The sequence below is a fragment of the Echinops telfairi genome, unplaced genomic scaffold (genome assembly GCF_000313985.2).
Source record: "Echinops telfairi isolate 266 unplaced genomic scaffold, ASM31398v2 ScPeMD7_6;HRSCAF=24_0, whole genome shotgun sequence".
In the NCBI taxonomy this organism is placed as follows: domain Eukaryota; kingdom Metazoa; phylum Chordata; class Mammalia; order Afrosoricida; family Tenrecidae; genus Echinops; species Echinops telfairi.
In genome coordinates, this window is record NW_022103902.1 from 10992459 (window position 1) to 11064547 (window position 72089).

The window sequence follows — 72089 nt, forward strand, 5'->3', positions numbered from 1 at the left end:
CTGCAGGAAATTAGGGTGACTTGGACTACAGAAGCTGTGGGGAGCAGCAGAGAGCTGGAGCCACTTAAGAAAGAGTTAGTACTTTAAGGAAGGCTAGATACCGACGGAAAGAAAATGATTGAAAACAACTATCAGGAAATGAAATAGTGACTTTCAGTACTCTAAGAAATTCTAGAAGAGAACGTGGTTAGAGACAGGATATAATTTATATTAGTGTATACCAATTTTATTGTATATTTGATAGCACTTTTGTGTAGCAGCTGTATGTTTGTTTATTGACTATAAAACAAAAAGCCAAAACTAGGGAAATAAGTTTGAGAAAGCCATTATGGTGATCATAATTATAGTCATGGGTAACATTACTTGATAGTGCACATGTAGTCTGAATAGAAGAGTCAAGGACCTGTCTTGGAAAGTTACAGCATTTAACAATAAATAGAGAAGAATAAAAACACAAGAATAAAACACCAGCAATACACACTGATGAGGGAAGAGAGAAGTAGAAGGCATACCGGGAGAATGTGGTGTCACCAAATCCAGCGACAGTCTCATCTATGAGAAGGAAATGTATATGACAGAATGCTACTGAGATGTCAGGTAAGCTATACTTGGAAGTGATGGGTAAATGCTGGTGTTTGACTACAAGTGGAAGTCCAAAGACTTGTTAGGAGGTCAATCAAGAATTTGTATAGAAAGTGATGTTATCTTCACATAGAACTGAAGAGCTATAAGTGAAAAGTAAGAGATGTGTGAAAATAGAAGCATGGCAAGTAGAGCGATATGACTAGACAGAATCATTTTTTTAAATGTAAGTAAAGGAGAAGAATTATTAAAGAAAGTTGAAGACTTCCAATCTAGTATGCTGGAAGATTTGGAGAGTAAGTGACAGAAATGAGGACATTTGGAAGAACATTGCATCCTAGAAAATATGAGTTTAATTCGATTGTCAATACTTACCTTATTCTTAACAATCATGGAATTTTTTCTAATTTTTTTAGTTCAATTGACTTAACTCACGAATGAAATTGGTGTTAGCAAAATTGATATTATCACAAATAATTTCACGACAGGAGTGAAATATAGAATGTCTTAGGACAAACTTGTAATCTCAAATTTTGCACTGACGTTGGTTTAACTTCCCCAATACAAAGATGATAAAAAGCTTTAAAAAAACAAACCTGTTATATCTCTACATGTTTTCATGTAGAGTTTACAAAAGAAAACTCTGGGTTTTGGGTGATATGCCATGAACTGTCTAAATAGCTATAGTTGACTCTTACCTCCATGAGTATTTTAAGCTACATTAAGATCTCCATATAGAGGAATTGGCAAAAGACTAGAAAGAACATTTGATGCACTGTAAAATATTTCCTCCAAAATATATTTAATTTATTTTATCCTTTCATGCTTGCTAATAAGACATCTCTTTGGCTGAGAATAGTTTCTGGCTCATACAAGTAAAATTCACCTGCTGGGCCACTGCAGCCCCCAAGCAAGCCTTGTCACCCTGTTCTCGTCAGCATAATATGAAATGCAAGAAGTGAGCTCCGCGTGCAGAGTGGTGAAGCCAGCAAAGGGAGAGTGAAAAAGGTTTGTAGTTGTGGTTAACATTTTAGTGACTCTTCACATAAACCCAACATTCTTCACTTATGATAAATGCCAAAAAAGCTATGTGATTTTATTGGTCAAGTTTTGAAAGACTGTGTGTAGCATAGACAGGTCCAAATGGTGTGGCAAATTACTGTGCTAGGTTAGCAGGTCATCCAGTTGGGAAAACATTGATGTACATTACCAGAATTTTCAAAATTGGCATTACAGAACCACCTCTGAACATCTGACACACGATTTTGTTTCATTTAAATCTAGGATTGGCCACAAAACGATGCTGGGAAATCCATGAGATTCTACAACTCTGCAGAAATGGCCCTTTGGAGGAATGAAGAACATTCCACTCCTATTTCAAATAAAAATTAAGAAATTCTTAGAAAACAACGGCCAAGGAGGAGACAGCCATATTTTTAATACAAATTACAAATTAGATTATATTAATTTGGGGCAGCAAATCCTTTTGCTGGAGACTCCAATAGTTTTGGGGAACCAATATGAGAGTGATTAGAGAACTATTTGTTCAGGAAATCCTGATCTTAAGTTTTACGGAAACAATTGAGGCATCTGCCAGGGGAACTACTGCCAGCCTTGTGTCCCAGGGTCAGAGGTAGCCTGGATTTTATTCCTGATACACTCAAAGATTCATTATTAGCATCGTGTGTTGATCTGCAGGTCAAAAATATAAACAGAGCAAAATCAGTCGGCAAACTTTAAGTATAGGAATCAATTGAATGTGGAAGGAATGGGAGTAGTCGTTAGCAAGGAAATGGGAGTCCATGGAGCTGAAGAACCTGAGATTTTCTTTAGACACTCATCAAAAATCCTTATTGAACAAATATACAGTAGGGTTTATTTTCAGCCCTGGGGTTAATTATTGAAGAACACAGATAATAATATCTGCTTTCTAAGAATCCAACTATCCTGACTATTAGGATAGTAAATCTGTAGATGTAATTTTTAAGGTGAGTTACATCAGAGCATAGTAAATGCTATGGGAAAAAAACGACAGCAGGACATTTGAGGAGGTTTACAACGTACCGATAAAAGAGTGTTGCCTACGACACCGCCAGCGCTCCATGTAAGTGAACATGTGCTCCCCTCAAGCCTCCAAAGGCGCACAGCCGAGACAGTATTTTGATTTCTGGACCTCTGCTACTCATGACTTCAAGATTATTAATTTGTGTTGTTTGAAACCACTAATATTGAAGTGATTTGTGTAGCATGAATAAAAAATTAACACAATTGATCAGCACTCTAGATTCTTGTGATTTGGGGGAGCTTTAATACTACCATTTCTGCTAGTCCTGAAGACTCAGAGAGAAGCTTAAGGTTCAGAGATTTGGATTACAGTTAGATGATTCTCAGTACATCCCTAACATTTCTAAATAGCAACCCTACCACTCATAGATATGTTTCTCAAATTTCTGAGAGACCTTCAGTACCTCAAGTCAAATGCTACAACGATTCAGAGGCCCAAACATGCCCAGCCCAAGCCTCCACTGAAACTCCAGAAGTTTAACTGCATGTAGATTGTCCTTGGCATATAAAAAGCCAAAGAACTGTTCACAGGATTGCTTTTATCTGGGTTTACAGCATTATTCTCCTAGTACCTTGACATGAGTGGTGCTTTTAATATGCACTGGCATATTTGAAAATATTTTTTAAATCATAAAACCTATAGTTCTGGAATTGGGATAATAGTTTGACCATTGGGATTCTAGTTGATGTATTCAAAATGTAGGGTACATAATTGTCTATTGAGAGAATGTCAGAATAAATACAATGGGATGAAATCTAGTTTTAGCCTCTGTGAAGACGGGGCAACCTTGAGCAAGGCACTTCTCCTTGCTGTGCCACTCTGCCCTCTCGGCACAACAATAATCAATTATTATGAGAATAAATGTTCTGTGTTAGCTAGACTGAGTTCCAAGGTAGCATGCCACCCCTTGAAGGGACTTGAGGAATGGATTGGTCCAGGACTCATTTTATGGGAACAGAAAAATACAGTGAGGTATTCACTGCTGAACTGTCAGTGAAGAATATGTCTAAAGCTAAGCTACCTTAGTAACATTCTAACTATATTTTAATATATCAATCACTTTTTACAAAAGAATGGAAGACCTGAAAAGAATAATCAGTTTCACACATTTTCATTGCAACTTTCATTTAGAAGATTCTGTTCACTCTCAGTCACAAATAAATTGTCACTTCACTGGGAACGAAAATGGTACTAATGCCTGCAGAGGACAGTGGATGGTAAAAATAGATTGTGCTCTTACATGCTAATCTAGAAGTTAGTGTTCAAACCCCCTCAGTGATGTCACAGAAGAAAGGCCTAAAATTGACTTCTTTAAAGTTCTCAGCCAACAAAACCTTAGGAAGCAATTTTACCCTGTAACATAAAGGATCCTTGTTAAGTGCCATTGAATTAGTTCACACTCATCTATACAACAGAGAGAAGGAAAAAAAACCTTTCTCATCTTACAACATCTTCACCATTATTATGTTTGAGCCCATTGTTGAAGTCCAGTGTCAATCCCCTTTATTGAAGATCGAATCTTGAATCCTTTTCTAGCCATTGTTCTCTCCAAAGTATATAACACTAAGTCTCACTATTTTTGGTCTTAAGGATCATCGTGGCTGCAATCCTTCTGAAACAGATTTGTTTGCTCTTCTGGCAGTCCTTGGGACTACGAATATTTGTTGCCAACACCATAATTCAAACGCATTAACTCATCGGTGCTCCCTATTCATTGTTCAATTTTCCAGTGCATTTGAGGTGACTGAAAATACCAGGGTTTGAATCAGGTGAGGCTTGGTACTCAAAGTAACATCCCTTTCTTCAACACTTATAAAGAGGCCTTGTACAGCAGATTGACCTAATGGAATGTCAATTGATCTCTTGGCTGTTGCTTCCATGATCGTTGATTGTGGATCCAAGCAAGATGAATCTCTGACAACTTTAATGCTTTCTCCATTTATCATGATAGTACCTGTTGTCAGGATGTTGGCTTTCTGCACTTTGAGTTTAGACTTATATGTAAAGAAGGCTGTGATCCTTATTGATTCTCAGCAAGGGCATCAGGTCCCCCTCCCTTTCAACAAGCAAAGTGTGTCTTCTACATAACACAAGTTGATCATAAGCCTTCCTCCAATCCTGATGCTGCATTCTTATTCATATAGTCCAGCTACTCAGGTTAGTTTCTATACATATATATTGAACCTTGACATACATTTTTCCTGATTTTAACACTTTTATTGTTCCTTATTCTCTTTGAATGTCTGCCTCTTGGTCCATGTGCAGGCTCCACAAGAGGACAATTGAAAGTTCTGAAATTCTCATTCTTCTCAATTTTACCCATGGTTTGTTATGACCCACACAGTCGAGTGGCTTCGCTTTGTAAAACAAAACAAAAACCCAAACACAACTAAACAGCTTTCCAGTATTTACTGCTTTTAGCTAAGATCCATCTGAAGTCAGCAATGATGTCCTTGTTCTGAATCCACCTTGAATTTCTGGCAACTCCCGGTTGATGTTCTGCTGCGATCATTTTAAAAAATATCTCCATCAGGCATTTACTTGCCTATGATATTGATGATATTGTTTAATAACTTCTGTATTCTGTTTGGTCATCTGGAATGTGTACAGATATGAATCTCTCCTACTTGATTGGCAAGGTAGATGTTGTCCAAATTTCTTGCTTTCTTCTGGTATAATCCTTTGGATAGCATTCTACAAATTATCTGGTTTTTAGTTATTAGTGTTCATTGATTCAGATCTGTGCTTGAGAGGGTCTCTAAATTCAGCTTAGATATATTCAAGGTAATATTTTGAATCTTTGGACTTGTTTTATTGTCGTTCAGCTTCAACTTGAACTTGTATGTGAGCAATTGAAGCTCTATTTCACTGTCAGCTCCCAGCTTTGCTTTGGGTGATGACCTTGAGCTTCTCCATCTTCTCTTCCTGTGTGTTCCATCCAGTGAGATCCACGGGTACGATAGAGGTTTATGTCGCTGAAACGTTGTTTTGCATCAAGAAGTCATTGATGTTACAATTTTCTTCATGTGCTCTTCAGCTTCATTTCTTTCATCCAGGCCATATTTTCCGGCTACCATTCCTTCCAATTTATCACATTTGCATTTCAATCTTCATTAATTACAATGCATCTTTTTTTCCAATCCATTTTATTGGGAGCTAATACAGATATCATAACATTCCATTGCTCAATCACATCAAGCAGTATTGTGCCATTGTTAACACAGTTTCAAAACATCCTTTTCCTTCCTGAATGCCTTGACACCAGCCCTTTTACATTCCCCCCATAGTCTGCCCCCCCCCCAAAAAAAAATGCTTATTCTAATTGTTGTTCCTATAGGTTCATCAATCCTGGGTTTCAGATACTGAAAAACAGAAAAAACATATAATAGATATTCAAGAAGGTGACCCCTAATGACATAACACATCTACTGGTGGGAACATTTCTTCATTGAACTAAGACCTCTTGACAAACAGAGCATAGAGTAACGAGAATAGGAAGCAAAAAGTTTGCAAGTGGACAGCCAGGGTTAATAGTCAATAATACACCTCTCATTTCTATTCCTTGATTTCTGGATTTTTAAATTCTGACTATGGAAATAACCATACCATATATTGGAAGCTAAATTAGAGCATATCCAACCACCTGGAAAACATTGTCCCATTCCAGCAAGGTCCTGCAATCGAGTTCACACTTTAATTGAGCTTTCAAAACTAATTCTACCATCCCATCTTCCCAGCTTCTTGTAATGGTTGGAAACATGCTAAGACTAGTGACTTCTATCAGCCTAAGACCATTACTACATTTCATTTTATGTAAAGTGAGTTCCTCGATGTCAGACAATGCCGTGCATAAAATACAGTACTAAGTTATTTTATAAATCCATAGGTGATACATTTAGTTAAAGAATGATGTGCAGCAAATGCACATCCCATTAGGTCTATCTCAGTAAGAACAAAATATTGCTCTTTCTGTATTTAGTGACATTATAACTAAATTGTCACTAGTTGCTGAACGATGACCTAGGACATGATGCTAAGTTGGTTATTCAATATTAGTCTCTACTCCTGGATGAATTAGGTATTCAACAGGAACTATAGTTCTTCAATGAGACCAAATTTCATATTTTGTTCAGCCTATCCATAACCTACATCCCTGCCACCATGTGTTCTTAAGTCCATTGGACAATTACCAGGGTGGTTAAGAAAGAAACTGGCTGTTATTCACCCAAACTATCAGCTATATACTTGTTTATTTTTTACAAAGTGTCTTTGCTGAGGTCACCCTTTGGTGACATTTTACATGAGACACAGATATCTTTGAATCCTTGTGCCATTTGAGGGTTCTATTCACTTGGCTCTTTCCCAGACCACTTTGTCACTGAACACCCAAGTCCTTGATCAAAAAACCAAATGATGGGCCACATATTTGCACACCTGGCCATTCCTCCTTCCCAGCAAAGTAAACAACCAGGGGCACTGCTCAAAATGCTGCCCATCAGGAGGATTTTCTTTCACCAATGTTCTCCAGAAATATCCCAGGAAAGGATTGTTAATCCTGTGACTGTCCACATTAGAGATCATCAGTGACAGAGAGAGAGAGAGACTTAAATCCAGAAATGTCTCACACAATTGTAGAAGTGAATCAATTCACTACTAGTTCTATGGATCAAATATAAATAGGAGGTTTCCCTTGACTTGTGTACTTTCAGCGTATGATGGACCCTGTATCGCTGGAACACCACAGGATGATAACAGGCTATAGATGTGATTGATCCAGGGCTGGCAATTCAGATGGCAGGTCAGATGGGGACGCACTGATGGCTGTGAGATGTCAGCAAGCAATATAACAGACTGCGGAACCAACAAGATCCAGATCTGGAAAAAAAATAAACAACAAACAAACAAATTTCTGCTCCATCTGTTTATACAGGAAGCCTCACCCACAAGGAATCTTGCATTCAATTTTATCAAACCTATAACCCGAGTAAGGAGATTTCACTCTACTATAATTTTCTTAGCTATTTCTGGGTTGCTCCCAGCAGATCCCTTTATGGAGTTGATTATATTTTCTTAGGTCACGTCATGGGGCATTACAGGGACTCAAGTGCCACATTTCTGAGCTGTTTGGACTAGCAAGTTGACACAAAATGTAACTATCATCCAAGGCCTACGTTTCTTTTTCACAGTCAAGTGATGGTTTGAAACTCCTTATATGAGTGCAGGCTAGGAGAGAGAAGGTAATGTAGCAAGAATGCATACCATGGCCATTTCGACCACTTTCTCATGACACATATTTGTGTCGTCAAGGCCTACTCAAGCTCAAGTTTATATATCCCATATATTAATCATCTCTTTGATAATGGAATGCTGTCATCGAGGCCCAACTTGATGGCTTTGAGGATCAAATAGCACTCAGGCTATAATGGGCCACCCCATTTTTATGGTAACTTATTGCCCACAATAAAATATTCAGCTGATATAAAGACCCAGTAACCAGTAAAAACATGTTTCTTAAATGAGGTCATTACCTTCAGAAGACACAGGGTTTGATCCAAAATTCTAAGAGCCTGCTTTGATTCACTTGCCAAAGACTTAAAATATCAACTCTATTGGCTGCTAGCATTTTAAGATCCATTGGATCTGAAAGATCATATGGCCCAAATGACTGAACATCTTGTGAGTTAGTCTGGGTACTTTAAAGAAACAAATCCACAGAAATTCATGTATAAGAGAGAGTTTTATGTAAAAGTTAAGTGAACATCAAGAAAACATCCCAATTCAGTGCTGCCCAAGCCCACAAGTGCAGCATTAGCCCATTAACCCATATGCTCAGCACCAATCCACAAATCCATTTCACAAAACAGACACAATGACACCAACTGCAGGAGTCAGCGAATGTGTAAACACCTCAGCACTGGCAGGGATCTCTCCATATGGCTGCTCCAGCACCCAGGGCTGCATCAGGGTAGGTTCATGTGGCTTGTCCTCAGGGGTGTCTTACAGGAAGTGAGCCTTGCCAGCTAAAGCAGGGAACTGCCTAAGGCACCTGGCAGCCTAGTCCAACCATCAGAAAGCAAGAGACCTGAGAACTAGAAAGGTGAGGCTCACTGAGTCATTTATCCCCCCATCCTTCAATTAACCCCTCATGTGTTTATCGGCCAGGCTGGCACAATAAACTAACTCAACTTGCAAGACAGCCTGAATCTTCTATGGAAGGCCTCACTCAGAAAACCAGTTATTCAGATTACTTGAGAAGCGGACTAGAATAACACACCCATAACCAGTGTGTTACCTCCAACAGCTAAATGTGATCATTACACATTGGACCCTCATTATCATTGTAGGATGGGTACAACAATGTATCCTTCATTCTGGGGGATACCACAATATGACTCACACCATTGGACCTCTAGATATTACACTTGGGTGGAAAATCTCTCCATTTTCAGGGGTTAGTTTCCATCTTCTGGCACACATATGTGTTACTACGAACTGTAGATTTAGTTGTCAATTTCTTGTTACTTGAGTCAATCATAATAATACCATCAACATAAATGTATGATGGTGATGTCTTGTAGAAATAAAACACAGTCAGGTTCCCAGAAGTCCAAATTATGACATAGGGATGGAGAGTCAGTACACCTCAGTAACAGGACACCAAAGATATATGCTGGCCTTGTCCTCTAAAAGAAACGGTTCTGTTGGTTTTTACAAATAGGTTCTCCCCCAAACATTTGCCAGAACAATCCTTACGTGCTGTTCTTGTTGTGAGGTACCTTCCACTCATCTATGCCCCGTAGCTGCCCCTGCACAACAGAATGAAACCCTGCACAGTCCTGTGCTACCCTAGGCCTGAACCCGTAGGTGTAGCCACTGTTGTCAGTCCAGCTATTGCCTTGCTCTTTTTCACTGTCCTTCCACTTTGCCAAACAAGGAACAAGGAAATTATAAAACAGAAACCCAAGGTTCAGACTCACTTATAACACGATGGCCAAAATGAGGCCAAATTCAAACTAACAAATCAAGTCAAATCTGAGAGAATAAGATTACCATTTGTCAAATTTCTAATTTATTCAGATTTGGAAGTAAGTGCTATTTTGATAGTTAAGATTTATTGTGCCAACCTGGCTGATAAACACATGTGGGGTTAATTGAAGGGTGGAGAGATAAATAGCTCAGTGAACCTCGCCTTTGATGGTCGGACCAGTGTGAAGCTGCCTTAGCCAGGCCCCTGCTTTAGCTGGCAAGGCTCACTTCCTACAAGACATCCCTGAGGAGAAGCCACATGAACCTACCCCGATGCAGCCCTGGGTGCTGGAACAGCCGTGTGGAGACCCCTGCCAGTGCTGAGATGTTTACACATTCACTGATTCGGCTTTCCTCCTGCAGTCGGCGTCGTTGCATCTGTTTTGTGAGAGGGAGGAGGACTTTGTGGATTGGTGTCTGACATATGGGCTAATGTTGGACTTGTGGGCTTGGGCTGGACTGGGTTGGGTTGCTTTCTTAATGTACACTTTTATATAAAACTCTCTCATACATATGAGTTTCTATGGATTTGTTTCTCTAGTCTACCCAGACTAACACAGCTATTATATAAGGGGGTTTCGAAATGTTCGTGGAAAAATTTCATTATCCAAGAGCTTTGTGAAGCTCCTTTGCATTTCTTCTAACTTAATAGAGTTTATTATTAAATTAGAATAAAGTTAACTATTGGGATTAACACTCCATTTGGCAAATAAAGAGCCTGAGGTGTGAAGGAATTAACAGATTTAAGAGCTTAATCTCTTGGGCTCTGAATGTTATGTGCTTAATACATATTTGATTGTTCATTCACCTCTTGATGGATATTTAGGCTGCTGGCCACTCTTTGACTATAGCGAATGAACGATGGTGGGACACGGGTCTGTTTGCAATCCTACTTTCATTTTGAGAATATACACTTACAGAGAAATGTCTGGGTCATATGGTAAGTTGATGTGTAGTTCTTTAGGGAGCCACCAAATAGTTTTCCATAGGAACTGCACTATTTTATATCCCCCGCCGCTGTGGATAAACATTCCATTTTCTCCACTTCCTTGTCAACACTTATTGCTCTCTTATTTTTCTTCTTGATTATTATTTTTTATCATGATCATCTTTGTTGTTGTTAGGTTCCATCCAGTAGCTCCCATCTCATAGTGACCTTTGTACAACAGAAGGAAACACCACCCAGTCCAGAACCATCCTGTCCATTTTTCTTATGTTCGAGCCCACTGATGCAGCCACTGGGTCAATCCATCTTGTCAATCCACTTTGCTGCCCCTCTTTCCCAAACATGGAGTTCTTCTGTGGGGACCGATCTCTAGACTTGTCCACAGTACATCAGGGGAAGTCTTGCCATCCTTGCCTCTAACGAACATTCTGGCTATACTTCTTAACTATCTTAGTGTTCTCAAAGTGAACAACTCATTATGGACTTGCTTTGTGTTTCCCTGGGGGTCTAACGGGTTATGCACCAGGATGCTAACTCTAAGGTCACAGTCCAAAACCACCCCCTGCTCTGTGGGAGAAAGATGAGACTTGCTATTTCCCATAAAGATTTAAAGTCCTAGAAACCCACAAGGGCAGTTGTACTCTGTCCGATAAGGTCACTATGTCAGAATTGACATGATGGCAGTGAGTTTGGTTTGTTTGTTTGTTTGTTTGTTTGTTTGTTTGTTTTTAAACAACTAAAGAGGAGCCTGAGTAGTGCATGCTGTTATCCCAAGAGTTGGCGGTCGAGCCCACAAATGGATCTGTGGGAGCAAAGGTATAGAGATCTGCTTCCACAAAGATTCCATGAAAGAAACCCTGAGAGCAGTTCTATTTCGTAACAAATAAGGTCACAATGAATCCGAGAACCAATTTGATGGCAGTTAACAATCACAACTAAGAATGTTGAGTATATTTTCTTTTTTTAAACAACTCTACTTTTTATTATGAATGAGGCGAAGGTTCACAGAGAAGATCATCAGTTTTACATTCAATATGTAATACATTTTAAAAACCATTTTATTAGGGGCTCTTACAGCTCTTATCACAATCCATACATCATCCATACATCCATTGTGTCATCACATTTGTACATATGTTGCCATCATCATTTTCACAGCATTTTCTTTCTACTTGAGCCCTTGGTATTGGCTCCTCATTCCCCCCCCTTGACCCTCCCTCATGAACCCTTGATAATTTATAAATTTATAATCCGCCCCCATGTCTTACACCGACCACTGCCTTCCTTCACCCACTTTTCTGTTGTCCATCCCCCTAGGAAGGGGTTATATATAGATCATTGTGATTGATTCCCCCTCCCCCCACACACAACCTTACCCTTACCCTCCTGGTATGTCTATTCTCATTATTGGTTCTGAGGGATCTATGTGTCCTGGATTCCCTTTGTTGCGAGCTCTTATCTGTAGCAGTGTACATCCTCTGGTCTAGATAGATTTTTAAGGGGGAACTGACATCATGATAGTGGGGGCGGGGGGTTGAATGAAGCACCAGAGAACTAGAGGAAGGTTTTATGTTTTACCAGTGCTATACTGTACCCTGACTGGCTTGTCTTTTCCTTGTGACCCTTCTGTAAGGGAATGTCCAATTGTCTAGATGTGGGATTTGGATCTCCACTCTGTGACCCCCCGCCATTCACATTGATATGATTATTTTGCTCTGGGTCTTTGATGCCTGATACCTGATCCCATCAACACCTCATGATCATACGGCTGGTGTGCTTCTTCCATGTGGGCTTTTTTGTTTCTGAGCGAGATGGCCTTTTGTTTACCTTCAAGCTTTTAAGACCCTGTATGCTATCTCTTTTGATAGCCTGTCACCATCAGCTTTCCTCACCACATTTGCTTATGCATCCATTTTGTCTTCAGGGATCGTTATGGGAAGGTGAGCATCACAGAATGCCGGATTATTAGAACAGAGGGTTCTTTTCATATGCCTGTTGGCCATGTGTAGACTCATTTAGTGAGGTATCTAAACAAATATTGATGCATTTTTTATTTGAATTCATTGTCTTTTCAATTCTAAATTTGGGAAATTTGATTTTATATATTCTGGAGAAAATCCTTACCAGATATGTGATTCTAGTAAGGAGAATTTTTCTCTCAATCAGTGAGTTGCCTCTCAAAAATTTTGATAAACCTCTTTGACTCTAAAAACTTAAAAAATATTTATGAGCTCTAATTTATGTATTATGTTTTTTCTTTTGGAGGCTTTTATGTCATATATAAGAATCCATTGTCAAGAAACATCTATCTACAATTGTCTAAGAAATATCTAAAAGAAATAGGTACTGACGCATTTACCCTATATTTTTTCTCTTAGAGTTTTAGGTCATTTGTCTATTTGAATTAACATTTACATAATTTATGAAGTGTGGCATGTTCTTTATACAATACCATCGTTCAAGGAGACATGTACCATTAGACACCCAAATGACTCTAAATGCAATGGGTTTTACATTTGATATTTTCATAAAATTTACTTACTGCCTAACTTTGTGGCAGATACCTGAAACCTCTAAATTTCTTCACCTTCAGAGTGAGAAGAGGATGCTTTATGACTGGTCTTCAAATTCTGCTTCCCTGACTTCTTTGGATCACCTGGGTACCTTTGGGACAGGAAGTTTGCAATTTGGTATTCCTACCTTTTAAAATAGAGAATCCCCTCCTTGTTTGTTTTACTTCTTCTTTTTGAAGAAGTCTTGCACTGATTTTTAGAAAAAGGAAAATAATTAAAGCTATGTAGTCAATTCATTTCTAAACTGTCCTCCATTTTTAATCAAATTAAATATATTTGTATAGCATATGACTGCTATCTTCAATTACTTTACAGTTTAGCTACAGAAAGCAAACATAAACAATTTAGAACACAAGAGACTTTCCACTTCAAGTCTTCAAATGTATAAGTCAGTCTTCGTAGGTATAATAATAATTGATTACACTCACCATCTCGTTGAGTGAAATGGAAACATATTGCATGGCCTCATTAGGATGAAGTAACAAAGCACAGAGAAGAGAAGTTTATTAGTGCTTACCCGTGGGTGGCAGGGGTGTGTGAGAGAAGAGTGAATCATTTTGTAGGGAGAACTGACTTTGTGGTAACGGGGGGTGGGGGATGGAGGTGTACAATAATTTTGAAACGGATAGTCATGATGGTTGCTCAACATGATAGACTTAATCAGCACCCTCCTTGTGCTTGGGTCCTATCTGGTCTGAGCAAGTGGAATTACGCTGGACAATGTGGAAGTGTCTCTCCACGCTTACAGCCAACAAAATGCATATTCTTGATCTCCCTTGCTCTAGAGACCTCGTTAAAACCCAATATTCTGGCTTTCATGACTTAATAAGTATGGATATATAGAGTATAAAATATGAATAATTTAAATCTCCATCTTATTAAAAAATAAAATTTTAAATAGCATTATGGAAAAATACAGTCACCTACCTACAGGATAGTAATGAAAGAAGAAACCACTAGCAGCTACTTATTTTCATAAGTCACTCTTCTGATATAAAATACCCTTCATGAAAAAGCAATGGAAGACTCGTCAAGCATCACTCCTTACCACTTTGTGTGTTAGCTGGATTTAACGGTCTATGACTAACACACCACACTAGAAGTCAAAGACAAGATAAGGATAAGAGTCAGTCAGGTGGGGGGTGGGGGGTGGACTATCAGTTTTATTCCTGATAAGAGTTGTTGAAGTGTGCCTTTGGGCTCATTAGATGAGGAGCTTGGGATGATACATTCCTGTATTAAACTCATCTCCAGCCACATTTACTGGCACCACCATTACTTTGATCCACAAAATGGTTTGATCTGGCAAAACACTCTGCCTTAAGAAGAAAAGTTTACAGATGCTTTTTTGAGGCACACTAACCCATCTTCAACGTGCCCATCAGAAAGATCACTCCTAAAGCTTCCAGTGACTGCATTTTACTTGCATCCACAAACAATGCTCACAAAAGCAAGAGTCAAGAAATCAAACCATGTACTATACTGGGTAAATATGCTGCAAATAAACCTCCATAAAGTATTAAAAATTAAAGACGTCACTTTGAAGCTTAAGATGTAACTACCTAAGGCATGGCATTTTCAATTACTTCATATGAGTTCTAAAACCAGGCAGTGAATAAGGAATACTGAAGAGGAATTGATGCATTTGAAATATGTATTGGTCTAGAATATTAAATATACCATGAACTTGGAAGAAGCACAGGCAAAATGCTCCTTGGAAAGGAAGATAATGAGACTTTGCCTCACACACTTTGGATATGTTCTCAGGGGTGACCGTGAATCCCTGGGGAAGAACACTATGATTGGTAATGCAGATGGTCAGAGAAAAAGACAAAGGCACTTAACTAGATGGATCGACACGGTGGCTGCACACATGGGTCAAACATAAGAATGGCAGGACCAGAGACTGTTTCCTTTTGTTGCACACTGGGAGACAGAACTCCCTTAATGTTAACTCCCTTAACAACAACTCGATTTCAATTCCTTCCCTGAATTTTATTGTCATGTCAACATCACCGATTTGCAGCTTGTACACACATAAGGAGGTAGTGTGTCCAAAAATAGACGGGAACGTTTGCCTACTCTTTCAATTGATTATTTGCTACTCTCTCTCCATGGACATACGGGAGAGAGGTGGTGGTGCTGTGGTGGTAGCTGACCTCAGAGTACATGCTACCTACTCATGGAGCTAAATTGGTGCTTTCTGACTGAACTTGAACATGAGGCCAGATGTACTATTTTTGTCTTATGAAAGATGAATAGTGTATCTATTTCTTTATGATATAGTAAATCTGAAGGAAATCACAAATACCATGAGTCTATGAGGAGACACACCAGAGCCAGAACCTGTTGCAGAGCCCTTCCCATGAGAGTCTGCCTGATTTGGGTGAGGTTTGGATTGGGAGGGACTCTGTAGGAGGTCATGTCTGTCGTGCAGTTATACCTGTCCTTTGAGTCTCATGAGTTGACAAATATAATACTTTTCCATTGGCATGCAATAGAGTCATATTCTAGTAACAATTCCGCAGCTCCTTAGGCATACATCTTTGGCCATCCTCCTTATTTTATTATGGTAGCATGAGCCCCAGCTTCTGCCATTTATACTCTATTACCTAACCTTGTACATTGGGGGCTATCACTACGGTTACTAACTAGCTAACTCAGCTATGTCTTTCATAACCTTGTCCTAAGAAGGAAAGATTCAAGAGTGCTATTTAATGATGCTGGCCTCCATTCGTTATCAATTTTCAGATGATGTGGACTCATTTTCTAGGCTTTTCCAATACTGTAATCCATTATTGGGTCTTCTGGCATGATTGCTTTTTTTAGTTCCTTTGCTCCTTTCTCTTATATCTTCCAGGAGAAACTCGGGCCTTTCTACTGTGTTTCTTTATTTGTTTTACTCCTCTGGTTATTGTATTTTTTTTATTTTTTTTTGTAAAACACATTTTGCTTTCTCTTTTACATTGCCTTCTCCAGTTTTACAAGAACCACCCAAAGCAGGATATCGCCCAATCATGTGGGGCCTTTACCAGAGTATTAAATGGAATGTCCTAAAATGTTGTGTGGTGCTGTTGAGTTGGGCTCAGACACAGAGAGACCCCATGGAAACAGAACGAAACACTGCCCTGTGAGAAGCCATCCTCATAAGTCTTCCTTCGTTTGAGCCCATTATTTCAGCCACGGTGTCAATCCATCCAGTCAAGGGGCACTCTTTTTTTGGCTGCCTATGTGCTTTGCCAAGCATGATGTCCTACATACTTATCCGTAACCACTGAGCTCCTCTTTACTCACTCTGATGTTACAGCGTCCACATACAGATGCTCCAAACCATAGCTCTCCGTTTAGACTCCTCTTTTCTCCTCTTTGCCAAGAGGCAGTTGCCATAACATTTTATTTTAAACCATTTCCTTATACAAATTCTCAAATTAGCTAGATGTTTTTAGAATTTGTGTAACCCTATTCTTATTTTCTCTCTTTTCATCACACGCCAATTCTGACCAGGTTTAACTCGCCTGAACGGTCTCACTAGTCCTCTGATTAGCGTGGACTCCTCTTAGCAGTCCACACAGTGTCCTCGCCCGGAACGGTGGCCCTTCTGACTTAGTCAAAGTCCTTGTGTCACTTTTTCCCAGGCTAAGTCAAGGGCTTTTATCAGATTACATATTTACATTGTGAGATTCAGAATCACTTTAAGTGTGTTTAATGGCTTTAGTTCTATGTGAGTGGCGATACTGGGAGGGTAGAGGGAGAGTGGGTTGGAAAGGGAGAACCGATTACAAGGATCTACATGTGATCTCCTCCCTGGGGGACCGACAACAGAAAAGTGAGTGAAGGGAGACGTCGGACAGGGCAAGATATGACAAAATAATAATCTATAAATTATCAAGGGCTCATGAGGGAGGGCTGAGCTGAGAGGGAGGGGAAAAATGAGGACCTAATGCTGGGGGTTTAAGTGGAGAGGAAAAGTTTTGAGAATGATGAGGGCAATGAATGTACAAATATGCTTTACACAATTGATGTATGTATGGGTTGTGATATAAGAGTTGTATGAGCCCCTAATAAAACTATTAAAAATAAATAAATAAAATTAAAAAAATAAAAGATTAGAACATGATTTCTCTTCATTACTTTTAATCCAGAGACTTAAAAGAGAAAAGAGAAAAATTGGCCAACAGGTAGAAGTAATGTGGCTTCTTTTAAAATGATGAAACGGTCCTTTCTACTTCACACAATTGGGCTCACGTGCTAATTTTATTATGAGGTCATATTACCTACCTAAACTATTAAATAGTTTTCTCTCTGACAAGCTCATTGAAACAAGCATTTATTGACTTTGCATTATGTGTTAGACATAATGGGAAAGTGAATTTATAAAATACTGTCTGGATTCTAATGAAGCTGGCAACTAATTGGCTAATTTTAAGACCAATTAACAAATAATTGCATGACAAGGCAGTATATCTATTAATGCAACCAAATTGTATTGACAATTAAAATTGAATGACATAATACAGGTCAGAATGCAGATATTTGAGCTTAGATTTAACGAATGAGAAAAGGCTACCATGCAAACATATGGGATTAAAACATTAAGGGTAAAATTATCTTTGAGATGGTCAAAACAAAAGTGTTGTGGGGAGGACATCTGACCTAGAACTTCAGAGGGTGGGAAGGGAAATCAACACCATCAGCATTAGCTGCTCAAGGTTAATTCCTATGAGGCTGAGGTCAGACTTGCCTCTACTTATTGGGCATCAACTGTCCCCCCATGTTTAGATTAGACAATTCATTGCAATAGCCATATAAAACTCAAAGACATTGTTCCTGATTATGGATTTTATTATGGAAGGTAATTCGTCACAAATGCCCAGGATACAGTGATTCAGACAGGACAGCCTCTTATGAGCTGTGTTTGCAGTCAGATCTCTCTTTGGTCCTCAGTCTTTGGGTCCCAACCCAAGCTCTTTTAGCGCAACAAATAAATGCCCAAAGGGTACACCACTCCGCCATGAGATTCAGCCTGAATGCACTCAGTATAGCTGTCCAATTTAGTGCTGGGAAGTACCTCACAGGAGAAGTGGGTCTCCTTCCCCAAAGCACTCAGCTTTATTCACTATGTGGGCCAGGAAGCCCACTGCTGTGTCTTTTGGTTCTGTTGCAAATGGACCTGTGTTATTTCTCTGGTGTCACAGCAGATCCCTGGATCAAGGAGTTTCAATGAATCTCAAGTTTCAAGAATCTCAAACTCAAGATTCTTGAGTTTCAAGAATCTTAAAGGCCAAAGGACACGCTCCTCTCCTATTTCTTCTTACTGAATGGTATTGACAGCCCATACATTTTCTACTTTTGAATGGGCTCATTTTATATATGATTGCAAAATTGATCAATCTTCACATTAGATTTCCAAGATTTTACAATCACAATGAACCTTCTAATCAACTCCCTGTTGAATCATTTAATCATATCAAAATCTTCCTCCACCTTCTCTTACCAGAACCATCCAGAAAAAGTGGTTTGGTGTGAGTTACAAAGTCTATAAGTAAAAGAGTCATGTTAAATAATCCACTGAATTGCACATGAGAATGAGCTTGGTATAGTCAAGGAATAAAAATATATCAAAAATTCCAAAATATTTCAATATCAGGAGAACTTGATGTCAGATAACATGAGAAAGTCTGCAGAGTGAGATCAAGAGATAACTTCTCTGGTGTTGGCGGAAAACCAATGGAGCCTATGAGCTGATTTAATTAGTGTTCTGTTACTTATCGCTCTAGTTCCTAATAGCTATGCAATGGCCACATAGAAACTCACAAACAAAATTCATGATTAAAGGTTTTATGAAGGATATTAACAAGTTATAATGCCAGGGAGAAATGCTCAAGGGCATTGTTCACCAGTACACGTCACCAACTTTCAAGTCTGCTCATAAATACCCCAAGGGTCCTACCGCCTGTTGTAAGCCTCAACCCCAAAGTGCTCAACTCTGCTTCCAGGGGTCAGTAAGTCCAATGTCCCTAATGAAGTGCCCAGAGGCTCCTCACTTCACAAGCCAGCCCCCTGCACAAAAGCACCCATCTTAAGTTTCTCTGTGGGATGGGAAGTCCATCACTATGTTCCAAGGACTATGTTCCTGGTTCTGCTGCTGCTCCTGTGATGGTATAGCTGTCATCTGGATCCAGGAGGTTCACTGTGCATGGATCTTGAGCCCAGAGGATGTACTCCAGCACTGGTTCTTGCTGATCATAAGATCCCTCCTCCTGCTTCTCAGAGGTTCCATTTTATACACCGCAGAGTGCCATGTATGCTGTGCCAGATTGTCTACAGAAACCAATCCAGTGACATGCTCCTATATATGAGAAAGAGATTTATATCAAGAAGAGCTTGTACACCAAGAAGGCATCCCAACCCAAGCCAAAGTCTGTAAGTCCAATGCTAATTCATGAATCCCTCTTCCACCTCAGGTACCCATATGCCAGTGATGCAGAAGAGTGAATCTGGAAGCAGGAGCCCAGTGGGTGCAGAGTTGCACTATGGAAGCATGACAGGGCACCAGCACCTCTCAGGGTCAGGTGGCTCACAAGAGGCCACTTCTCAAGGCAGGCAGCATTCCAGCAGGCAGGAAGACAAAGGGGCAGAGAGAGAGAGAGAGAGAGAGAAAGAGATTCAAACAAAGGGCCACATCCCAGATGAGGTGCACTCAAGCTACCACTTGACTGACAGGCTTGACTCTACCACTAGCCAGGAGCGTCTAGTGGACACACACCAAGAAAGTGCGTTTGCAGTTATGCACGGGTGAATCCTATCAGCATCTTCTCCTACCTTCTTACCAGAATCATGCAAGAAAAGGTCATTTGGAGTTAGAAACTTGGGCTGGAAAAGCCACATTAAAAATTTCAGAGCCCTTGCAAGGTTTTAAGCAGTGGAGTTACATTTTATGTAATATATATATCACAAGATTTGGGGTATGACTTTATGGACATGACTTCTAGCCTAAGGCAGTTAGGCAGTTGTACTTCCTCCATCTCTCTCTCTCTGACTTGGAGTCTGATGTTGAAATTGTGAGGTCACAATTGGATAAATATTTTTTTTGACACAAAAACTCCCACCAACCTTCAATACATTTTACAAAAAGGATAAGTAAACTTTTGTTGTGAAAGGTGATTGAAATTTCTTAAGGTTTTATTGTTACAATTATTATTATTACAGAAACTTGCGCTATTGTTTTGTTGATATAAAATAGGCAATCTGGTCTTCCAGGAAGCAGAGAAAAATTAGCCTGAAGCTGGTCTCCTTCTAAATCTCAGATGAAAGCAGGGTGTATTTCCCTACTCTGGGGCTCATTATACGTGTTTTACTTTAAAATAACAATTTAGAATTTATAAAAAATATACATGTATATTTTCTCGTTTCTGAGTCTCATTGGAAATAGCCAGGATGAGAATCCTATTCTCTTAAATAAAACTTATTAATGAGATTGAATTCCCTGCTCAAGGTATCTAGTCACCAAAGGATAAATTTAGGTTCTCAAACTCTAAATTCCACTATATCTCCATCTCCGTGTGCATGTGTGTGTGTGTGTGTGTGTGTGTGTGTGTGTAGAATACTTTTAAAAAATACACAATGAAATTCTAATATCTTATGGTGTGATTTCTAAATCTCTCACCTGGATGATACTGATCATAAATTATATTGCCTATCCCACAAAAATGGTGAATGATTTTGAAAGCTTCAGTTTTTATTGGAAAATAAATAAATCTGTGTGATATGCTGGCTACATGTCCTTGGCCTGGCCAACCAGTGCTTCTGGGTAACAGTTTGTCTAATAAAATGAAGGGTTTAGAATAAATTAATCTCTAATAATCCTTAGAGTTCCAACAATGGACTTGAACATGCTAGCAATTGTGGGAATTTAATAAACCCATTTTTAATTTTTTAATATCAAAACATCATGCTATGTTTTGTGTCAAAAATCATTTGATAATACCTCAGTAACAGGAACATTTTACTTTGCCGTTTTAACAGGACCCTCACTGGAAGAGTCTGTATATGTCTTAAGTGAACCTGGAGATTATTTTAAGTCATGGCATCTGTGATATGGTAAGCCAGGTTGGCTAGACATTCACATGTGTATAAGAAAGAGCTTATATGAAGAAGTAATTATGCATCAATAAAACTTCCCAGCCCGGTCCAACTAGAGTTCATAAGTCCAATACTAGTTCAGAAATCCATCCCCAGACTCGGGTAGCCACATGAAATGATGCAGAATGCAGGAAGATCACAGGCTGGTGGATGCAAAGTCGTAGATACAGTGGCAGTAGAGTTCTGGCAGCAACCAGGGTCAGCTTGCAGGAAGGTGAAGGCAGTGCGTGCGTGCGTGCATGCGTGCGTGTTGGGGTGGGGGGGGGCGGGTTGTTTCCAGGATCCTCCTTTTGAGAAGGCCACACCCACCATCAGACTATGACCTGATTGACAGGCTAGACTCCACCCCTGAAATTTTATATATCTTTAAGTTGACATGAAATTATATAACTGCCACAGTAAAACCACTTAAACATTCTGTTCTGAAGTTCTAATTGTTAAGGCTGTTGCCAAAGTCCACAAGGTGAAGTGCAGTTCAAAGACCTAGATTTTTAGTCTCCCTTCCTTATCAATGCACTTTCTCACTCTAGGCACGTGGATTAGTTCCTATTCCTAAGAATTGGCCAGAATAAGATTTGCTTTCTATAAGAAATGATTATAAGGATATCTTTGAAAAGAAATAAACACATACAACCTACACTTACTTTCTCTTGGCTTATACTAATTTGAATAGTGATAGCTCGATGACTTTCATTGAGAATCAACTAAGAGCTCAGTAATATCTTTCATTTGGAAGATTTAAGACACTTATCTGCTAAACCAGTTCTACTCTCTATTCACTAACTAGGGATCAAAATGAAGTAATGAATTAATTTAAAATGAATGAACGAATGGTTTATTTCCAAGTCAGTGACTCTTGACCAGCTTTGTCCTAGAACAAAGGTATAAAGTAGGTATAAAATATTTATCTCTTTTTAAGTCCCTCTTCTATTACTCTTAGCTCTTATAACATCTACTTTCAATATCCCAACAGTCCTGGGTCTCCTTTGCCACCAATCTCCAATCTAATCAGACCCTTTTTAACCTACGACCATGTGTAATGCTCCCATCTCTCTTGAAAATTCCTTACCATGAAGGGAATAATAAACATCCGCCTTCAAAAATATAAACAATTGACCCCATTTAATAGTTTCTTAAGGAAAAGCAGTTGATTAAGGTAAAAGACAAAAAGAAGAGGTGAGAGAAAATAAATTAAATCTGTATTTCCGTGTAGGTGAAATTCCAGCTTTAAAATATGAATAGGGAAGGAGCAATCCTAATATTTATGGAATGCACAGGGGACGCTGACACTAAAAAAAGAGTTTTCATGTACATTCTCTCATTTTATCGGTACAGTTTCTAGACAGTGTGTGTGTGTGTGTGTGTGTGTGTGTGTGTGTGTGTGTGTGTGTGTGTTTAAACGGAGATAAAAAAAACTGTTTGGGGAAGATTAAGCAATTTTCTGAGGGGTATCAAGTGAGCAAGTAGCAGAACTGGGATTCATATCCAGGTTGGTCTGACTCCAAAGCCCAGCGTTCCCCTCTCCGTCACATTGCGCCCTTGTGTTCTTGAAATGATGTTATGAGAGAGCTGTAAGCCCTTGAGGCTGGTCCTGTTTAAAGCTCTGCAGAAGCACACTTTTAACTTGTATTATTTGCCAAGTAGCACTATTTAAATTTTAAAACATCTCACAGTTTGAACCGTATTTCCCCATTCAATCTGGGTCTCATAAAAATGGAAATGTCCTAGAAGGAAAAAAGGCAGAGTTTACAACATCTACAACACAGGTATAGTACATTAAATACCACTTAAATCCCCAGTCTATTCTTTCTGCTCCTTCAGTGTAACATTTATGAAAATATAAATCAAGTGAAATAGTTCATACTTATTTCCTTTTTCTGAAATTCACTTTCTAAAAGGCTGAAAGACCCATGGTACCATAGTGGGGACACATGTTGAGCTCCTAACTGCTACTCAAAACCACCAGCTACTTGGAAGGGCAAAATGAGGCTTTCTACTCCTGGCAGGAGTTACAATCTTGGAAACCCACAAGGGGTCACTATCGTCACCACTGACTCGGTGGTAGTGAGTTTAGTTTGATTTTTGGTCCCTGAAATACAAGATGGTGCATTAGACAAGAGTATGCAATTAGGAAAGACAACCAGTAACTGGATCTATAACATGCCTTAATTTTACTGCTGTTGACTATATTTTGGTGAAGCTCAATTCTACCGGGGGTTCAAGAAAGATTTAGGAAATGTTACACCATTAAGCGAGCACAGCCAAAGACATCAAACTCCCTAATTATTTTTACTAGCCCTGCACTGACTAATATAGCACCAAAGAAAACAATGCACCGGATAACTGCACTGATCCATATTGAATCAAAAAATTCAAAATAAAATGTCAATAAGTAGAACTCAGCCTATGAAAATAGTAGCATAATTATTTTGCAATTTAAAATATAAGACTCTATTTATAATTTTCCACATAAACAAATTTGTTAACAAGAACAAGTTAAAGGCCATTTTACTATGTGTTAAAAACACTTATAAATTACATACCTTTAGTCTTGAGGAAAATGGTAAGTTTAATGATAAAAGAATGAAATGAATTTGATATTTTCATAAATTATTATTTAAACTTCCTTTTCAAAATGATCCTAAAACTTTTACTAGAGGCACAAGCTTTTATTGACAGGAAACAAAAACCTTAATATTCTAAATTTCCACAGGAGTTGTCCTTCCAGATAATAGATACAAATATATAGCACATAAAGATACTCTATCAAGAACAAGCATATCAATATAATAGATTAAAAAATGCTACAACCATTGTTGGATCATCTTCAGCAAAATTTTGCATGTGATATCAATGATATTGTTACATAGATGTGCGTCCTGATGGATCATCTTTCTTTGGAAGGGGTAAAAATATGGTTCTCGAATATATCACTTAAATGATCAAGGGGCACGTGACCACGTATTTTAACTGTCTCATATCCATACAAAATTGTACAATTAATAAGGAAGATCTAATAAGGACTGATGCCTTATCATCTTAATATTAGTGGAGACTATTGAATGGACTGACAGAAGAATAAACACATCGTACGTAGAACACGTACAGCTAAAACGCTAGAGACTTTGTGTCGTGTAATTTCGACAGGTAAAGTAGAAAAATCACCCCAAAAAGGAACGCCCCCAAGATAGAGCACCATAGTTGCTATAGCAGCGGGCAAAGATTGCGAGGACAGCATAGGTTCAAGCACGGCTTCCTTCTGTTGCACCGATAGGGGCGCTATTAGTCGAAACCAATTCACTGGCATTGACAACCACCCCCACAAGGCACATCCTTCTGAACAATGAGGCAGTAAAATTCAGGATTGTGGTTTGCTTTTCTTTCTTCCTCTATTGTCTAATTCTTCCACGGTGAACATATATTCTATGTACATGGTTTCTTTCGTTTTTACAAAGCTATTTCAATTCTGGTGAAAATTTCCCTTTTGATTGCTTAAAGTAAATGTTTATATTTTACAATCCTGATTCCTCTTCTTATGAAAACCATAAATCTGGCTTTGTTCCTTTCTTTTGAGCAGAGCCCTTTAACAAGTGTGACTACGTGATGCTGAGAAGATTCCTGTAAACTATAATGAAGAGTCTAATCAAAATTAAGACCCATAGTTTTTCAGCTGAGCCCAGTGATCCTAAATTCCAAAATCTAATTTTTCTCACCGTGACTTGAGGACAAATTCCTCGGTTTATTCTCACATGAAAAGTCATGACTAACTTTTGTTGTGTTCCTCAATTACACAGATAATAGTGCAAATCTTTTGCCAAAAAGAAGATTCTAAACCAAAGATTCCAAAGTGTCCACCATACCCGATGTCTTAATGTCTTAGGGCTGCATCAACAAATTACCAATGGGAAGCTTGAAAGAACAGAATGTATCTGCTCACGGTTCTGGAGGCTAGATGTGCAAGTAGGTGTTCATTCCCTTTACGAACTCTGACAGAGAAGCTGCTCCACACCTCTGTACCAGCATCTGGTGGCTGCTGGCTACACTTGCTATTCCTTTGTTGTGCAGGTAGATCTTCACATGGCACCTTCTACCTGTGTGTGACTATTTCTACTTCTGGTCCCCTCTTTTGTAAAACACCACTCAGCAGAGATTAGGATTAGGATTCACCTTACTCCGGGATGATTTGACCATCTATTCCCAAATTTATTTGGCCTATCAACTCTTTCTCAGAATAAAAAAAGTATTTGATCTCAGCCTGGCAATTAAAAATATTTGTACTATAATTCACCATTCAGGATAAAGTGTAGGAATCTGCTTTTGAAGAGTCTGGAACGTTCCAGTGCCCCTCAAGGAAGGGTGTCACCCATTTGGGGAAATGCTGATTTAATTGATAAGATACTCAAAGAAAGACTCCTCTCACTCATATAGGGTCACATTCAGAGGTAAAGGTTTTAGGGGGGTGATTTATATTGTTGGGAGACGCAGGTCAATCCACCACACCATCCAATCACTGCAGAGAATATTGAAATGCCCACGCAAGGCAGGAAGTAGTCACAAAATACATTTTATATTCCCGTAAGACATTTATTTTAGTAATGTCTCTGGCCTATCACAGAAACTGTATTTAATACTTTATAAACTTTGATCTAATCTGTAATTATTCTTTCAGAGTAGTAACAGTCCTTGTGTAGGATATTTTGTCGATTTTCAAAGTCGCCATAGTTCCTTACGTAGTGACATCTGAGAGCTGAAACATTTTAGGGATTTGATGATGTTACAAAATAGTTCCTTCTGAAGGCTTAAGGAATCCTTTGAGGATTTTATAAGACAGCCTAGGTCAGAGTTTTTATTTACTTTAGAGAATTTGGACAAGTGAAGCAAGAAAAAGAATTGATTCGCTTGAGCAAATCAAAAAGAGGCGCTAGTTGTAAATCTTATTGTTTGATTGTTACCAGTATTTTCTTGTGTTATTTTTCCAACTTGATGCAAGAAAGAGAATAGCTAACTCCAAAGGGATTCTGTACAACCTTTTTATGAAATTGCTCGATAAAGTGAGGAAATCTCATGTCAAATGGAAAGTGAGCCTGTCTTTGTACAGATAGACACTTTTCAATGCTAATTTCTAGAGCACTTTTTTTAACCTTTCATTATAGAAAAGCACCATTCATATTATCATGATAAGCATTAAAATATTGTCTTCTTTCACCAAGTTAAACATGGTTTTCTCAAAAACTGTGAGAGAGACCTGAATGTTTGACCCTCTACCATATTCAAGTTGATTCTTTCTCCATACCTCTAAGTCAAACGAACACTGTTCAACTTATATTCTTAATAGGCAGCTAGATTGCCTTTGAAAATGTAAACTAACTCATACCATCCCTCTGCTCAAAACCTTTCAGGGACTGTCCATTTCCCTCAAATGGGGGGGAAAATCCTTCTGGGGACATGCAAGTTACATTTGTGATGTCCCTAACCTCCCCTCCTACCTTTTCTTCCTCCCTCTTTGGCTGCTGTCTTATGTTTCCAGTTAAGCTGACTTCTTGGCTGTGCTGTAAACATGACCAGCTCAGGAACTTTGCATTTGCTGCTGACCTCTTTGGTCGAACTGCTCCTTCCAGAGATATCGCCATAACTTGCTTCCTGGCTCTCTTACAGATTGTCCTGTAGTGTGACTTTTTCCAGGCAGGACCTTTCTGGATGCCAGTTGCATCAAGGTAGAACTGCTCCATAGGGTTTTCAAGGTTGTGACCATTGAGAAGCAATTTGCCAGGCCTGTGTCCTACTGAATCAGACTGCTGACCTTGACCTAGTAGCTTATCTGTTTGAACCCTGCAGGGATGCCTTGATGACCTTGTATAGACATTCTCTCTCTCTCTCTCTCTCTCTCTCTCTCTATCTATCTATCTATCTATCTATATATATATATATATATATATAATTTATTTTATTTTTTTCTCAACCACAATTTAAGCTCGGTAACTCCCTGCCTATTTTTGCTTCCTGCTCTTTTTCCAAGAATGGTGTGTTAGGCTGGGTACTTTGGAGAAACAACTCCACAGAAACTCATGTATAAGAGGGAGTTTTATATAAAGGTTAAGTGCGCATCAAGAAAATATCCCAACCCGGTGCTGCCCAAATCCACAAGTCCAACATTAACCCATTAACTCATATGTCCAACACCAATCCATAAAGTCCTCCTCCATCTCACAAAACAGACACAATGATGCTGACTGCAGGAGGAAAGCCGAGTCAGTGAACGTGTAAACACCTCAGCGCTGGCAGGGGTCTCCACACGGCTGCTCCAGCACCCAGGGCTGCATCAGGGTAGGTCCATGTGGCTTCTCCTCAGGGATGTCTGGCAGGAAGTGAGCCTTGTTAGCTAAAGCAGGGACCTGGCTAAGGCAGCTGCACCCTGATCTGACCATCAGAAAGCAAGAGACTGAAGAACTCGAAAGGTGAGGCTCACTGAGCCATTTATCCATCCGCCCTTCAATTACCCCCACATCGGCCAGGTTTATCGGCCAGGTTGGCACAATAAACTAACTACCTCAAATGGATAATAATGCCCAGCATGTGGTTGCTGCAGAATGTGCATTTTTAAAGCTTCAGATAGTAACATGTATTAATAGAAATTGAAATGTAGCAATATAAAGGCATTTAAATTTTTGTTGTATTATTATTGTTGAAACTATACAAAGCAGAACACACACTAACTCCACAATTTCTACATGGACACAAAATGACATTCTTTGAGTTACACAGCTATCTTCATCCTCTTCTTGTTCGAGTTGTTCTTTCCTCATTAACTTGGATTCACTTGTCCCTTATCTGACCATTGGCATTGCTATTGTCAATTTCATGCTATCCAGCTAGCTTTTGTAAGTGCATAATGCTCAAAGCAGACACACTTTACTCGTTAAGTCAATACGTATATTTTAATCAATTAAAGAACAAAGTCAGATATCAAGACGATAACAAATCTTAAGTTGTGAAACAGCTGAGTGTGGACCCAATTGCATTCATCTTCCATTAGCAAAGCCATTGTTGTAAAGAGATCGCAGCTGGTCTAACAGATGCCAACACAAATGTTTGAGGCTCACAGATAAAAGGCTTTGAGGAGGTGTGTATGTCAAGGGTGGTATATTTATGCCTCATTTCCGGAAAACTGAGGTCCCTGCTGTAGGACCTGAGAGGTCACAGAGGCATCAGTCATGAATGCCATCCAATGCGACAGGTGTGACCTGGGACCCTGGGTCTCCATTTGGAATTTCAGTAGACCACCTACATGACCATGCGCCAATGAAGAACAAAGATCTCAGACTCATTTTTCCATAATACACCAAGGGACTTCAACATATTTATGGTAAAAAGCAAGATAAGATCATGGAATTTTTTCTAAGATTTTTCATCCATTTTCATCTTTCTTCATAAATGTCCCCATTGTTTTTCACTTCACACACACCTATCTTTTCTATGTCTTCAAAAGTGCCCATCTACCAGAATTTGAAAAAACCCAAGAGCCTCAGGGTAGTTCCTATTCTACTACATAAGTGGCATTGAGTCAAAAATGTCTTAGATATTACCTACTAGCAATGGTAAACTATGTTTGTTTCTGTTTACTGCCATTGTTCCCATTTACTGCCTGTATGCCACTTGTTCAAGAAAGAGCCTTTAACTGGCCACACAGTCCCTGTAAGTAGCTCCATCCATCAGTGTACGCTTTTCCTCTCATGAGGAAGCAAATGGACTGTCAGAGATTTAGAATCAGTGTCAGCAAAGAACAAGCTTTTGTGCTGGTACCAGTTTCTCTGTGTATCTCACATATAAATTCCGTCTAGATAGATATGCTTTAAAACTGCCAGGAGGAGTGACAGAGGGGAACAAGAAGCAGCGATTTTGGAAGCTCTCCTTGACTGAACACAGCAAGAGGAGTAGTACTCAGCTTGTCTTTATGGTTTTCTTAACTATAGACAACATTTAAAAGACCCCATATATATGAATGAAAGCTGAGGAGAAAAAAGCATGCTTTTCAAAAGCTTTGCAATTATAATTTTCTTAGAGAAGGAGAACTAGAAATTCTGAATGAACATGGAGAGTTACTGCATGAGGGTAAGGAGCTTGTGAGTGAATCCCAGACTGTTGCAATATTAATAAGGAGCATCAATAATAATCAGTTAAAATTTTGAACCAAGATAGATATAGAGTTGTGGGTTTATAGATCTGGCTCCAGGCATTGTGTCTCAACTCGTAAATGAATATACTTAGTGGTACTTATAAATAGCTTTCCATACATATCTAGCAAATTTTCATATCTTAATGTATGGAGTGTTATGGACAGTAAGAATTACAAGTTTCTCCCGCCCACATCTTGTATAGCAAATATCAAAAATAAGTCCATTACATCGGGCCTTGACTCAAGTACTCCCTCACACAAGAGCACTTTGTTCTAACAATCCAGCAGTCGGTGATGCTCATCTTCCCAACACGATCACTGAAGACAAAATGGGTGCATAAGTAAATGTGATGAAGAAAGCTGATGTTGCCCAGCTATCGAAAGATATAGTGTCTAGGGTCTTAAAAGCTTGAAGATAAACAAGCGGCCATCTAGCTGAGAAGCATCAAAGCCCACATGAAAGAAGCACACCAGCCTGTGTGATCATGAGGCGTCCATGGGATCTAAGACCCAGAACAAAATCATACCCAAGGTGAATGGGGGGAAGGGCATGGAGTCAATACCCAATTGGACATCCCCCACAGAGGGGTCACAGGGAATAAATGAGCCAGTCAGGGTGCAGTATAGCACCAATGTAACGCACAACTTTCCTCTAGTTCTTTGGTGCTTCCTTCTCCCCACTACCATGACCTCAATTCCACCTTACAAATCAGATTAGATCAGCATGCACTCTGCCACAGAAAAGAGCCCACAAGACATGGAATCCAGGATAGATCAACGCCTCAGAGCCAACAAAGAGAGTAAAGATACCAAGAGGATTAGGGGAAGATGGGGGGAGAAAGGGGGAATCAATTACAAGGATCAACCTATAGCCCTCTCCCAGGGGGACTAACTATGGAACAGTGGGTGAGGAGCAACGGAGGACGATGTAAGATATGGAAATAATAATCTATAACTTATCAATAGTGAGGGAGGGAGGGTGGGGGAATGAGGGGGGAGAAATGGGGAGCTGATATCAGGGGCTCAAGTGGGAAGAGAATACTTGGAAAATGAGGATGGCAGCATATGTGCAAATGTGCTTGACACACTGGATGAATGTATGGATTGTGATAAGAGAATGTATGGATTGTGATAAGAGATATAAGAGTTCCCAATAAAAATAAATTAATTAATAAGAAGAACAAGTCCATTGTGGCAGAGGTCAAAGCAGAGTGAGCTTTGCTGAGTGAGCATCTAACCTGTGACAGACACTTCATATGTTATTGCTAGTATCCTGCTGAAACTCTGGGTGATTTTATGGTCCTGTTTTAGAAAAGAGAAAATGAAGTTTCAGAATGATCTAGTCATTTCTCCTGGAGCACATAACTGAAGAGTCTGGTTCAAACTAGAAAATATAAAAGAAGTCTTATAAAATAAACACACACACACACACACCAGTTTAAGTCAAAAAGTATTGCTAGAAAAGGTCATAGAAGGCTTTTTATTAAATAAAAATATCAAATTGTGAAGCTATTGTTTCTCAACATATTATCCATGTAGGTCTATACTCTTCTAAATGAAGGATTTCCATCTCTCTAACCTTTCCCAGAATAATTCTAATTTCTTAGATTTACACCATGTCAAGATAAAGGCTTTGGTCATCTCAGGAGACTCAAATTATGATATGCCTTATAAATGCTCTGTGATTTGGGAACCAGAATGATGTCTCAAGGGACAAGATCAGGGAATTTAGGGTAGATGGGGTCAGGTTTCTCAAAATTTTTGTTGGACAGCCCTGCTACCTTAGAAGAAAGAGCAGGTTGGTCTATCATTATATGTGGGCCGGATGTACCATAATTCACTCAAAGCTTCCATGATTTTGGATACTGTCTACTTGAGTTTTGTTTTTAAAATGATGTGAGCCTTGGCCAAAACATATATTTTTTTATATATTGAGCAAAAACATATATTTATTTTTTATTCTAGTGAAACTAACAAAAGTGTATAACTGTGATAGAATTTTTACCATAAAGACTGGTACTGGTTCAACGGCACTGCAAGATATCCAGACATCCGTTGATCACAAAGACATGCTTAAGCACATTTTGTTTGGAATAAAGCTGTATGTGTTTGAAGTGGAAGCACAATTGCAATACTTTATGACTTACACTTATATGCAGGGAGAATTTTCAAAAAGTCCATTTAATAATGGAGCTGAAAAAAATAGAATGTTTCCATTAAGTATAATTAGATGAATTTAAGTGGAAAAAACCATTGTTACACCAAGTACCTTTGCATTATACTAAAAATAAGAAAATTAACAAACATTTATACACGTGGTTTAAAAAATCTAAGTATGTCACTCTTACATGTTTTTTTTTTTTTACTATTTTTTTTAATGAATAAGCTAATGCATCCTCATTGTCTCATTGTACTACTTTTCTATTAGTAGTTTCGAACAACATAAATATAGGACCTCACAGTTTCTGGGGACAGTGTGAATGGAACCTTTGCTAAACATCCTATTGGGCTGAGATTTTGACGGGGTTCCCATCTATGATCTGATTCCTCTTTCAAACCCACCAGTTGCTCGCTGCGTTTCCTTTTGTTTTCATTGTAGGACTAAGATCTGTGTTTCCTGAGGACCCCGATGGCCAGTGATGGCGCTCAGCCTCTGCAGACGTCCTGCAGTCCCTTGCTCTGTAGCCTCTGAGGCAGTGCACCGCCCAGCACTGGCTTTATCCCAGGTCACTCAGAGCCCAGTTCTTTCATTTCCTGTTCCTGGAACAGCTACGAAAAATACTGTGCTTTGAAAGGACTTGTGGTTTCAGGCGATGCTCACCCTTTCTTTAAGTCATCTGTGAAATTTTTAATAGCAAAATTACTGGAGGGCCAGGTAGTATATTCAGTCTCTGAGATGAGATGGGTATGTGCATGGTGGGCAGGGGGATCTTGGGGTAGATGACATCTTAGGGTTTTGTTACCATAATCGTATAAAAGACTGGTACTTAGTCATATGAGACTCCAGTATACCCCAATCCAGCTGTTCTCAACCTATGGGTGGTGACACCTTTGGGGGTCGAACGACTCTTTCACAGGGTTCGCTCGATTCATAACAGTAGGAAAATTACAGTGATGAAGTAGCAACAAAAATCATTTTATGGTTGGGGGTTGCCACAACATGAGGAACTGTATTAAAGGGTGGCGGCATGAGGAAGGTTGAGAACCACTGCCGCAATCCATGTTATGTAAGCTATATTCAACTGCAACCATCGGATGCCTGCAATTTCCAAAACGTTTTCTTTCTTTTGCCATTCAAATCTTTACAGGTTAATAAGAAGGTCACGGTCATTTTAACAATGCTTGTTGCTTATACAGAGAAAAAGAAATTCTGATTATATTAACAAAAACATTCTCCATTCATTTCAGTCAGAGAGCCTCCTACGCCCTGACATTGACATAACACCCAGTTAGAATGTAAAAAGCATTTGTTTCGGTATTAATAGTGGAGGACCATGAAAGTCCATCAAAATTATGATTATTCGAGAAAGTATTTGTTCTCACAATGGTGAAATTGCTTCATAATTTAATATTCAAATAATAATGTAGTAACGATGAAATATGCAATTTTCCTGTAGTTCTTAAATGATTCCCCCCCCCCCCCTACCATGATCTCAATTCTACCTTACATATCTGGCTGGACCGGAGGATGTGCACTGGCACAGATAGGAACTGGAAATACAGTGAACCCAGGTCAGATGAGCCCCTCAGGACCAATGGAGAGAGTGGCGATAACGGGAGGGTGGAGGGCAGGTGAGGGAGAAAGAGGGAACAGATGACAAGGTCTACATATGGCCTCCTCCCTGGGGGACGGACAGCAGAGAAGTGGGTGAGGGAGACGTTGGATGGGGTAAGATATGATAAAATAATAATAATAATTTATAAATTATCAAGGGTTCAGGGGGAGGGGGGGATGAGCTGACACCAAGGGCTCGGGTGGAAAGCAGGTGTTGTGAGAATGATGAAGTCAAAATATGTACTAACGTGCTGGACACAAATGATGTATGTATGGATTGTGATGAGTTGTATGACCCCTTAATAAAATGATTATTTAAAAAACTAATGAATTAAAGTAACAGTGTGCACAGTATCAGAGAGCGGAAGTGAGCTGTGACCAATCAACAAGGACTGGGATGAAGCTCTATGAAATGAAGCTGAAGAAGGGAAACTGAGGGAGCTCAGCCCTGAAGCTGTTTCAGGTGACTGTGGTTTTAGGCCTGGCCACCATCATGCTTTTCCAGCTGTATTTGATCCCGCTTTCCGCCTTCAAAGGCATCAGGCAACCTCGCATTCTTCCTCAGACTTCCGACCAAGAAGCTGTACCTTTTGTAGCATCATGCATTCTTTCATGCTCTCGTTTGTCTTAGCACAAGAAGGGGACGATAGCCGGCATGCATGTGAAAGGAAGGATACAATCACTACCGCCCCAAAATGCACATTTTGCAGATCTTCTTTCACCTGCCCAGGGAAGCAATTTCTTGAGTGGTGGAAGGAACACAAGTGGAGGATCAGCTTGGAGGGAATTTCAGCACCTAACAATGGTTTTGAGTGGGTATGTTTCCGGCTTCTCCATAGTATCCTTCTGTGTTAGACAGGGTTCTCTAGAGAGATAAAACCAAATTCCTGATAATTAAATATATTTATTTATAAAGATAACTAGATATATAACAAGAAATGAACTGTTAAATTATATGCAGATACATATAACAAATGAACAGTTAAATTATAAGGACTACAAATGGCTCAGGGTTGTGAGAGACTAGCAGTCCTTCTCCTCTCTCTGCTGCCAGATCCCCCTCTATTTATAGAGTGCGGCTATCTCAGCACAGCAGCCAATCACAAGGCAGATCACCAACTGTCAACTGACCACCAGTCCCAACTGCCAGTCCCCAGCTCCAGAGATGCCTTAAAGGGACCTCAACTTACAGAGACACAGTCCACAGGCTAGGCGTCCAACAGGTAGTGTAGCCTATAAATTGAGGCAAAGAACGAGCAAGGTAGCCGCACTGGTCCGATGATCAAAGAGCAAGAGACAAGAAAGATGAGGCTCACTGAGCCATTATCTCTCTGCCCTTCAATTAATCCTACTTGTATTTATCAGCCAGGCTGGCATAATAAACTATATCACCTTCCTATGCATATATGAATAGAAAATGTATCACAAATTGCTTAGGAATTTCCAAAGCAAAGCATGTATCGGTGGCTTTACAATTGAGCTCTCACATTCTTATTCTGTCTACAGAACAAAACAGAGCAAAACTTAACCCACCTGGTGAATCCTCTTCATTGACTCATACTTTATTATTGAGGAACACACATTCTCTCATTAAAACATAAGCCCGGGGATTTTTTTTGCATGTGATTAAAATAACCTTACAAAACACACCTTTTAAAAATGCTTCAACAGATTGTCTAGAATATTATTAGCTAAGTTTCACTGCAAATAGCCCATAGTCAAGTAATATTTATAGACCTCTGAAGTTGCAGTCTATAGAAAAGAAGCAAATAGCCCAAATTTAAATATCCACTCTCTTATTGACATTCAAGAGCTATTTTTTTAATATGAGAGGGGTTCATCAAATTTATGGGAATATGGAATTAAAAGATGATGATTATTAATGTTTTTTTATTTCTATTCTTTGAATATACCCTATTCTTTTTCTTGAATCTTTAGTTGAATACTTAGCTCATTAATTTTTTAATGTTTTGTATTCTAATAAATCAATTTTATGGCTAAAATATTTCTTAAATAAAAAATAGGTATTTTCCACACAAAAAATCAAACTCCCACATATAGGCGAGAAATGTGAATTTCCAGAATATGAATTTTATGCCACACAAATAAGCTGGAAAGAAAGTCTATACCACTTTTAAAAATTCTTAATTAAAGAACATTCTGAAATGACGTTACCTAAATACACTAGAAATATTAAGGAATACCAAGAAATTATTAGTCACCTGGGAAGCATTGCACATTTAGCAAACTAATCATTAAAAGGAAAAACCTCAAGATATAACTACCGTCAAACTTCCCTGAACCAGACTATTAAGAGGCTAGGCATCTCTTTCTTCATCTCTTTTGATGACATCCACTTCTGTAATACTACATCAGAATTTCATCCCATTCTATTGTCAAATGTTTGAATATATATTCAGATCTTCATAGTCAGGAAATCTCACCCATTACTGTGGAACATGTATTGTACTGTGAGAATGGACAATGATGTAGCCAGTGCTGGGTAACAAATTGGCAGTTTTGTAAAAATGTCAACACACATTTGCTCCCTACTCATCAAGCCCCCTCCTAGGTGCTCATCCAGAAGGAGAGGTGGCATACATGCACACAACACAACTATATCAGTCCTCATAAAAGATCTAAGTATAATAGGAAAAAAGGATAGCAATCATTACATCCATCCAGAGGAGACTATGCACAAACTCAGATCGACAATACAACCTTCCAGAGAAATTTAAAAGATAAAATAGAATTTAACTATTGCAATATGCAACATGACCAAAACCCAAGAAGGAGCATATGAAGCTAAAGAAGTTAAAAACATTTGGTATTATATCTTTATGATTCCATTTATATGAAATTGGCAGACACTGAATTATAGGATTCTTGGAATGGTGAAGATTGACTCTCACAAATCCAAAACAAAACAAAATACATTGTCATCAAGTCGACTCTGAGAACAAGGTAGAAATGCCCTTGTGGGTTTCCAAGACTGTAACTCTTTATGAGAGGAGAGCGCATATTCCTTGAGAAGGAGAGCGGTTTATTTACTAGGTGGCATTTGTGAAAACTAATCCATGTGTAAACTTGAGATTGGCACATTACCCGACTGTATATAAATAACATTTCAATATCAAGAAAAATTAAATACCTTAAAAAGTGTCTTGGTGAAATAGTTTTGGAAAACACAATTAGAGTAAACTGGTTTCTTTATTTTAGAACTCACATTTTCCAGTAATGGTAAATTAATACTCATCTCCAAGTAGGAAAGATCAAAATAAAACTATTTCCCACAGCAAAATTTAATAAACCCCTCAAGAAGCTAAGCCTCTTTAATGTAACATGTACCAAACAATAAGATAAATGTGTGAGTATGTGTGTACTTTATGTGCATGTTGCAACCACGTAATAGTAGACATGAGAACAAATTAGCATTTACTTCCATGACATAAGGATTCATATCTTTATTACCACTTGGTAATAAAGCCAGAGTGGGAGTGCTGGGAATTGCTAACTGAGGTTGCATAGGAGATTAGAGGAGACAGCTGGGAAGAACACAAAGGGAGATGCTCAGCCAGTAAAAGAGCAGGCTATTAAGACTTTGATTCAGAAAAGCAGGACAGTTGAACGGGGGAGAACCAGGAATTTTACTTTAAGTTGTGCTGCAGACTAAGCCAGAGACCCCTGGGCAATTCACACATGCAATTTATGACTCCTTGGCTGGCTTAGCATTTCTGACCTGAGAGTGGGTACTTATGACTAGTGGCAGCTGTCCCTAGAGTATAGTAAGCAAGATGATCCCTCTGTGTTCACGCTTCGGGAGCTACCGAAGCCACGATAGAAAATCTGCCATGGAGGAAAATGAAATATTATTAAGCCAGGCTCAAATGTAAACAAGTCAATTAGTAAATAAGCCTCCTGGATTGTAAACCCCACTGTAAGAGTCTCCAGGTGTGTCAAAGCTGTTAAAAACTGAAAAATGCACTATGAATGTGGAGCAGGTCAAAGGGGCCGAGGTGACTCAGCGAAGCAAGCTGAAGCTGAGAGAGAACTTCAGTGCACACACCAGGGGCTTGCCAAAGGTAGCAGACACATGTGATGAAAGGATGATGGAATTTATCCATGAACTCTTTGAAGCCCCCTTGCACATGAGCATCATCCCATGACCAGTAGGTAGAGAAGCCTCAAACCTAGCCCCTAGAGTGTACGCGCCACACCATTTACATTTTGAAGATAATCTTCCCTTTAAATGTTTATATGATTTAGTTTAAACAAAGTACATAGAGTAATAATGATTTTATTCGATTCTTTTATTTGCAATATAATGTATACATGATGTGTCTAACAGCAAACTGTGGACTTTTCCAGGTGCTGCTTAATCATGGAAGTTGCATATCCCACTCTCTGGGAATCTCCAGAATATCATACCCCTTAAATGTGTTATGGATGAAAGGATGTCTTGAGGGAACAGTAAATGAATAGATACATATTTGGGTTGATTTTTAAAACAAAATTTCTGCTAAGGGAGGCAGCAGGGAATGCAGAGACTAGTCTCTTTTGTCCAAAGCACATGAAACAGCAACTTGAAATCCTCACTTCCGAGGAGCACTCTGGCTGTACCTCTTCCAGACAGATTGGTTTGTTTTTATGTCAGTATTTTTCATCAGCACCCTAATAAAAAGCCCTGATTTTTCTTCAGTCATCTTTAGTCAATGTCCACTTTTCACATGCATATGAAGCAATTGAAAATGGATGGCTTGGGTACATATTAGTCTTCAAAGTAACATCCTTGCTTTTCAACACTCTAATGAGGTCCTGGGCAGCAGATTTACCCAATGCAATTACCATTTGAACTCTTGACTACTGCTTCCATGAGCGAAACAAACTCCTTGGTGTCTTCAATCCTTCCTCAGTTTATCATGACATAACCTTGTTCCCGTTGTGAGGATTTGGGTTTTCTTATCAGTGCATTGTGTTCCCTAGTGGACGCTGTAATTCTTGATTTTCATCAGCATGTGCTTCAAGTCCTCCTCACTTTCAGCAAGCAAGGTTCTTTGATCTGCATATCACAGTGAATTAATACATTCTCCATCATGTTGTCAAGCTCCTGATCATTTGCTCAGCATACAAACTGAATAAGTATGGTGAGAGGATACAAGCGTGATGTACAGTCCTGATTTTTAACCGTGCAGGGTCCCCTTGCTCTGTTTGCACAACTGTTTCTTGTTCCTTATACAGTTTCTATATGAACATCATGAAGTGTTCTGGAATTTCCAATCCTCTTAGGGCTATCCATAGTTTGTTATTATCCATACAGTTGAATGTCTTGGCATAAACAATGAAACAAAAGTTAACATTTTTGTGATATGCTTTGCTTTCAGCAGGTAACCATCTGTTGTCACTAAAGATATCCCTTGTTCCATGTGCTCTTCTAAATCCTACTCTAAATCTTCTAAATTTCTGGAAGCTCCTTGTCAATGTACTGCTCAACCATTGTTGAATGATCTTTAGAAAATTTTACTTGCATCTGATATCATTCTATAATGTGCACATAGCATACCGTTGGGTAATCTTTCTTAGGAAAAGGTACAAATATGGATCTCTTCAAGTCAGTTGGTCAAGTAGCAGTTTTTGATCATATGCTACCTCTTGCAACCATTGACTGTCAACTAGTTTTTTGTAGAGTGAATTTATGTATTCTTTCAATCATCTCTTCATGCTTGTTGCATCTTTCAATATTTTTCCTATAGAATCTTTTAATATTGCAACTTGACACTTGAATTCATTCTTGAGTTCTTTCACTTTAAGATATGCTGAGCTTATACTATATTTTTTGGTTTTTTAACTTGAGGTTTTTGCACATTTCATTATTATACTTTATTTTGTCTTTTCTAGCTGTCCTTTGAAATTTTCTGTTCAGTTCTTGTAATTCATTTCTTCCACTTGCCTTAGCTACTCTATGATTCAGAGTAAGTTTCAAAGTCTCTTCTTCTTTCCTCTCTTTTTAATGATCTTTTGCTTTATTCACGTATCAGGTTCTTGATATCATTCTAATAAATCATCAGGTCTCTATATCAGTAGTGTTCAATAATTCAAATATTTTCTTGAAAGCTTCTCAAAATATAGATGAGATATAGTCATGGTCATATTTTGGCTCTTGTGAGCTTGTTTTAATTTTCTTCAACTTCAACATGAACCTAGTAATTCACAGTGTTCTGCGATCAGTTCCTGGACTGTTTTTAGTGTCTGATATGAAGTTTCTCCTTCATGTCTTATAAATGTGGTCATTTTGATATCTGTGTATGAATCCAGGAGAGGTCCGTGCTGATAGCCACTTTTCATATTGTTTTTAAAAAGGCATTTTAGATGAAGTTGTTAATCTTCAAAAATTCTATCGTGGGCTCCTGCTTCATTTTTATTAAAAAGGCCACTCTGCAACTACTGTTCCTTCCTCTGTTTCCAACTTTTGCATTCCATTTGTTAATAAGTATCAGTGCACTTTGATTGCAATGTTTGATCAATTTCAAACGGAAGACAGTGGTAAAATTCTTCAATGTCATCCTTACTAGCTTTAGTAGTTGGTGCACAAATTTAAATAATAATTTTATTAACTGGATTTCCTTGAATGTGGATAGGTATAATCCTATCACAGACAGCATTGCACTTCAAGATAGATCTTAGTATGACCTTTGTGATGATGAATCTGAGGCCATTTCTCTGGAATGTGTCCTTCCTCCCAAAGGAATCACATTCTGATTCAAATTGGCCAATACCCATCCATTGCAGCCCACTACTGGTTAATATATTGATCTGTATAGAGACCATTTCATTTTGTGAGGTCTTCCAATGTTCCCACTTTATAAATTCCAAGTTCCGATTATTAACAGATGTTTACAGCGATTTTCTTCATTTTAAGTCATGCCCCATCATCAAATGAAGGCTCTACTCCGGTTGAAACACTATTGATCAACTCCACTTTGAAAAGACAGCTCCTCCTCACGAGTATCTTTCAATCTGTGAGGCTTATCTTCCAGCTCTAGCTCTGAAACGGTCTTGCTGTTATTCATGAGGTGTTCCGTATCTGATAAGGTTTTGATACTATTCATAAGTTTTTCAATCATTGATTCCTCTGAAGCGGACCTCCTACTTTTTCTTCACAGTTTATGCTTAGGATGGATGTTCCACTGAGACCTGTTCACTTTGGGTGACCCTGCTGGTATTTGAAAAACCAGTGACACAGCTTCCAGCATTACAGCAACACACAGCCACCACAGTATGACAAAATTATAAACAAGTAGTGGAGGGTTATATATATACATATATATGACTTATATATGATTTGTTTAGATATATATGAATTATATATCATATATAAATCAGCAAAAGGCAGCATAGTAAGGAAAAATAGGTGTTTATTTAGCAATTTGATCCCCAACTCTAAATGATGTAGCGGGACTGAAAATGATTTTATTTATTCTCCTTGTATAACAATTATCACAATCATTAGCCAAACCCATTGCTGCAGAATCAGTTCTGACGCACAACAACATTCTGCTGTCAGATGGATCTTGGTTCAAAGCAGCGAAGACCACAAATAGATCCCATTGCGCTTCACTGAATATGCCAGAGCATTCAACTGTGAAGATCAGAAACAAGAAAAAAATACGGAAAAACTTGAGAAGAAGGGAAATTCCAGAGCTCATCATTGTGCTCCTGCAGGACTTGGACACGGACCGAGAGGCAGTTGCATGAACAGAACAAGGAAATACTGTACTTAAAATACTCAAAATCAGAAAAGCTTAAAATATCAGAAAAGTTGTGCATCGGGGTTGTAACCTCTCACCCTACTTATTCAATCCTTATGCTGAGCAAATAATTAGAGGAACTGGATTATATGAGGAATGTGGCATCAAGAGTTGGAGGAAAGCTTATTACCAACCTGCAATATGCAGATGACACAACCTTGCTTGCTGAAAGTCAGGAAAACATGAAGAAGCACTTGCAGATGCAGATCAGGGATGGCAGTCTTCACCGTGAATCATGACTCAATGTAAAGATGGACAGCGGAGAAGTGAGGGAGGGAGATGTCGGATGGTGTAAGATATGATATCATAATAATAATTTATAAATTATCAAGGGTTCAGGGGGAGGGGGGAGTGGGGAGGGAGGGTAAAAATGAAGAGCTGATACCAAGGGCTCAAGTAGAAAGTAGGTGTTTTGAGAATGATGATGGCAACCTATGTACGAATGTGCTGGACACAAACGATGTATGTATGGATTGTGAAAAGAGTTGTATGAGTCCCTCATAAAATGATTTTTTTTAAAAGATGACCAGATCCTCATAACTGAACCAATAGGTAACATTATGATAAATGGAGAAAAAGGGTTGATCTTGTTTAGGGTTTGGTCTTACTTCCATCCATATTCAATGCTCATAGAAGTAGCAGTCAAGGGATCAAAAGAGTTGTTTCTTTAGGTAAATCTACTGCATATGACCGCTTTGGAATATTGAAAGGCAATGATTTTACTTTGAAGAATAAGGTATGCCTGACCCAAGCTATGGTGTTTCCAAATGCTTCATATGCGTGTGAATGAGGATTAAGGAGGACCAATGAAGAATCCTTGCATTTGAATGCAATAGTATTCAAGAACATTGAAAGTACCATTGATGACAAAAGGACAAACAAGTCTGTCTTGGGAGCAGGACAGCCCAAGTCCTCCTTAGGAGGCAAGGAGCCTTTTTCTTACATGCCTTGGACATGTTGTTAGGAGAGACCAGGCCCTGGAGAAGGACTTCATATTTGGCGAAGTCAAGGAGCAGGGAGAAAAGGAAGGCCCTAAACAAGATGGATGAACACAGTGCCTACAACATTGGGCTCGGTCGTAGGAACAACGGTAAGGACGTGGTGGGACTGCGCCGTGTTTTGTTCGGTTGTGCTCAGAATCACTATGGGTTGCAACGGACTCAATGACACCTAACCACAACAGCAAGAAAGAGAAGACTTGCCTCATGGCAGTTCCAAAGTTACAAGTCTTTAAAGAAGCATTTTGTCACATCTTTCTACTGCAGGGCACATCGTGGGTTCAGAACCATAGATCTTTCAGTTAGCTTCCAAGGTCTTAACTACTGGACCACCAGGTTCACCAAATAACAATTAGGACTGCAGCGGATTTGCAGGATTATTCTGTGGCTTAACAAATCTGTAAAAGTGTCAGGTAGCAAGAAGTAGGGATGTCTGAGTGGCATGTGCCAATTCAAGCCCGAGCCAGGTGGGCCATACACCTGGGTGTGCCCAAACTAGGTCAGGTGGGCTTAATTCAGCCAATGGGGTCAACCAGTACCATCGACCACACCTCTCACTCAAAGGCCCTAAATACTGGAACCTCAAGACCACCCACCCCTTCAGCTGCTTCTCCACCTTCCACTGGGCCTTGCCATGGCCTCTCTGGTCTCAGGCCACCATGTGTGGCTGTGCAGTCCCATGAGGTTGCCCATGTTCAGTGACTGTAAAACCTGAAACTTCTTCTGTCCTTTATAAAAATCCACTTGGATCACAAAACTGGCTTTGGCGTGAATTCTTTCTCATTTGAAGCCCAAAACTGAGGTAATTCCCACCTGAGAAACCTAACAAAAGTATGTGGAATCTACATTTTGAAAAACATTGAAAGGCAAGAAGGAAAGTGTCATTCTAATATAGGAATTTTTAGATCAAAGATATTTTACTCACCCTCCCTACCCACCTAGCTCCCCTGTAAAGTTATTGTTTTTCTTTTGAGAAAAAAAAATATCTGTTTCAACTAATCAACTCTATGATTGCCATAAAAAAAAACAATGAGCAAACCAATGGATATGTCTATGTTTCAATAAAACTTTATCAGTAAATAATTAAAAAACAAAAACAGGATACAGTCAGCTTGGGCTGAACAATTATAATTTACTCACCCAATATATGGTTCGCTACTCACTCGACCCAGAAAACCCCACAAAATCCTGCAAGTCAAGAGGGTCGAACTTCTGGGTCCACTTCAAGAACACCCGTGAAACTGCCCAGACCATCAAAGGCATGCATATCCAGAAAGCCAGCAAATACTTGAAAGACATGACTGCAGAAGCAGTGTGCGCCTTTCCAACGCTACAATGGTGCTGTTGGTAGGTGTGCCCAGGCCTAACAGTGGGGTTGGACCCAGGGTTGGTGGCCCAAAAAGAGTGCTGAATGTTTGCTTCACATGCTTAAAAATGCAGAAAGTCATGCTGAACTGAAGGGTTTAGATGTGGATTCTCTGGTCATTGAGCACATCCAGGTGAATAAAGCCCCCAAGATGCGCCGCCGGACTTACAGAGCTTACTGTCAGATCAACCCATCCATGAGCTCCCCCTGCCACATTGAAATGATCCTGACTGAGAAGGAACAGATCGTTCCCAAACCAGAAGAGGAGGTTGCACAGAAGAAAAAGATTTCCCAGAAGAAACTGAAGAAGCAAAAACTCATGGCTTGGAAATAAATTAAGCTTAAAATAATAAAAAATAAAAGTTAAAGCAGTAAAATATATAGTATAAATTGTGAACTTAGACACAAGATGGCGAGATGATGGTGATTGAGAGTCTGAAAGACAAAAATGATGTGTAAATATTTTAAATAGGGTAAATTGAGCTACACACTTGGCTATAAAGTCTCTGAGCACACAGTGTATGATCAACAGTTAACCTAGTGGTTGGTGGTCCAGAACCATTGAGTGGTACCACAGATGAACGCCCTGAAGATGTGCCAGCGTACAGATTTGGTGGTGATGGTTCTAGTCAAGTCTGTTTCCAGCTCCTATTGACCCCACGTTAGAGAGTAGAACTATCACTCAGAGCTTCATAGAAAACAGATCTTTCCCTTGAGGAGGCGCTGGGTCCATTTGAGCCACCCAACGTTTCAGCTAGCAGTCACTGTTTACCTTGAACTAGTGGGCTTCCTTCTTGTAAGAATTACAGTCCAGAACACTTAAGTGGTAGTTCAACTCTCTAACACCCGGGGTCACTGTAAAACTTGACGATGGCAATGGGGTTTAGAGACAGAAATACGTCTATAACAAGATATAAAGTAGAATGTTACCGCTGCCACAGACTTCGAGCCATGCCTAAAATGGAAGAGAAATGTGATGAAGTACATTCACATGATAACTTCATTAAATAGTTATTCTCTCTGTAAACTCCAAGCCATGGAGAGAGACCCTGTTTCAGGAATGCCACCTCATGCTGCGGAATCACTATAAGGGCATAGAAACAAGGTCGCCTTTTGGATTGCTATGCTTTTTCCTTGAAACCAAAGCAAGGTTTCCCATGAAAATAAATAATAAAGCTTGGAGAAACACAACAGCCATGGAGTGGTAACTGTCTCTGATCCGAATGTTAGTGAGCTAAAGGTAAAAGGAACGTTTAACTAGATCATGGGCACAGAGAACATGGCACGATCAATATTGTTAAGGATCCCTAGGAGAAAAACAATCTGCATGCCCGGGTGTGCTATTGAAAGCATACGTGTGATTTCCATGGAGCAAGTGTAGACCCTGAAGATGCCTGAGCCTGAATAATTCGTATCAAGAGATCAAGAAAAATATCTCCTGTGGTAGGAATGAAAGAGGTTAGCGCAAATAGAATCAGACCTTCCATGTTCTAAGAGCAAATTCCTCCTTTAGGTAAAAACGAACTCTTTTAATGATCTTATTGGCACAAGCCAACATTACATGGTAGGTAAGTGGATTAGGGGTCGGAAGCTAAACTAGAGGGTGACCTCCATGGAGCAGATCTTTATTGTGAAAGAGGTGAGCTCTCCTGACTTCGTCCTGTGAAACCGAGTTGCTGCGGGAGAGTATCTGAAAGAGGGTGTTAAAACTAGCGGCCCGCGGGCCACATGCAGCTCCCGAAGACATTTTTTGTGGCCCGCGATGCTCTGAAATAAAATGAAAATAGAAAAAAATAGCGCTTAGTGGAGATTGAGGCAATACCATACACACAACATTCCCTCATTAACCCTTTAAGTACTGAAGACAAGTATATACGTGGCCCAGTGCCTTTCCTGGGGCCTGGGGGCCTGTCTAAACACGCTGACCCAGTTCTGGCGACGTTTGGAAATGGTATGTCTGCCACGCTCAGTGTCACATAATGTAAACAGATCTCAATAGCGAAAAGGTTAAAAAGAGCACTCTGGGTTGTGCTGTTAGGAATCATAACTAGCGGCAGCGTGAGTTAACATTTTTAGAGGGATGCCATTATGATTGCGCAGCACGTTTGTCAGCTGTCCAACATTTTGTGTTTTTTATTAGTTACTTTGTTATATTTTCCGGTCACCACATAAGAGGTAAGTGAAAAGTAGTAGGAGGAAAGCACTGGCAAGTTTCGGGTAAAAAAGAATAATTTTAGTATTATAAATACATTAAATGAACTAAATGTTTAAATAAAAGCAATGATATAGTGTTTTAATTATCTTAACCATATTCCTGAATCCTCACTTCAAAATATAAATTTAACAAAATTTGTACATGTGATGTGGTCCGCGTGAATCTTGCCTGTTGCACCAAATGGCCCGTGTTTTAATTGAGTTTGACACCCCTGATCTAAAACATCCTTTAAAAAAATAGTAAAGCCACTAGAATTTACTCTAGGACCCCTAGTGGTGCTGTCTAGTAAGTATTGAACTGCTAAGTGCAAGGTCACTGGTTCAAACCCACCAGTCACTCTTCCGGAGGAAGGTGAGACTCTCTGCTCCCTCAAGACTTATAACCTTGGAAAACCCAGGCAGGGTGGATAGGAATCAGAATGGACCCCATGGCAGCGGGTTTTGTGTGGTTTGGTGTTTTAGAACTAGCTTCAAAGGCAAACAGCAATGGGAGAAACATCAACTGAAGAAAATCTACAAAATTGGACAATTAAAGGAAGAGGCTGTGTTATTGTAACCGACACTATCCCTGCCTTCCACCTTCAGAGGCCTTCACACGTGAGGGCTCCATGTCCTCATGTAATCCAGACAGCCGGTTTTTCGTTCCTGGAGGAGCAAGACTTCAGGGTTTCTACCTGTCCCCAGCTATCTATTGTTCAGGCTAATCCTGGGAGAGAGTGAGCGATGGAGTGGCCCTATTAATGTATCATGAGGCCTAGTGGTGCAATGATTAAGCACTAGGCTTCAAAGCAAAAGGTCGGCAATTCAAATCGGCCAGCTCTTCCGTGGAAGAAAAGAGTGACACTCTACTTCCCTCAAGGTTTTCAACCTTTGCAACCAGATGGGGGGAAGTTCTACTCCATCATTTAAGGTTGCTGTATGAGGCTGGGTTGTCAAGAGAAACAAAATCAGTGATGCTCACATATGCATAAGAAGGAACTTTGTATCAAGAAGTAAGTTTATATCAAGAGAACATCCCAGTCCAATCAAACTTAAGTCCATGGGGATGAAACTATCCTCTTTGGACTCACATTCCTGCAGGATGATGATGCAGAAAGGTGAAGAGGGGTGAAGGGAGATCACAGGCCATTTGCCACAGAGCTGGGTGGGTTCAGGGTTGGTGCGACACCCACAGCTCTCAGGATTGGTCGGGCCACTCCAGGCCCCTCCTGGAGTCAGGCAGAGTCGCCGGGAGTTGGAGTGGACTTGATCCTGGTGCTGTGAAAGCTCAACCAGGGACTGTGTTAAAGATCACTGAGGAGATAACAGTAAGAAAAAAACATAATTTCACTAGAATTTTCAATATTGAAAATAACCGGTTTCTAGGGGAAGAGAAAGGGAACCCAGCCTACTAAAGACTAGTTATTATTCAAGGCGCCTTAAACATTCTTCCATTCTAACCCACAAAAATGGTCTCCCTATCGTGGAGATCCTCGTCTTCACCTTGGAAATCCCCCTTTTCACATGTCAGGAAATTAAGGCTTCCAACTATATAGAGCTTACCTTGAGACACTTGCTAAAAATGACAAGCTGGTGATGAGGTTAGGGATAGAAACAGGGTGAGGGTGAGGGTGAGAGTAAAGGCAAAGGTGAGATGAAGGGTAAGGAGAGAGAGAGGACTGGGGTTAGGGTTAGGGTTAGGGATAGATTAGGTTTAGGGGTAAGAATAAGAAGAAAAGACATTAAGAGAAGAACGAACTGAACTAAAGCAAGTTGAAGGAAGGTTATAATAAAGATTAGAGCAGAAATTGATAAAATAAAAAATGTTTTAAAGTACAGAAAAATCAAAGAAATGAAAAAAACTGATTCTTTGAAAACATCAACAAAATTCACAAACTTGCCTCCTATCAACATTTTACCAGTTCTGAAAAAGTTTAATAACATTACCACCTTTTTCATTCCTTTGCTCCCTACTCCTTATTGCTATAATTTTCTTTAAGTATTTCTTTCAATATATTAGAAACTGAATCAGAGGATGTCATAATTTTAATGGAATCATTGATCATAATTTAGAAGCATCAAGAAGGGAAGGCTAGTATATTACAATTGCTCACATAAGTACTCTTTGTAGTATGTGATTTTTATCCTTGTTTTATGTTTCTTCATTTACCATTATCTTTATACTAAAAGAACTGCCTTGGGCCTTATTTTATGATGCATAGACTGATAAGAAATAATCTTAGATTTACTTCATGTTAGAATGTCTTAATTACTCTATAATAACTCAAAGACAGTTTTGCTGAGTATAGAATTGTGGGCTGACAATAAATGAAAATTCCCCCAGTAAATGAAAAACATTGTGTCACTCCCTCCTTTCTTCCATGATTCCTCATGAGAACTCTGTTGTCATTTGAAAGATGGTCTTCTCACTCACAGAATGCACACTCCATATGGCAGGGAATGTCTGGTTTTTATTCACTGCTAACTTAGACCACGTGGAATAGTTATCTGGCACATACTCTATACTCATAGCATCCAGTCACTGTTGACACAGATCGACCCCCTGTGGGTTTGCAATACTAACTGTTTGTGGGATTAGAAGTCCTGTCTTTCTCTCACAGACCTGCTGGTGGCTTCCAATGGCAGGCCATGTGGATCACAGCCCAGAGCTTAACCGCTACATCACCTAGACGCCTCTCTGGTATTAGTCTTTTTATAAAACAGTAATATTTGTTAAGTATATAATTAAGTTTATTTGGAAACATAAAAAAAAAAATGTTGACTCTTCTACTCCACAAACGTTTGAGAACCTTTGAGTAGGATGATGGCAGCGAAAACACTTAATGCCTTTGTTTCATTAGATGCATTGTTAGACTTTGACTTTTTAACAAATTAATATTTATTGTGATTTTTTTTTAAAGTGTGGTTTCTAAACAGGAAAACGAGATCTAATATTTAAAACAATATTAAATCTACAATAGTATTTGGATAAAGCTTGGCAGTTTGGGAGGTGAAAAATTTCATGTACTTCAGTATCTGAACTGGAGACCTATTAACTATTAAATAATGCCATAGAAAAGAAGATAAACTATTGAAGCAATCAAGTTCTCAGGGTGCTTCTGGATTCCCCCTGGTCTTGCAGCGGGTCACTGTGAAGAGTCCAAAGTGCAGCCGTGATGCCACGCTCGGCTGAGCCGGTTGCTCAAGCAAAATTGAAACATTCATAGCACACAGCAGTTAAACGAGCATTATTAGAAAAGAAAATGGGCAGCTCCTCGCAAGCAGTTCAAAACCACCCGCCACTCCTCAGAAGAAAGCCTCGGAAACCCAGGTGCGCCAATATCCTCTGTCCCATAGGGTCCCGGTGAGTTGTAATCTACTCGATGGCGGTGTGAAAGCTGAGTCCCTATAGAAGAGGGCGCCCTTACGAAGCAATCCATAGGTCGCATACGCCACCCTAAGGAAGAGCACAGGGCGGATTCTTTCATGAGTGACACCAAATATGGTTGTAATACAAATTTTTTTTTGTGGGTGTCTCTACCCATGGTTCACTCTTATAATTAAATCAATGAGCTTACCACGATGTAAACGAACGCATGATGAAGTAAGCACCGCATCACCCTAAAGTTGATATAGGATGTATGGGCGGCCAGTCTGCCCCTTCCTTGTGTCTCATTGGAGGGTGGTGTGTATGGAATCCCCAGGCCTGAGCTGTCTAAGGGGAGCCTGGGTGCATTGGTGATAAATACAGCTGCTACCCGCAAGGTCGGCTGTTGAGAAGAACTAGCAGCTCTATGGAGAGACGAGACGTTCTACTTCCATGAAGAGTTACAGACTCAGAAGCTCATAGGACAGTTCTGTCCTGCCCATAGGGTCACTGTGAGCTGGAATGGACTATGCCGAGGACGCTGCCCCATGGCAGTGAGTGGGTTTGGGGTTCTGTTCGTTGGTTAAGTTAGCTGTCTAACCACATCTTTTATCAGAGGTCGTTTGCACGAAAAGTCCCTCTCCTGCTCTGATTTCCTCACCCACAATCACTCATGGCCAGATGGTGAGTGCTTCCTATACGCATTACTGGTCAACGCACTTTGAAGAGGAAAGGGGAACAGCCACAGGAAAGCTTTTATTTGGCTCTGTTGTTTTGTTGTTTTTATGTAAAACAAAGTCCAATAAAGAAAAATTTTTACATGCTTTTTAGATATAAAAAGGAATGCATTTCATTGCATAGCATTCATAAATTAGGAAATGTGTGCGTGTGTCTGTATGTGTATGTAAATTATCTTTCATTTGCAGCTTGGGAATTATGATAGAAATACTTGCAAAGGTAAGGTTGAAACAGCTTCCTTCTTTATGGCAGGACACTGGCCACCATTTGCATTTTTTAACTTTAAAAAAATAGTTTTATTAGGGGCTCATACAAGTCTTATCACAATCCATACATACATCAATTGCATAAAGCACATTTGTACATTCATTGCTCTCATCATTCTCAAAACATTTGCTCTCCACTTAAGCCCCTGGCATCAGGTCCAGCGACTGCTGGCTGACAGTACACTGCAGTTATTGACCTTGAGGTTAAAGGTTCCATGTTTCCCATTACTAATCTCCCAAGACAGCTTGTCCCCTGACAATGTTTCTTTGAGACATATTTTTGTCTAATCCCTTCCCACAGTAACCCACGAAGCATCTATCAATCTGACAAGGGTGAAAGCTGATCCTTGAGAAACCATACCGTGTTCCATGCTCCTGGAGTTCTCCTTTGAACTCCAATCTTCTTGTAGAAATGCCATTGTTTGCGCGCACTTCCGAACTATCCTATGCGCATCTGACATTAAGACAAGCACTTCAGGTAAATGCAGTTAAGAAATAAAATTATGTGAGCCCAAACACAGGAGCTCACTACAAAATGGCTTTCCCAAACAGAGATGCATCTCTTTCCCAGTATATTTTTCAATTGGGATCAAAGATCATTTAACTGTTTCTCTCTCCTTTGTCTTGTTTCTCTTCTTCTTTCCCACCTTTCACCTCACAAAGACCCCGTCCTCTCGATGACAGAGCTGGGTCACTCACTTTCAAACCAACGTAGAAAGAGAGGAAGCAAAAGCATAATATGTGCCTTGAATTGATCATGGCTGTGCTTTCATTTCTCACGGGTCTCGGGAATAGTGACCAACCTAAAGCAAGGCAAAAGGAAAATCCCCTGTGACACAGCTGAGGTCAAAGTGCACACATGAATCCCACTGGCCTCGGAATAATATTAGACTATGGCTGTATATCTTCAAATGATAAATTATAGAATGAGCATACAAAAAACAAAGTCCTTAGCTCTGCAAGCAATAATGCACCTGCTATGCTGCCAGTTCAGCAAAATGGTCAGTACGTGGCAAAATATAACGAGGCTTCAGTCGCTTTATGTAAACATTCCATTATCTTGTACTTCCATTTCTCCACAAAATGTTTGAAGCTCCTTCCTATAAATAGCAACTACCAATTGACATCTTCACTTATAATTTAGAGTTTGGTAAATAATTATAAATTAATTTTGCCCATTTTTAAAGAAAAGCTGATTGTGTTATTCCTGGCAATGTTTACAACTTAAAAGCTGCATCAGAGTGAAACTCATTATATGCACAAGCCACTCAATGACAGCATTTTTATTGTCCAAGTTAACTATTGGCATTAATATGTTGCAATGACATGTTTTTGCTTTGTGTGTTTTTTAATTGGGAAAAAAATGCCTGGCTCTGGACATCTAAGCTTGATTAAATCACCCTGTCCCTCTAAGACAGTATTCATTAGCATAATTTAAATCCAAATGTATGCGTTTTCTTCTGTTTTTAAAGTCATATATAAAATGGTTCTTCCCCCTTCTTGTTTTGAAAAGCATGTTCAAGGAAAGAGTAAAATATGCAAAAATAAAAGTTTCATCTTAAAAGAAATAGAAGATATCTTAAATCCCAAATGCAGTGAAAGTAAATGTTATGGTAGGACAGCTAGAGAAAATGAAGTTACTAATCTAAATTCATCCACAAATAACTCTTCACAGGATCAGAGACACCTGATTAAACTAAGGCTGGCACGTCGGTGCGCTGTACTCTTCCCTGGTCTCTAGGCAGAAAGGAAAGTTAGTCTGAAAGTCTGCTGCATCCATTGGTAGCTGTCCAACTGGACAAGTGACTCTAAAATTGGGAGCTGCAAGTCCTGCTAACTGGGGACAAGAACTCACCAAATGCCTTCAAGGTACTTCCCTGTAAATTCAAGGGAACTGTTGTTATCTCAAATTCATCCTGATGATATTAGTAATAGCTGTTCTGTGATTAATTCATCTTGTTAAAATGTATCATATTCAGAGATGAGTAATACTCATCTCTTTTTTTTTAATGAACCAGAAATCATAAGAAAAAGTAAAGGAAACAACAAAAAAAGTAAACCATAGATAGTAAAATTATTATTATAAATCCTTATGATTCTATGGTTATAAATAACTTAAAGCAAGAAAAATTGTCATCACAGAGATATACTATCTCAGAGTAACCATAGTGAGGTAGGAAGTACATAAAATATGTGCTAACGGATCTTGGTAAAATGTGGAAAAGAAAGGAGAATCATGACAGAAAAGAAGGATTATCATTTTTATAGACCTTGATGACAAAATAATTCAGAGGGGAAAAATAAAGAAGTAAGGATTTAGAGGAAATGAGAGATTTTGAAGAAATGGAAGGTAGTCAAAGGGGAAACAATATGAATATAGCTGCCCTGTAAGAAACAAAATCAAACTTCGATAAGGAAAAATAAGTCAAGATGTTTCCTCAGACTTTATTTTTACTGTGAATTGAGTGTCGGGTCACATTTCAGACCATCAACTTTGCATTCTACCATCCAAACTACACATCACACCCCACCCCAGATTCTATCCCACCCACTTCTGATTTCTCTTCTCCCTCTTGTGGTCCTCCATCCTCCACGTCAACATCTCTAGTCCATGGCTTCAAGATGTTTTAAAGATATTGAAAGATAAATTAAACATTCTCTGATATAAAAATTTTGACTTTATAATTGAAAAAGCATACTCTGACTCCAGAAACAAATAAATATGATCTTATGTAGAATGATGAGCCCTAGTGCATACTGTCACGGAGTCCATTTTGACTTACAGTGATCGTAAAGGGCAGAGTAAAACTGCGTCCCCAGTGTTTCCAAGGCTGTCACCTTTCAGGAAGCAGAAAGCTCATTCTCCCATAGAGCCATAGTGGTCCCAACGGAAGACCTTGCAGTTATCATCCCAACAGTAAACGCTTATAACATTACTGTATCTCAAAGATAAATCATTATTTGAACATCTGAATGGGGGTAATAAATGAACGTGAGGCACTAATAGGAAAAACAATTAGCTTGCCCTCCAACAACCATCAGCTACGTCATTACTGTTAATGATGCTGTACTGAAAAGTCTCAAGGAAAAAAAGATATATGGGAGTGGTGGACTCAATTAAGCTGTTGGTCTCTTAGGCCTGCAGTGTACATAGGCCTACACAATGCCTAACAGAAGTAAATGGATAAATAACCGAATGAGCTCTGTATAGCAATGTGGTTTTCATATCCTTAAGGTAATCTGTGAGAAAGTATCTGGCAAATTTAGAGGTAGGAGAGTAGAGCACAGGAGAGAATCTCATTTGTGAATTTTTTTATATCATTTTATTGGGGGCTCGTACAACTCTTGTCACAATCCATACATCCATCCATTGTGTCAAGCACATTTGTACATATGTTGCCATCATCATTCTCAAAACATTTGCTTTCTCCTTGAGCCCTTGGTATCAGCTCCTCATTTTTACCCCTCCCTCCCAGCCCCCCCATGCCCCCATGAATCCTTGATAATCTATAAATTATTATTATTTTGTCATATCTTACACCACCCAACTCCTCCCTTCACCCACTTTTCTGTTGTCCATCCCCCAGGGAGGAAGTTATATGTAGATCCTGTAATCTGGTCCCCCATTCTCCCCCACCTTCCATCCACCCTCCTGGTATTGCCACTCTCACCACTAGTCCTGAGGGGTTCATCTGTCCTGGATTCTCTGTGTCTCCAGTTCCTATCTGTACTAGTGGACATCCTCCGGTCCAGCCGGATATGTAAGGTAGAATTGGGATCATGATAGTGGGGTGAGGAAGCATTCAAGAACTAGAGGAAAGTTGTATGTTTCAACATTGCTACACTGCACCCTGACTGGTTCGTCTCCTCCCCGCATCCTGCAAGGGGATGTCCAATTTCCCACAGATGGGCCCTGGTTCCCCACTCTGTACTCCCCCTCATTCACAATACTATGATTTTTTATTTTTATTTTTTATTTTTGGTCTTTGATGCCTGATACCTGATCCCTTCGATGCCTTGTGATCTCACAGGCTGGTGTGCTTCTTCCACGTGGGCTTTGTTGTTTCTCAGTTAGATGCCCCTGTGTTTATCTTCCAGCCTCAAGTACTCACTCAAAACAAGAACACTTTGTTCTAACAATTCTGAAGTCTGAGATGCTCACCTTCCTGGCACGATCACTGAAGGCAATGGGTGCAAAAGAAAATGTGGTGCCCAGCTACCAAAAGATATAGCATCTGAAGTCTTAAAGGCTTGAAGATAAACAAGCGGCCATCTAGTTGAAAAACAGCAAAACCCCACATGGAAGAAGCACACCAGCCTGTTCTGACTCCATCGCTGAGGACAAAGTAGGTGCAAAAGCAAAAGTGGTGAAGAAAGCTGATGGTGCCCGGCTATCAAAAGATATAGAATCTGGGGTCCTAGAGGCTAGAAGATAAACATTTGTGAATTTTGATAAACTAAATGAACCTTTAAGCTATGGAGAAGATCCAAATGCCAAGGAAAACTAACACGGAGTAAGAATAATATCTTTTTATAATTAGACAGCAGATAAGTTAATAAACTGAAAGAATAATCCAAGTAAAAGTAATATAATACTTAGTACTTTTCAAACACCATCAGAAGCCTTCTACAACAATCAAGTCATTTCTCACAGTCATAAAAGTAGGTATTATAATTGTAATAATTATTGTTATTGAACTCACTTTCATTGTTGTTGTTAAATGCAATCAAGTTGATTGCAACTCATAGTGGCGCTGGATGACTGAGCAGAACTGGCCCTGTAGGATTTTCTAACTTGTAACCTTTACGGGAGCAGACCAGCTGATCTTCTCCCCTTGCACTGCCTCTGGGTGGGTAAAAGTTTTCGATTTTCACTCAACTTTTCAATTGGCCACTGACCATTTATGCATTGTGCCACCTGGCTCCTCATATGAAGGGATATTAATAAATTGCTCCCCCAAATCAGGGTTTCCGTTCATACATGCACACTTGTATCTCAAATGAAACATCCTTAAACATGTCTCTGCAACCAATTAATGGTTGCACTGCAGACAAGTGCTCTCACCAATACTTGTGTCTTAATTTCATTGAGTGCCTTCCAAAAAACTTCTAATCCAAACAGGGGCTTTTGAGACTATTTGCTGTACCAGTTAAATTCAAGAAACGGAGGTCCTCTCAAATGATTATGGTGAATGCTTTTTGATAGCTCAAAGGAGTAATCTCAATAGATCATGAAGAATTTTTAAAAAATAATAATAAATTAAGAAACTTGGCAACTTCATTGGTGAGGAAAGGCCAGGAAATTTACACTGAATAATTTTTTCCTCATTGTAGCAATTCACCCGCTCATTTTTTCAGGGTAGCAAGGGCTGTGTGGATCAGAACAAACCAGGAAAAGAATGGAATTCCAGAACACTTCACAGTGCTCACATGGAACTTGTACATGAATCAAGAGGCGGTTGTGGGGACAGGATCAGGGAATGCTGAATGTTTTAAATCAGGAAATATGTTGCATCCTCTCACCACATTTCTTCCTTCTGTGTGCTGAGAAAATAATTAGAGAATCTGGATTATAGGAAGCAGCCTGAGACATCAAGATTGGAGGAAAACTAAACAACAACCTGCGATATGTAAATGACACAACATTGCTTGCTGAAAGTGAGGAACCCTTGAAGCCCTTGGTGATGAAGATCAATAATTGCAGTCATTGGTATGGATACAGCTCAATGTCAACAATACCAAAATCCTTGATTGGATCAATCGGCAACGTTATGATCAATGGAGCAAAGACTGAAGTTGTCAAAGATTTTGTCTTGCTTGTGTCCACAATCAATGCTCGTGGAAGCAGCAGGCAAGAGATCGAATGATGTAATGAATTGGGTAAATCTGCTGCACAAGACATCTATTGAAAAGCAAAGATATTTTCAATGGCCTCGTACGCATGTGAAAATTGAACATTGAATAAGGAAAACCTAAGAAAAATGGATGCATTTAGATTGTGATGCTGGAGAAGAGTTTTGGCAGTACCACGGCCTGGTAAGAAAAAACACACCTGTCTCTGAAGACGTACAGCAAGCATGCTCCTCAGAGGCAAGAATGGCAGAACTTCCTTTTACACACTTTGGCCACATTGTCAGGAGAGACCAGTCCCTGCAGAAGGACACCATACTTGGGAAAGCAGAGGGGCAGTGAGAGAGAGGAAGACGCTTGATGAAGATGACTCGACACATTGCAAGAGCAGTGGGCTCAAGGATCGGAACCACGGTGAAGATGGATCAGGGCCGGGCAGTGTTTCCTTCTGTGCAGAGGGTCACTGTGGGTAGGAACGGACTCAATGGCACTGCACAACAACAACAAGGGCTGAACTATGAAACCCTACTTGACCCATAGACATCCTGATCTCGTTTCTTATCTTGATGATACTTCCTTTCGTTCTCAAAACTCAAATAGCATTCAAAAAGAACATACTTTGAGTTCCTTAACTATTCCAAAACTGCTATTTGATTGGATGTAAGTCAAAGAATGATGAATTCGTCAGAGAATTAGCGAGATTGAAAGACCACCTTCAAGAATGCATAAACCTAGAAAGAGATTTTAAGAAATAATAGCTTTGCATTTTGATCGCTTTTTATGGTTCATAAAGGTTTCTATGATTTTGTAGCAATACTTTGTAACTTGCTCTCATACACCATCTTAGACTTGATAACTCAGAGGCTCAAATAGTTTAAGCAATAAACTCAAGTCACGTAGCATATCCTGCCTTTGAACACCGCCTGGCTCCGTCAGTGTATTTGCTCAGAAACAGAGGACCATTTGGAGAAGGCAATGAAAGGAAAGAAAGCATTTCAAGGCAAACATATTGACAAGATGTGAGATACTATAGAGAGGTCGAACAGTATATGGCAATCAATCAGATGGGCATTTGTGACAGTTAATAAAATAATATCAGCAAGTGACAAAGGCAGACAGCAGACTAAGGTGCAAAGCATATTGGTGAGGAAAAGGAAACAGTCAGTGTACAAAAATATTTAGAAATTTTTGACAGGTAAGAGATGACATGAGTATGTCCAGGAATGTTCTGGATGTTTTACTTTGGTCTTTTCATTGTTAGAAAATCTAAATTTGAAATCATAACTTCTGCCACACTTTAAAAACCATATCTCAATAATTTGTATATATTTAGCAAATTATTGCTACATATTTTTTTACCTTCTTATCTCAAATATTGTTATGATGGGTAATATAGTATATAACAGGAGCTGCAAAATAAAATATTGTAGGTAAAGGAGCAAAGTGTAAGTGACAGTCGTAGCTAACTGATGATTGTTAGATTTGTCTTGCTGTTGGACACATTGATGAACAGGACTTTAAAAATATGCGTTAGGACTTTTGTTCTTTAGTATTGTGGTTCAGGACATTGTTTACTTAAAACAGAGATCTCAGTAACCTAGTAACTTCAAAAAAACAAAACAAAGCTAAGTTTGACAGCTGTCATACAATCCAAGTTACGGGCTGCAGAACAATTACAGGGTTTTTAGCTCTACAAGCAAAGGCATTTTGAACTCTGACACCTTTTCTTTGGTTACCTAGTGAGATTGCCCAGTAACGGTCTGTCTTTCCCAGCTGAGTCAAACAAACCAGCCCTGCATACGCTTCAGATTTCAAAGTTGCAAATGTATACTGCAAAGAAGACCATGTCTAGAGATCTTGTATAAATGGGGATGACACACCCAGCACTGGGGGGGCACATTTCTTCAATCATAGAAAGGGAGCTGCTTTTGTAAATCATAAAAATAGTCGACCAGCTGTTACCGTGCTGCTCTCATTCATTCCAAGATCATCTTTCTCGTTGACAGGCAGCTTCGCTACCTCTGCTCAGCCCTCTCCTCTTTTGAAGCCATTTACAGCATCTGGCAGTTGACAAAGAAGATAATTTGTGTTTGCTCTGTCCCCAAAGAGCCTGTCAATATACCAAGCAACCGAAAAAATGTGTAAACATTATATACTGAAGGAGGTTGTCCTGCATTTAGCAAGCAGGAACTATGTGAACAGACACAAGTGAGACTGAGTTGCCCAAGCTAGTAGGTCAAGACCATGGATTCTTAGGGAAACAAGCTACAAGCAAAGAGGCCACATCACACAAACTAGTCATCAAGTTTTTAAACTAGTAGTAGAGTTTGTACTGACTTTAGGCTTCTGCTAACCGTTCTAAATAAATAGATATTCCTGGCTATAAGTGTTCGCTACAAGACCTAAAAGAGCTTACTTGGATCTCTGAAAGATATATGTTTTTCAAATTCCCAGTGCATCACTCAGGCACATCACATGTACTCAATACAAAATAAAAATTAATTATACCCCAACTCCCCCTGCTATTATATATGTAATTATAAAAGAATGTTCTTTGGATCACGCCAACTTGATTTGAAGTCAACTTTCCTGTGTGCACTGCCCACATCTGGTGCACAGCAAGGCTCAAGCAGTGATCGTCTTAACAAAGTCTGGAGGTTAAAACCTTCTGCCTGACGCTATCAGAATAACCACACAGTCGTCACCCTTTGTGTCCGTCACATGGTAGTCAGACACTAATCCTCCATGTTCCCAGGGCTCATGCAGAATGAAGTGAGGTGGGAGGATCCCATTCTTCTGGTATAGCCAGGACTGCAGAGATGGGGCGAAACTATCGGAACACACTGAGAGTACTCTCCTGAAATTCTCTTCTCACCTCCCATTTGATATCTAAGTACTTTTATCAAACTGTAGATAAGCAGCTGATTTACAAACTGAAACTGGCCACCTCCTGGTGGCATAGTTGGTTACGTGTTGAGCTACTAACCAGGTCAGTGGTACAGACCCATCAGTCAGTCACCCAGCAAGAGGAAATGAGGCAGTCTGCTTCGGGATAGATTTGCAGTCTAGGAGACCCACGGGAACAGCGCTACTCTATCCCGTAGTGTTGCTGTGCGTCTGAAGCACCTCCATAGAGATGAATTTGTGTGGAGATATTTTAGCACACCTCGTATGTTACCTTTCACATAATTTTTAAATGTCTAGGGACCCCCAATATAGCTGAGGCTGAAAGGGTTCTATTTACAATTAGTGTAAATGTCCAAAAGATTACGGAAATACTGGTGAAGAAATATATCACTTTTGCTAGGAAAGACATATGTACTTCACAAACATATTCTTTAGTATTTTTGCTTTGCTCAGCAAGTCCTATCTCTGCTATCCAGCTAATTTGGACTCAGAGTGACCCTATAGGCCAGGTTCGAACTGCCCTTGTGGGTTTCTGAGACTGCAACTCTTCATGGGAGTCAAACGCCTTGTCTGTCGTGGGGTACTTGATGGTTTCTAACTGCTGATCTTCTGGTCAGCAGTCCAAAATGTAACCATTATACCACCCAGACTTCTATAGAAACAAGAAAAGTAGTGAACATGCTATGAGACGGTAGTGACTAATATAAGGTGAAATTGATCATCCTCTTTTACAAATATTAGTTGGGAGCATTACTTAAATGGAGATCTAAGTTTTTCCCCCGGAATAAGGAAGGCTGTAGAAGAATTGCTGTATCAGAACTTTGTTGTTGGTGAAGAGAATGGAAAACACCCTGGGCTGCCAGAAGAACAAATAAATCTGTCTTGGAAGAAGTACAGCCGGAATGCTCCTTAGAAGTGAGGATGGTGAGACTTGGTCTCAGGTAAATTGGACATAATCTTAGAAGAGACTGGTCCTTGCAAAATGGCATCCTGTTTGAGAACATGGAGTGTCAGAGAAATAGAGGAGATGACCAAGGTGATGGGTTGATAACAGTGGCTACGAGTTCAAACATAACAATGATTGTGAGGTTGGTGCAGGACCACGCAGTGTTTCATTTTGTTGTGCATAAACTGGCTGTGAGTTGAAGCTGAATCGATGGCACTTAAGAGCAACACATTGTGTTCTGCTCTTTCCACGTTTTCACACCCATAATAAGGAAAGGGCATAAGAACCAGCAAAGTAAACAAAATTGGTTACCACTGAGTCGGTTCCAGCTCATGAAGACCCCATGGATTTCAGCTTAAAATTGTATTCCATAAATTTATCAATAGATGTGGATTTTTCCAAGTCTCTAGTCTTTCTTTCAAAGAGTACCTGGGTTGATGCAAGCCGTCACCTTTTAACAGCCACACGTTTAATTGTTTATGCAATTATGATCAAGTAAGAGCTTGCAATTCTGAACCTTATTTCGTTTTTGATCACCACATACATAAATTGAACATTTAAAATATAGACTATAAACGGAAAGGAATCTAAGCATGTGGGCAGAGAAACTAGGAGAGAACACAATTTAAGATTTAAAAAATCACTGAAGCTCAAACAAAATTTCACTTGAGCTTAAGCTGCAGCCAGTGACCTGCATAGTCTGCTTCCTCCTTTATCTTCCTCACCATGAGTGAAGTATTGGTTGCTTTCCATATAGTTTATCCTCCACCAATTCGATTCTATATTAAACCCTGAACCTTTGTCTTGAAGGCTCTCTTTCTTTTCCCCAAAGGCTTCCTTTAGTTTTTGTTTTAAACAAAAATCTCTCTCGTGTTACCATTTTTTTGAGCTTCCACCCTTTCCGTTCACAAGTTTGCAATTTTCAGATAGTTTTATGAATTGATTTCTACAAGTAATCTTGGGGGTTAACTCTTTCTCTTTTCTTTGTTTTTCTTCGGTAATATTGACAAATACATTCTGAGGTCTGAAACTTGTATATTGAGAAGAACTGAACTATTGACATCATGGGCATCCTTGTAAGGAAATTCTCTTGAATATGACAAACTAGTTCCTACTACTTATTTAAGAGGAAAATAAATGTTCTTCTTATTTCCATGAGAGTCCAGAAAACCTATTATTTTGTGAGCCGATAGACTTTATACCACATCACCTTATGTGCTGCATTCGAAAATATAATTTTCAAGTGAGCATCACCTGCAGAAGACATAAAAATGTTCAAGTTATCCGTGAGCTCATGACTGATCTGGAGCGAAGACGCTCAGTAAAACTAATCATCAGTGGTTCAGCATGCTATTAATCCTGAACAGTCGGCCGTGGCCTACCTAAAATGGAATTTTGTTCATTTCTCATCAGGTTTGGGTGTTACTTTCATGACCCAATGCCAGTATTTTATGCTAGCCCACAAATAAGAAAGGTAATATGACTTAATTTTTAATATTAGTGATGAGAATAGAGGCATAGAATGCATTATTTTATGTGATAAAAATAATCATCATCCTGAAGACAAAGTGAGGAAAAACTCCACACAAAACACATTGAAAAGTACCCCGAAACAAATCATTTATAATTATAAACTCAATTCACAATAATTAAATTAAATAGAAAAAATGAATAGGCTGGTAGTCTACTTCTAAATAAATTTGGAGTATAACCATGACCAGGCACTTGTTAACTATTTGGGAAGGATTACAAGGGGCTTATTGCAGACATTTTTAAAGCTATTTGTAAAATATTCATCAAAAATATTGCAAGTATTTTTGTTCTTTTACAGATGGCTCAAGATTATCAAAGATACACAAATTACTTATATTTGGATGTGCCAGGCTTTATCATTTCTAATATTATAAATCTAGAAATAATTCCTTTGCCAATTCGATTAAATATCTAACACCACTCATTTAAGAGAGAAGACCTACACATTGAATGAGTCATGTTTTTCGAGAAATATTTACTTATATTGGAAAAATGCCTTGCAGTGAAAGAAAAGCTTTTAGCCTTGTTTAAAAAGAATTATGCCCATTCTGCATGTAAATCTACGAAAACAGGTAGATCAATAAAGAAAAAATGCAAGGGAATGAGTACCATCAATAAACATAGTCATAGCTTGGTGGTGGTTTTATTATAATTTTTCTTCGTAGTCTTCAATAATCATATATTATGCTTAGAATGAGAAAAGGAAGGTAGACTCATTCAAATGCCATTTTGATGATGGAAACAGAGAGAGGGAAAAGAGAACCAACCGACTAATGAAAGGGAAGGTTGGGCGAGAAAGAGCAATGAAGGGAGGGTAAAAAGAGAGAGAGGACGCCAGCGTGAGACAGCCTCACTAAGAGCTCCAGAATCCACCTAGGAAAAAAGAAATCAGTGTCAGCAATCTGCCAAAAAGGAAAAAAGAAGTGGCATTCTTAAATCTCCATTATTAGATGAAACTAAGACAATTTAACATTTCAGATGTCTGTCACTGCTAGAGCTGCCAACAGAAAATAGTTTGAGTTTTGGAATACGATATGAAACACAGCAAAGAGTACGACCATTTTTCGATTTCATCATCTTTTCTTAAACTGGTATTTTAATGACAGGTGTTAACACATAGTCCTTCCCAATTCAATAAGGATAACTAGTGAGGCGAAATTAGTACCGTCTTCTGAAAAAGAGGGAGAAATGGCATTTGTGGAACTGTTACTATATAAAGCCATAAATACATGATTTACACCATCTGTGCACTGTAGGAATTGTTATCTCCAATTTTATAGTCCCTTCAACTCGAGGTTCGAAGAGCTTACAGCATTTGTTTCAGGTCACATAATTGGGCATTCCTGAGCTATAGTATAAATCCTGGGTTCCCTGACTACCTCACCTCAGCACAGTGCCTGTTCCTGATGAGCTCACGGGCTGACGGCTGTCTCTCCTGGTCTATCGGCATCCTTCATGTGGGTGCTCCCGGAGTCACGTCACACGCACACACGCACACGCACATAAGCGGTTCTGGCTTAAAGAGGCATTTCTATTTTCTGTATGTGATAAAAATGAGTTGCTTTACGCCTTTTGCCTTGCCAAACCAAACCAGACTCAGCCTACTCCGGACCCAGAGTGGCCCTCAGGACAGGCTGGAACTGGCCCTGTAGGTTTCTGAGATGGTTACTTTCAAAAAGAGTAGGAAATCGCATCTTTCTCTCAAAGAGAGAAGCAATTTCAAACGGCTGACCTTGCAGCCACCAGCCTAGTGTGTAACCCACAAGGACACTAGGCTCCTGCGTTTTTTTGTAGTTCTTTAAAAAAAAAACAAAAAACAGCTAGAGAGGTTTTTCCTAAGCCACATGTTCCCAAACTCATTGGATCTATGACCCCTTTCAGAAAGAAAAAACAAACAAACTCAGCACCTCCTTAGTAATGAAAACTTTTGTCCTATAATCCATAATCTAGGCTAAAATGTACTGGCCTGCTCTGGTAGCCCTGTGGAGGATTCCAGCGCCCCCAGGGGGTGGTCTCACTCACTTTGGGAAGCACATCCCTAAACTCAGAAGTTAACTTTTGAGCTCCACCCCACCGCCGTTTTTTAACCTCAGTGGACTTCTTACTTTTGTTAAAATAATTTTACATTTCCTGAATAAAGTGCAAACAACTTGATAGTTGATACTTTTTGTTTATCCTACCCACATATCTTGCAGACATTGGTCAATATATTACACAAGTTGTCTATCTGGATGGGATAGGCGGGACAAACAAGCTGGAAGAGAGAACAACTGGATAACAGTTCTGGGAAGGTGAGGGCGGTGGGGGCAGGAGGAGGGGAGGGCATGGGCTGCAGGGGACATGGGAGAGGGGAAGGCAAGGGGAAGGAAGTGGGTGTTAACAAACCCAGGAACAAGGGAACAACAAGTGACCAAAAATCAAAGGTGAGGGGAGTGTACGAGGTCTGTCAGGGCTGGATCAAGGACACTGTAACCAGGAGGAATTCAGAAAACCCAAATGAAGGGTGAGCATGATAGTGGGGCAAGAGGAAAGTAAAAAAAAATAGAGGTAAGAACTAGGAGACAAAGGGCATTTGTAGAGATCTAAATACAGGCATATACAGATGTAAATATATTTATATATGACAAGGGGGAAATAGATCTGTGTACATATATTTATAGGTTTAGTATTAAGGAAGCAGATGGACTTTAGGCCCCTATTCAAGTACTCCCTCAACACAAGAACTCTCTTGTAATAATTGGCACTCTGAGATGCTCAACTTCCTGACATGATCGCTGAAGACAAAGTGGGTGCATAAGCAAAAGTGGTAAAGAGAGTTGATGGTGCCCAGCTATCAAAAGCTAAAGCGTCTGGGGTCTTAAAAGTTTGAAGATAAACAAGCAACCATCTAGCTGAGAAACAACAAAGCCCACATGGAAGAAGCACAACAGCCTGTGTGATCACGAGGTGTTGATACGACCAGGTATCAGGCATCAAAGAACAAAAAATCATATCATCGTGAATGAGGGGGAGTGCAGAGTGGGGACCCAAAGCCCATATGTAGGCACCTGTACATCCCCTTACAGAAGGGTCACGGAGTGGAGACAAGCCAGTGCAGCATAGCAACGATGAAACATAAAACTTTCCTCTAGTTCTTAAATGCTTCCGCCTCACCCGCCCCTCGCCCTGCACTCTTATGATCCCAATTCTACCTTACAAATCTGGCTAGACCAGAAGATGTTGTACACTGGAACAGATAGGCACTGAAAACACAGGGAATCCATGACAGATGATCCCTTCAGGACCAGTGGTGATACCGGAAGGGTGGAGGGAAGGTGGGGGAGAAAGGGAGACCAGATTACAAGGATCGACATATAACCTGCTCCCTGGGGGATGGACAACAGAAAAGTGGGTGAAGGGAGATGTCGGACAGTGTAAGATATGGCAAATAGTAATAATTTATAAATTATCAAGGGTACATGAGGGAGGTGGAGTGGGTAGGGAGGAGTAAAAATGAGGAGCTGATATCAAGGTCTCAAGTAGAAAGCAAATGTTTTGAGAATGATGAGGGAAACAAATGTACAAAGCTGCTTGACACAGTACTTGTATGTGTGGATTGTGATAAGAATTGTGTGGATTGTGATGAGAGTTGTATGAGCGCCCAATAAAATGATTTTTAAAAATATATACTATGCAAATGAGGTGAATATAGACCATGCACTAGAGGTTGTCCCCTATTGATTCCACTTTAAGCAGTTCTGATTTAAGTCTATTCTCTCTCTCATCTTCTCTCTCCTTATCTCCCTTTTTTCCTGAGTTCAGCACATTACCCTTTATTACCAATATCTTTATAAGTATTATCTCTGTGTTTGGGAGTTAGAAACAGTACATATAAATAATATAATATATTCATTATATACTTACCACTTTAAGTTAAAACAGATTGCTATAAAACCTAAAAACCTTCATTAAAAAATGACCTAAATACGAAGTTTTCTTTCTCAGAATACATTTCTGGAGAGGGGGTTTCCATCTCTCTAACCTCATGCAAAGAATTCTGCACCCCTCAATTTATGTCACATCAAAATGACAGCTTGGTCATCCTCAGTGGGCTCAAATCATGTTCCTTGTAAATGTTGCTTGAGTTTGGGAACCACAACAAGAAGTCTGAAGGATGACGATCAGAGATGTAGGGAGGAGGGGGTAGGATTTCTCAGCAATTTTTTGAGCACAATCCTTTCTACCCTAGAAACATCATTATCATAATGAAAAACATCATTATCATAATGAAAAAAAGTATTTCTCAGAATGATTTTCCTGACCATCACAACTTTCCTCACATTTTAAATTTTTTAAAAATTTCTTCCTAATTAGTTCCTGTGATCTTCCTGTGTCCTGTAATAAAATTAACAAAACTATACCATTAGTGTTCCCAAAGTTAGTTGCTATTACTTTCTGAGTTGACCTCGCAGCCTTGCATTTAACTGGCCCAGAATACCCTTCTTGTAAACCATTGTTTTGATTGGACCTTGCTCTCGGGGTTGTGTTGTTAAATCAAGATTTGATCTCCATTACAATCCATTCCATAAAAGTGTCTTCTCACTTAAAAGACTAAAGGAGTGATGAGTTTTTGTATTGACTGATCATAACAGAACACTTGGTAACCTTCAAGCCCTAAACCTGCTATAGCCAAGGACACTTGATTAAAATAGGAAAATGCATAACCATAAGAAGTACCAGCTCAGAATCCATTGTGTCAGGGGTGATTCTACGTCGTCTTCCACCACTTTCTCGATTGTAGCCACAATTCCTTAATTCTCCAAAGTTAACAAGTTTCCCTCTCTTGGATCATCTGTTAAGTCTTCCCAACCTCCCTTAAAACATTTGAGCCATCTAAACTATTCTTTTGTGGGGGAGGCAGCATCCCCATAAACTGGTGGCAAAGCTTCAATGATTTGAGACAATGTACACTTGAGTTTTGTTAAAAATTGGGTATTAGCACTGGTCTCAGAATAAGTTTTGTTGTGTATGTTTTCCCCATGGCACAAAAGTATCCTTATTTGAAGGTATTACTGAGAAAGCTTGTCTGCAAGTTCCAGATCACTCTCATGCCCTGTCTAGATGCCCATGACTGCCTCAATCCAGTGTTCTTGCCATACTGGTGATTTTCCTACCACGTTCTTCCATCATATTATCCTGATCAAATGCTTGGAGTGCATTCACAAAACTCAGCATTTCTTCCCAAGTGCCTTGCATACATTTTCTTTTAACTTCCTTACAAGAAGATATAGTGTGCTAGATACACTGTAGAATGTTATAATTCTTCCAGAAATTACATAATTGAATGAAGCCAAACTTGCACCTTTCATAAATATTGTCTGAACAAATGTTGTCCATAGGTACTTTACCTTATAGGTGGCAATTTCAGCTTGATCAATAAGCCAAAGCAAGGTATTGTATTGGGAAGTAGATTTACCACTTTCACAAGACTTTCTAAATCTTGATTGAGAACATCCACGTGAGGAGCATGTCCTGAGAATTATCTAATAATAGCATAATCTTGGGGAGGATGCTCTCTTCATGGCAGGATATATACACTTTGGGAATGAAACCACTTTAAAATCAGTCTTAGAAAAACATAATCATCCTTTAGGTCAGAGAGTTACTTCTGTAATAGACTTACTTTTGCCAATGTTTTTGAAAACTTGGGGGTTTTCATTTACATTCAGCTGCCCTTCCTCCATGCATCAGAGTGATTCTGTCTTTAAATACCCTGAAACCAGACATGGACTTTGCCGCATTGTAAATATAGGTCCCATCTGGCACCTTTGTCTAAAGCATGCCTGTTACATCCATATGGAAAATCTGTTCCAGTAGACAGTCTTCATGTCGTTTGATCTTTTCCAGCTCATCGCGGCGTTTGGGACAGCTTCCCCATCCGTCCGTGCAACCTGTTTCTCCGGTTCTCCTCCAGTAACGCCCACCGGACCTGTATTTCAAGGACAAAACCATCCCGTATTGCCGTGGGTCTTCTCCTCGCTGTTCCTTTCCGTTTTTAAAACGCCTCTCCTCTGTTAAAATTGCCAATGTTATGCCAAATCTTTCTTTAATTGCCTCCCAAATACACTGTCTTCCTCAATGCTTGTCAAAATGGCCCAAGGAAGCCGTTCTTCCTCGTGTCCCATTCTGCTAACGTTCCTCCCATTACCATAGACCTGCCTCTCCTGGGGAGTTTTACCCAGTAAAACTCTACAACCCAGGAAACCCATACGAGCACTTCCGCTCTGTCCTCTAGGGTGGCTATGAGTTGGAATTGACTCTAAAGCTGTGTTTTTTATTTGCTTTTAATGATCGTCATTCAAATGCATCCTTTATAGGCATGCCTACCGACCGTCCTCTTCTTGGATTAGAACTTTCAGTGGCATGGCTTCTTTTGCAGGACGCACATATAGCAATGTTGGTGCGGCACTTAGAGAAACAACGCCGTCTCAAATTAAACCAGGATGTTTCTGATGGTCCCCTAACTAAGATCAGACTCTGCCCCTGATCTGCAGTGATCAGTGTCCTACCAATGAAGTTGGAGTTATCATGACTGTGAAGTCTGGGCATACTTTCGAAGGCTGTCTGCCATTATTAACGTTGAGTCCTGCCCACCATTGGATTCCCTGTGACACAAAGTTCAATCCAGGCCAGAACAAAGCCTCAAACAGTACAACCCATATGGAAGACGCTGAATATCCCAGTGAACACCTGAAACTGATAACACCACGTAATGATTTGCTGCAACACTGTCAACAGTACATGTAACTAAGAATAAAATGCGCTAAAAAAATAGAAACAGATGGTCATAAGCGCAGTTTCTTGTAACTTGAGTACGTTGCAAATCAGGCACCATCTGTATAGGCTACACCAGTGAAATGACTACGGTCCACTGAGGGTGTCGGTCAGTTTATGTTCTCACTGGTAAAGCCGGGGGTGAAATTGATAAGGAAGTTGCTTTTATAAACAATGACCCCTCAAGAGTTTCACAGAAGAGAAACAAAATAAGAGAGAAGCAAAAAGAGGAGGCAGATAAAGACTCTCCTACATGAGCTATAACACAGGTGAAGGGCTGTAGCCCTGAAAGTAGCAAGAAGTTGGAAAGGGGCCCAGCAAGCAGGCATCAATGACATGCCTGGGAGGAGCCCTAAGGCAGAGGCAGTGGAGGGGACAGATCATTGCTGCTAGGAAGGTAGTTAAGAGAGAGTTGAAAATGGCCGCTCTACTGGCCATGAGCTGAGTCATTTAACAGTGGACAGGCTTCCAGCAGGATGGGTAAAGCAGAGAGGCTGGCACAGCAGAGACGGTCTGTTTGTATGAACCGACAAGAGAATTAAGAGAATTGCCCTGCCCTAAGGAAGGGAGGGATGCCTTCTCCACCTGCAGGGAACCTTCTAGACTTTGCCAACATGCTTCCTGATTCTGACCCCAAATGGAGCCTGTGGATGCTAATCCAGAGTTGTACCTAGTTACCTGCTTAAGAAACCATTTGACTATAAGTCTTCAGAGGATTCTTGAACCTAGTGCAGAATGAATGGGGAGGACCTCTGATGTCATAATTAGTAAAACATGTGGAAGATTGAGGTAAGTCTGACATATTTCACAGGAATCAGCTTAGGGCTAATGGTGATTCTTTCTCCTCCTGCAGTTAGAAGATTTCAGGCAATACTAAAGCACAATGTACTATATTTTCTATGTGACATCCAATAGGTCTATCTCGATTGACTGGAAAAGTCATCTTTGAATGATGCCATTGACTATTCTGTACTCAAAAAGGACCACACAACTTCATGACAAGTGTATTGTAATGGTGTCCCCAATCCTTCTCCAAAGGAACATATGACCAATCCACAATTAAATATAAAGTAGGCGGAGTTATTAAACATTTTGAGGACTAGTGGTGTCAATATATGAACTAACAATGATATGTAGGTACCTGAAGCATCATCATGGTGCTCCCTAATAAAATGGTATTATTATAAAGAGACAAAAATCAGATCCTGGTTATAGTGGATCCACTGGGTAATACTGTGATAATTTCTTCAGTCCCAAAATATATGGATGGAATAGCTAATACAGCCAGCACATTTCTAATCTATGAGAATCTATCATAGTGGAAAAGCCTGCAGAAAGACAGAGCAACAGAAACTGTTGAAACCAGCCCTCCCTTATCTCCAGCTGAATGTAAAGCAAAAACAATACCTTGCCCTCGAAAAAATGGAATAAATTAGTCCCTCTGAAAAAGATCTAAAGGCTGCAAGAATTCTAGTTTACATCATATCTCCATTTAAATGACCCGTATGATCTCTATAAAAGCAGGCAGATCTTGAAGAATGACAAGTGAACCAACAGTAATCTGAATTATATCTGCTTTACCAGATGTGTAATCTTTTCTGGATCAGGTTAGCATTGTTTAGGTACACAGCATTGGCCTTTGCCTTGACAAAACGCATTTTTTTAATTCAAAAAGGACCAGCAGTAAATCTACTTTCATTTGAGACAGATAACCATACCTATTTCTGGTATTTAACCAACGCTCTGTTAACTCTCATTTTTTTCACAATATAGTCTGAAGAACTTGAGCTGTCAATATAGCCACAGAACTTCATACTCATCAGCAACATTAATAGTATCATGTAAATCAAAGTGGGTGAGGTAGAAATGGAAACAGTATTGCAGTAACCGATAAGATGCATGAGTTCCAAAGGAAATGAGGTCACCTCTCTTAAGAGGCCTTGTCACATAAATAAAATTTTGGAGCAGGAAGTATCCTGGAATAGTTTCTCCATCCAAAACGGCCAATTATTTTATCATGAGTCTCTTACCAAAATATATGGCCTATTCAATACTCCTACTTTGGCATCCTTAAGTTCCGGGGCAGTATAAATCACATCTGTGAATAATGCATCGGCCAATGTTTTACTAATGCTGTTGTTAGGTGCCAAGTCAGTCCCAACTCACAGCTACCTGTGTACAACAGAACAAAATGTTTCCCTGTCCTGCTCTATCCTCATAATGGATCTGATGTTTGAGCCCATTGTTGTAGTCACTATGTCAATCCATCTAATCAAAGGCTCTCCTCGTTGTCTCTGCTGTTCTACTTCACAAATCATAATGTCCTTCTCCAGGCACATGTCGCTTCTGACAACATGTCCAAAGTCCATGAGGGGAAATCTCTCCATCCTTGCCTCTAAAGAGCATTCTGGCTGTACTTCTTCCAAGAGAGATGTGTTGGTTCCTTTGGCAGGTCATGATACTTTCAATATTCTTCACCAGCACCACGATTCAAATGCATCATTTCTTTTCTCCAGTCTTCCTTAGTATGCACATGAGGCGATGAAAAGACCATGGCTTGGAGGTCAGTTCCTTGAAGTAACATCCCTGCTTTTCAGTCTTCTAAAGAGGTCTTGTGCAACAGATTTCATCTGAAGTCTTGACTACAGCTTCCAGGAGAATTGACTGTGAACCCATTGTTTGTGAATCCAAGGAAGATGAAATCGTTGATAACCCCCATCTTAGCTCCATTCATCATGACATTACCTATTGGTCCAGTGGTGAGGCTTTTGGGTTTTCTTTACATTTATTTGCAATCCATACTGGAAGGTGAAATCCTTGCTCTTCATCAGCAAATGCCTCACGTCCAGCAACAAGATTATTTCATCTGTGTGTCATGTCCTCTCGAAGGTATGAAAGGCTTCCAAGTGTGAGTGAGGCTCAGAACAAGAAAGGACACCATAGCAGCGTTTAATGCAAGCAACTCTGTTTCTTCGGCCATATGACCTGGCCAAAATTATTGTGTAAGACATGTCGTGTGAGGGGAAAATGTCCTTTTGGTTTATGTCAAACCACAATAAAAGACTTGCAACATATTCCTCTAGATTTCTGGAGTAAGGTCACATCAAGTACAAGGGAGAATTTATAATCCTTGGAAAAACACTGATATATCACGAGGCCTTGATAAATATAATTTATCTTCCAAGGCATATTAAATAATCATGCAGACAGAACTATTCATTATAAGAATATCCATGTCATAAGGTTGAATGTATCCAAAAGTATTTCATTGTAAAGTGAAAGCAGAGCATGTTAGTGTAAGTAAGTTGGCATAAGTAAGGGGCATGAGTAAGTTGCACGAAAACATTGCAGTAAATCCCATGTAATCTGTTACTGACACCTTTCCTCAGCTCACACCTTTAGCCATAAGGCAGAGTTGTGTTCTGACGACAGGAGAGTAACATGCCCAATCTTTCTTTTTCACAGATGGGTCACCTCCATAGTTGGATGCCAGACAAAAAGGAATTAAATCCCCTCATGTGTGGCCTAATAAAGAGCTCTTTAGGAAAATCCTCCCAATGAACAAATCTCCAGATAGGGGATATGACTGTTCATTTTAAAGGGAAAGAGAGATGAGTAGAATTCAAATACACATGGGCTCATGAACAATAGAAAATTGGCCAGTGACTTGAAAGATGAGGGTGAAGACATTCTGAGACAAAGTCGTGTGGATGAGCATGGACAGAAAGTATGGATTTTTGAAATTGCGTGTTAGCATCCAAAAAAACTATTGGCCGAGTAGATAAAATGACTCTAACACTGGATATAATTCACCTGTTCTTTGCCCTAGAATCACTGAACGTATTAGCCAAAACAAGACTCAGGAATTGAAGCAACACCAATTGAACTGTTTCACAAGATGATGAAGCACGAGAAGCACTCACTCCCCTATGTCAAGAAATTTGGAAGACAGCTACCTGGCCAACTGATTGCAAGAGATCCACATTTTTGCACTAATTTCAAAAAAAATGTGAGTCAATAGATGT

The 72089-nt window shown here is 39.5% G+C and overlaps 1 pseudogene; it reads left to right on the forward strand.

Annotated features, from left to right (window-relative positions):
* Positions 1-43232: 43232 nt before the first annotated feature.
* Positions 43233-43785, forward strand: LOC105978959 (annotated as a pseudogene).
* The last annotated feature ends 28304 nt before the right edge of the window (positions 43786-72089 follow it).